Source organism: Myodes glareolus, chromosome 14 (genome assembly GCF_982192425.1).
Source record: "Myodes glareolus chromosome 14, mMyoGla1.1, whole genome shotgun sequence".
Taxonomy (NCBI): Eukaryota; Metazoa; Chordata; class Mammalia; order Rodentia; family Cricetidae; genus Myodes; species Myodes glareolus.
Genome location: NC_142039.1, coordinates 48,166,649 through 48,238,737, shown reverse-complemented (window position 1 = coordinate 48,238,737; position 72,089 = coordinate 48,166,649). Strand labels below are relative to the sequence as shown.

Genomic DNA, 72,089 nt, shown 5'->3' with positions numbered 1-72,089 from the left:
AGCTTCTTAATTTCAAGAGTTTTCTTTTGTGGATTGTTGGCCTTATTTTCTGAACAACAAGTGCCTCATTCAAAGAGTTCTTGCCTGTGGCCTAATCTTAAAAACTTTCCCTGGTTTTTTTTTTCTTTTATGAGTTGTAAAATTTCTAGTCTTATCTTAAGATTTTGATGCAGAAACTAGAAAACAGTGTAGTACCGTCTACAGATTTTTCTGCTGCAGCCTAGCCATGTGATTCCTGACAGGTGAGTTTGTCCCACACCTCTTCTTTCCTGTCTTTGTGGCTGAGCTGATGTTTTCCACTTAACAGCTTCTACTCCAGCTGATTGTAATAGGCTGTGGTTCTTCTCTAGTTCTGTTTATTTGGGGTTCCAAATGCTTCTTGCGTTCAAATGTTGGTTTTGTTCCACAGATTTGGGGGACTAGGGGCTTTAATATTGCCAAATACAATTTCTCTGTCATTAGTCTTCACTTCAGGTCCTTCCTCTACCCCAAGGAGTCTCGGGCACAGTCTCTTGATCGTGCCCAGAGTTCTGTGGGAGACGTCGCCATGTTTGTTCATACTTTTGTCTTTCATTATGTCTGAATATAGTAGTGCCCACCCTTGTCCCTTGTCCTCCATTCCTGACACTCTTCTGATGCTTGGTCTGTGCTGGAGATGTGTCGCCCTGTATCTTTTATTTGATTTACTGGGTATTTCATTTCTAACATTTCTTTTTTGCCTTTTTCAAAGTCTCCATTTTGTTCCTGACTTTCTCGTCTATGGACACAGTTGCCATTTTTCTCCAGGTCTAGGAATTATTTTTTTACTTCCTTCACCCTCTTGTCTGCATCCTCTCTGAAGACACTGCTCATTCATTTAAGTAAACTTTTGAATCCTTCATTGAACACTTTACTCTTTCCGGTATTTTGGGATTTGGTAATAAAGAATCTAAAATTTCGGTGAGGTCACACTGTCTTGCTTTGTCATGTTTCTTTCCTTTTTCCTGTGTGGCAGTTTGCACATGTGTTAGTTTGAACTGATCTCTTCCAATTTTATTTAGAGATCTTAGTGATGAGCTTGTTTTTGAAGAGTCCATCCCCAGCTCTCAGAGAGAAGAGTATACACTATTCTCTTCAAGTCACCTATCGTTTGTCCTGTCTCTTTCAGCTGCCCTGGCACTCCCTTAAGGTTTCTGATGCTCTCCTGCCCTTCCTCTGCATGGACTCAAGCCTGTTCTTCCCCACCCTGATTAGCATCACTCAAGGTTTCCAATAAACAGCATCGAGCCCATGATCTCGCCAGACGGTCCAACAAATCTTGTACTAATTCGAAGGAAAAGTTCAATCTGACTTCGATACAATTTTTACAAAATATGATGAAGTAAGTTAATTGCTTAGCAAATAGCAGAATGGGCTTATAGAAAGCAGCAACAACTGATCTGGATAAATGTGATCTGTTGTGTCTTCCTAGGCTTCATTTCACACACTTAGCATTTTAGCCTGCAAAGAGACAAATGCGCCTACATAATCTAGAGCTTTTCACCATTTAAACAATGAACAAACTTCTTTAAAGGGAAGACTATTTTAGCTGAGTGAAATATCCCTGGAATGATAATAAGTTCAAATTCTCCAGATACAGCTGAGCTTGATTTGCTCTAAGCAACATTTCCCATCCGTGAGCACTCCATTAAGAACTGTGACTGGCTCAGCTCCAGAGGCAACTTAGAGCTTGCAGTGGTCCGCAGAGACCCTGGATACTATCGTCAGCACTGCAAAATAAATGAATGAATGAGTGAATAAATAAATAAACAAAAAAGAAGGAAATACATTGCTTCAGATTATGGATATTAAAAACATTAATTTCCCAACCCCTAACACAAACCACAATTGAAGCTTATACATTCAATGTGTATAATTTGATCTATAATATGAGAGAACCCAGAAGACCCTGACTTGAGTACAAATAACTTCCTTACACTGTGAGGCTGCTCTTAGCAATATGGTTTCTGAATATGCATTATCACATAAGCATCACACACACCCTTGCGACATAGATGGGTGTATTTGTTTAGTGTCCATTATCTGGCTCTGGTCTAAATGGATCAGTTATGTAAACAAGCATGTCAACAAGAATTTTCTGGAACCTTTTTTAAAAAAAGTATTAAGGTACACCCAGGCTACTCTCCCCGAGAATTTCAGGAGAGAGCAGCACTAATCTATTGGTTAAGATTATGCATTGAGTTTGAATAGTGCCAAAGAACTAAAAAGAATTTTCCTTTCTGTCACAATTCTCACAAGCTAGTAAAGAGTAGATACTGACTCAAATAATAGGTCCACAGAAATGAACAAAATGCCGTGGATGAAATTATAAATTCACATGCAGAAAAGAACGACACCACTCTAACGTATTATTGAATACCACATCACCCTAAAAACGGTGATTTCCTGATATTCAGATCTGTTTATTCCCAGCAGCACCAGTTCATCCAGTCTTGATGCAACAACCCAGGAGTCTGGGAACCTCTATCCCAGGATGATTCCAAGTTAGAGAAACAAAATGCTTGTTGTCAATGGGGTGCTTATGGATTGAAAGCAGTAATGGCAAAAGGCAGGTCACCCTAGCTAAGTACCACATCCCTTAGTGACTGTGTCACTACCTAAAAATCTAGACTTAAGTCCCAAACAGTCGGTGGATGTGCCCCAGACAAGTGACCGAAAGCAAAACAATGCTGCTGCAGCAAGCCACAGTGAGGACATCTCTTAACGTCTGCTAGTCACGTGAGAAAGTGCCCTCAAAGAACTAGCATGCCCTTCCAAGTCACACAACTTCTACATCAACCAGGAAGCTTCCTCAACTTTTGTCATCTTGTGGGTTCTACTATAGCCTGCATTCTCCTGTGGGTGATGTCTAGCTCTGCATCTCCTGTGGGTGATGTCTAGAGGCAGAGACTATACCTGCCCTCTTTGATTCATCTCCCCAGAACCTGTTAGAGATTTCCTGGCACACATGAGAGGCCAGAAGGTAACCTGTGGAGGGAACAATGGAGGTCAAGGGCAGGGAAGAAAAGAGCAGAGGAGGAAGTAGTGAGAGACTCATGATGTCATCTATCCTGAGAGTTCACGCGAGGCAACCAGAAAGTCCATAAAGCAAAGGCCCATGGATATGCCTCAGTGAGGTACATCCCCAGAAGAAAATCTCACCCCCAAGTCCAGGCAGCATGATTTTGGTCCATCCATATCACCAGTGTGAAAACAGTATCACCTCCATAAAGTAGCCAATCCTGCCTCTTTGTCAGTGGGGAGACTTGGAGAGAAATCTCTGAAAGTTGTAAAACTTCACGTTAGAGAAAATATTCAAGAATTCATGTCTAGGTACCTTTTGTTTTTTGCTTTTTTGTCTTTTGAGATAGGGATTCTCTGTGTAACCGTCCTGGCTGGCCTGGAACTCACATTTGTAGACCAGGTTGGCCTTGAACTCACTGAGATCCACCTGCCTCTGCCTCCCAGGTGCTGGTATTGAAGGCATGCGCCACCACTGGCCAGCATATGTACTTTTAACAACAGACAGATGAGGCCACATACAAAGAGCTGGTAGAGAAACACTTGGCAGAATAAACCAAATGAGCTGTCTCTCTAGGCAGTTCATGTCAGCCATGACTGTCATTACCCTATTCGGGAAAATGAGGCAAAACCAGAGGCTCAAGGGCAGCCAGGAATGTCTACCAGACCAACTCAAAAGGGAATGGCATAAAAAAATAAATAAATAAAAGACTGCAATTTTAAGGCATATGCATTCTGATCAGATTCCTGAATGCAGGCCCCAGGCTCTCAGGACAAGAGGTTAGAATGTTTCTGTGTGTCTTGCCCTAAAGCTGGGGTCTCCTGGGATGCTGGCCACGGCCACGCTCTCAGTCACCTGGTATCTCCTGCATACGTTTCCTCACTCCTCTTTTCGATCGGGTTTTTCTTTCCCCCTTCCCACCCTTCTTCCTAACAAATCCTGTGAGGTCTGGAACTGCCTTTTCTTTCTAGTAAACATCCATGAGGCAGTGGGCAGTTAGTTCCACGCACGACTGTGTTTCTATTTCCTCCTCATCCTGATGTGGATTCCACTCATACTAACTTCATTATTTGGCTTCAGTTTTATTGCTTTTGTAATTTTTCTTTCTGCTGATTGAACTTGGTATACGTACAATCATTCCTTCCTTATCCTTGAGAATGTGTTCCAAGGTCCCATGAAATTATGGATAATTCCCAACCCCACATATGCTGTATTCCTTCCTGACCAGACTTGAGTTAAACTTGAGTTTACAGGTTAGACGCAACAATTAATGATAAAACAAAATGATAACAGGGTGCTGTAATAAGTCAGATGACTGTTCCTCTGAAATTTTCCACGGAATATTTCAGACTGCAGTCAACCACAGACAACTGCAACCACAGAATACAGAAATGTGAACAAAAAGGTGTGGCCTTGGTGACTGGTTCAGGTCCAGGCAGGGCTTCTTACACAATGGGCAGCCTAGAAGGGAGGTCAGGTTCTCGCCCACATCTCCCTTCTTTTTTGCTTCCATCCATCCATCCATGATAATAAAATATGGATCTCCATATTTCTCAGTGATAGAAGGATAGAATATTTGCCCTAGACTCTGAGTTCCATCTCTAGTTTCAAGAGAGGGAAAAGATGAGAGAAATAAAGGGGTTGAACAGGAAAGAGAGAGAGAAAGAGAGAGGAATGAATTCTTTGCTTTTGAAGTCTTATCAGTGAGATACACACTTGAGTGTTTACTTACCAAAAGTCCCCTCTGTGCGATAATCATCCTGGGATGTTGTGATAGATGGAAGACTTTGAAAATTTAGCAACATGGATAACCAAAGGCAACTATTAAACCTAGAATTAGGCACAAACGGCCTTTCATCATGTATAAAATGTCCCTGCAAAATCCTCCAAATGAAATCGTATACCAAAAGGGCTTGAAGCAATTAATTGATGGAGATTACTTCTGCTTGGCAGGGTGGTAAGGGGCAAAGCCTCATCCCTTTGACAAGGGTCTTATTCAGACTCCCAGAGCACAAATGTCTTTCAACAAAGGTGTGGAAGGGGCTGGAAAAGCAGAAGGAATTCCACCTAAATCCCAGTTTAAACACTGTTTTGTGAGTGAACTTCAAGCTAATTCATTTGAAAACAATAGGAACTGTGGATATCAGTCTTCCTGGGACCCAGGAGCACCCGAGATACTCCAAGCTGGACAGTGTCATTCCTTTCCATGACAGCTTTCCATAGTAGGTGCGTCCCCCTCGCCACCGCTTCCTTCCCCACAGCCTCACTTGCAGAGCAAGAAAGGCTCTCTCAAAGACATCAGTTAATCCCAGAAAACGACAGCCTACAGAGCGGGAGAACATCGTTGACAGCTGTATATACGACAAAGGAATAAATTCTCAAATATACAAAGAGCTCAAAAATTGCATAAAAGATAAGAACAAGAAAACAAACAACCCCATCAATTATGAGCTAGTTAAATAATCGGAAGGGGAAGTACAATTGGTCAATAAATGTGTGAAAATTGTTCAGTCCCATTAACTGTCAGGGAAATAGGAATCAAAGCTATAGTCTAGCGGGAATGCCAGTCGTTAAGAAAATATACACCAACAAATCCCAGCTGGACAGTGGACAAAAGGGAACCCTTACACACTCCCGATGGGAATAGAAACTGGTATAATCCTTCTGGAGAATAGTGTGGGGGTTTCTCCAAAAATCTATTTTGTGACCCAGTGAGTGATACCACCCTCGGCTATTTACCCAGAGACCTCTTAGTCATCATATCACGAGGATACTCCTACACCAAGGCTTATTGCATTGCAGCACTGGCCACAATAGCTAAGCCATGGTGACAAGAGAACGGGGAAGGTATATACGGTATCCATGTACAGTGGAATTTTTTTCAACCGTTAAAAAGAAGTTACATCCATTTTGTGCAGGAAAAATGGGTACAAATGGAGCAGATCCTGATAAGCAGACTGAGTCAGTCTCAGAAAGACAAATAAATATAAGAGTTTTTTTTCCCTGCTCATGGTTCCTGTATTTTGTGTAGTCATTTAAATCCTGTGTGCATCTATTAAATGAAAGAAGAAGCTAACTGTCTAAGAGAAGGAAGGGAACAAACAGAGTGGAGTAGGAACAAGAGGGAAAAAAGGTGGCGAGGAACAAGCTCAACATTCAATGTTTTGAAATTAAAGGTCAGCTGGAGAGCTGGAGTGGTTCAGCCAGGAAAGCATGCCCTCGCAAGTACGAGGCCCTGAGTTCAGACTCACAAGACTCACTAATGTGGACTGCTTTTCTGGAGGAGTTCTCATAGGCATGCAGGCTTCCCCTGCCTACCAACAAAAGCTTCTCTCCCTTGAAGCAAGACTGTGGGAAACCACTGGAATTCTGTGATACTCTACCCCAATCTCTTCCATTTGATGAGGTTTTTTCATTGTTTTCTTTTCTCCGAGTTTACTTACATTATTTTGCGGTTTAGAACTTCTTGATCTTGGATTTCTGTGAGGGCAGAGTTTTCACATGGTTTTATTATTTTTTTTTTCTGGCTGCCCTTCTTTGTATTTGAAGAAATACCAGGAGAGTCCCAATAAGCCACTGCCTAGCATCCAGTGGAGGAGAAAACCATCAAGGTGTTTCTCAGCCTGAGCCTTCTGGGGAATGTCCACTGAGTCCAAGGAGAACATTTGATTCCAATGGTTTGGTTTTTCGTTTGTTCCAGAATTTGGAATTGAACCCAAAGCCTTATGTATAGCAAGTAAGCCCTCTTCCACCGAGCTATGTTCTCAGTCCTTCTGCTGCTGTTTGCCTCCTCCCCATAAGGTTTGGACTTGTCTTCTGTGGGCTACAGAGCAGTTCTGGTACGTCACACTCACCAAGTCAGGACCATGGAGCCCAGTCAATTTATAGTGCTTGGTACTAGTTCTCTGATATCAGAAAACACTTGCATGTAAATAAGTTTATCCATCTCAATTCAACCATAACAATAATGAAATGTTTTCACAAATGGGTGTCATTAGAGGCCATTCAGTTAGCTCTAACAGACTAGGTTCAGTAAAGCAAGCAACGCATGATAGAACTAATAGGGTCGATAATAAGACTACAGCTGAGTGTGGTGGCTCATACTTGCAATCATAGCATTTCAGGGGTACAGGCAGGAGGATCGCAAGTTTCAGACTAGTTTGGGCTACACAGAAAACCCTTCTACAACAAACAAACAAACAAACAAACCAGAGTACTGGCCACCAGGGCCTGGGAAAAGTACCTGAGTCCTCCTAGGGAAGGAAGGAGAGAGGTCACCTGGGAGTAAAGTTCTAGGGATCGAAAGCACATATGGTAAAGACTGTTAGCAGTGCTGATTGTGTGTCTCAAAACAGCTAGGAGGGAGGGGTCTGAATGTTCTCATCATGATGAAATGAGAAAAGCTTAATTTTTACTTGATCCTCACACAACCCACACATGAATTGAATTCTCACATTATAGTCTCCAGAAAAATCTGTTTATAAGTCTATCCATCAGGTCTTGCAAAATACAAGATGCCCTCAACAGATCTAACTAAAAACAATGTCATAAAAGGAATTGATATAAAAGACAGCCAGGCATAGTAGTACATACCTTTAGTCTAAGCACACGGGAGGCAGGGACAAACAGAGCTACTTAAGTTTGAAGCCAGCCTGGTCTACAAAGCAAGATCCAGGACAACCAGGGCTATACAGAGAAAAACAAACAACAGCAACAAAAGCAAATCAGCAGAGATGATGAAGCACCCAAGTCTGCCCACAGTGAGAACAAGTTAGTTTGTATCTAGGACTAGAAAGAATGAGAACAGATTGCTGAACCTAGGGACACCTGTGGCTATAGGAGCACAGCTATCCTCCAGTTTAAAAAAAATGGCATGGGGTGGAGGGGTGGGTTTCAGTCATCTCAAAACCACAGACAGGGAGAATGGGGTGAGCAACCCAATTCTTGACCTCCAGCCTCTCATATTCTGCCTGTAACCTCCCTCAGACAATCCATCCTGAGGCCACGGGGCCTCAACGGGACCAACTGGACATCACCACATAGAGAGGGGCCCAGACAGGGAACAACAAGGGAGAAACCAGTCTGGTGGTGAACAGAGAATCTTAGCAGAGGCCATCTGTTCTGTAAGGCAGAGAAACTTCCCAACTTAGCGTCAGACTTGGTATTTAGAACAGTCTCCCATGGCACACTCCAAACATGTGACTGCACAGCACACTTCATGCAGATCCAGATGCTGACAGGGTTGACCTCTGCTGAAACCTTGCTGGGCTAGCAGCGGTTTCTGCCTGCTTTGACCTCACATGGCACCTGTGCACCAGCAGGACTGGGAAAATCCCTGCTACTCCTTCCTTTTCTTGCAAGAACTTCAATCTTCCTGGTGTTTTTACAACCTTATCTAACCTTAACTGCCTAGTTAAGTACTTCTAATACAGTCACATTTGGGGTAGGGCTTCAGTTTGGGAATCCGTGGAGAGGCGCATAGCTCACCCTAGAATAACACGATCCAGCAATGATGCTCTTTGGTACTTTCTCAAACACACTGAACAGGATGTCCGACAGAAGAAGGCATGGATATTGACAGCATTTTTCTTCATAGTTACCAGTAATTGGAAGCAATTAAAATGTCCCCAGCAGCTGAGAAGTACAAGTGTGGTAGTTTGGATGTAATTGGCCCCATTAAGCTCATAGAGTTGGCACTATTGGGAGGTGTGGCCTTGTTGAAGGAAGTGTGTCACTGTGGGGGCAGACAGACATCTCTGAGTAGTACATACTGAGAAACTACCTACTGAGTCACTAAGACAGCCATAGTGACATTGGCAGACCCTATTTCTTTTTCTTTTTTTACATCCCAACTGTAGTTTTCCCTCTCTCCTCTCCTCCAAGTCCCTCCCCGAACCTCCCCTTTGCCTAGCCTCCCATCCACTCTCCTCTGTTTCTATTCAGAAAAGGGCAGACTTCCCAAGGATATCAACCAAATGTGGCATATCAAATTACAGTAAGACAAGGCACCTCCCCTTGTATTAAGACTGAACAAAGCAACCCAGTATGAGGAATAGGGTTCCAAAAGTCATCAAAAGAGATAGAGATAGCCCATGCTCCTACTGTTAGGAGTTCCACAGGAAGACCAAGCTATACAACTGTAACATATATGCAAAGTGCCTAGATCAATTCCATGCAGGCTCCCTGGTTGTTGGTTTACTCTCTGTGAGGCCCTATGAATCCAGGTTCACTGATTCTATGAGTTTTCTTATGGTGTTCTTGACCCCTCTGACTCCTACAATCCTTCCTCCTACTCTTACTCAGGATTCCCCAAGCTCCACCTGATGCTTGGCTGTGGGTTTCTGCACCTGCTTCCATCAGCTGCTGGATGACACCTCTCTGATGACAGTTAGGCTAGGCACCAATCATGATTGCCTTTCTGTGTCTGGGCTACCTCACTCAGGATGGTTTTTCTAGTTCCACCCATTGCCTGCAAATTTCACTATATCATTGTTTTTAACAGCTGAGTAATACTCCATTGTGCAAATGTACCACATTTTCTTTATCCATTCTTCGGTTGAGTGATATCTAGGTTGTTTCTAGGTTCTGGTTATTATGAATAATTCTGATATAAACATAGTTAAGCAAGTGTCTTTTGGGTATATGCTCAAGAATGGGATAGCTGAGCTTTGAGGTAGATCAGTTCCCTTTTCTGAGAAACCGCCATATTGATTTCCAAACTGGCTGTGCACGTTAGCACTCCCGCCAGCAATGGGGAGTGTTCTCCTTGCTCCATATCCTTGACTAAGCTATCACTTCTGTTTTTTATTTTAGCCATTCTGACAGCTGTAGGATGGAATCTCAGAGTCGTTTTGATTTGCATTTCTCTGATGACTAAGGATTTTGAACATGTCTTTAAGTGTTTCTTGGCCATTTGAGATTCCTGTTGAGAATTCTCTGTTTAAATCTGTATCTCATTTTTAGGTTGAATTATTTAATTTTTTGATCAAATCATATTTCAAAAAATAATAAACAGCAAAGTAAAACAATTTCACTTTAGTTTTCCTTAGAATTCACTACATATCCAAGTGAAAATTATTTTTTTAGTCTTTTAACTACGTAATATTGGGCACCAGGGTGCAAGGGATTCTCAACTTGGAAAAACATCAAGTCAATTTTATTTTTGAGGCCCTTTTTATAATAAATGGTTTTGTGTACATAGCAATGCAAAACTTAGATACAGTTGACACTGTGTGTCCATAATTCAAACAACCTCCAAAGAAAATATTCAGAAAAACAATGGTTGCATTGAATATACTTACATAGTTTTTCCTTCTATTGTTTCCTAAAGAATGCAGCAAACAACTGCTTACATAATTGCTTCTATTAAGAATGACAAGTAATCGAGACAGTGTTTTCAAATATATAGCATGGTGTGTAGGGTCTGTGTACACATTCACCCTTTTGTATAAACTTGGTGGAACTGGAAATCCTTGAGGAATGCTGGAATTAGCCTCGCAAATGATGAGAGCCACCTGTTTGTGAATTGTTCAGTCACCTAAGTTTGTTCATCTATTGTTTGTCATGGACATCTTCAAAGATTATGAAAATTATATTTCCATAGTCTGTGTCCTTTTCATCTAAAAAAAAAAACCAACAACAACCAGGTTCGTGCTGGCCTTGAACTCAGACCCTTCTCTAGCTTCCTGGTGCTGGAATTCACTGACATGTGCTACTGCTCCTGCTTTGTGTATTTCTGAGACAGTAAAAATATGTTTGTTTTCTTTCCTGTACTTTTCCCCACATAATCTTTCAGATCCTTCATGAATGGGATCTTTTTAAATGTGAGCAAACTGGGTTAGATCCTATTACTGGGAGATTCTGGAGGGAGAAAAGGGAGATAGAATGATCGTGGAAAGACAGAAGACTTCCCTTCCGGTGGTGGTTTGAAAAAAGATGTACTCCCAAAGGGAATGGTACTATTAGGAGGTGTGGCCTCGTCGGAGGAAGTGTGACACTGTAGAGGTGGGCTCTGTGCTCTCATATATGCTCAAGCCATGCCCAGAGAGCACTTCCTGCTGCCCGCAGGATCAAGATGTAAGAGCTTCAGTTCCTTCTCCAGCACCACGTCTGCCTATATGCTGCCCCCTGCTGCCCTCCGTGGCAATAATAGACTAAACCTCTGAATTGTACACCACCACAATTAAATGTTTTCCTTTATAAGAGTTGCTGCATGGTGTCTCTTCACAGCAGTAGAAACCCTAACTAAAACACTTCCTTCAGTGCACAGCCCTTTATGGATCGTTCATAATGCACCGTGCACAGTGTGAGTGGTGTTAGGCTGGGGATGTGTGAACTGGCCTGCTTTATTCGTAGGCTCGAGCTGTGCAAGGCTCAGTAGACATCTCGATGGCGAAACTGAAGCTGCAGCATCTCCTACAGCTGGAAACTCTGGAAAGGACCACGGAAGGAACGTCACCACTAGGTGGTGAGTCCCGTTTAAGTGCCAGGAGACAGAATGATAAGATTAGAGTTTTACCCGCACAGATAGAGGATTATACAGACAGACAGACAGACAGACAGACAGATAGCTTTAAAGAAAACCGTTACCTACTGAAAGATAAGATTATAGCTTTACTAACACAGATAAATGATTATACAGGCAGACAGAGAGCTTTAAAGAAAACTGTTACTGACTGTTATTAAGGAAGGTGTGGTTTGTAAGGGGGAACAGGGGTTGAAACCCCACAGAACATGCCCCTGTGGTGCCATCCTAAGGGTCCATTTTCCCAACAGAGAATATCCCATACATGGAGACAAGAGTTCTGGTAAGAGAATGATGAAGATTGTGAAAAGCAAAACATTGTATTTCTCGCATGTTGAAATGTACTTCAAGATAGTCTTAATCACTGCACACCGCCCCCCACCCCATGCAGCACCCCAAATTTGAGTTGTAGGACTCCAAAGACAAAGCCCAGAAGTAACTAAGAATTACTGTGTTGCTTTGCTCAGAGTGGTCCACACTACAGGATCTGAGCAGATATGCAAGACCAGTAAATGCTTCTTTTTGTCATCGTATGATTGAATATAAGGTAATGTTTTCTATCGCTAGCAAGTGATCATTTATGTACCTGCTCAGAGGCATATGTTGCACCTGAAGAGATCAGAGGGTGATCATGTGAGTTGCATTGTATGCAGATCAACCACATGGTTCAACAACACAGAAGAGTGTGTCTACTGTCACAGCCCAAACAAAGGCTGACACAGAAGCCCATCTCCAAGCCTGGGAGAAGCACTGGCCTGGCTCTACTCCCTCAACCTCGAGTCAGAAAGCTTGAGGACCAACCAATGGGTGAAGCAGACAGTGTGGACAGCAATTCTTCCTAGCCAGGTCTGCCCTCTGCAGAGACACCACTGAAGACATGGGATCTGAATAGTAAAACACGGACTTCTCTACCTTCTGTGGTATCATCTACCAGCTGGGTCTTTTTTGTGGATTCTAAAGAAAATAGTCTAATTCCTGTCTTCCCATTGATACATGGATTTTCTGAACATGGGTGATTTGCAGCAGTGGGGATCCACTGAGGATGGATTCCAGGACCTCCTGACAACACTCATACCCATGGGTACTCCAAGCCATAAAATGGTCACCTGTTTGCTCACAAACTGTCCCCATCCTCCTAAACGCTTACATCATTTCTCAATAACTTACACCATTTTCGGTAGCTAAATCTTCATTGCTGGCTTAACAGGACTTAGAACCAGCTGGGTATGCTCACGAGGGCTTTCCCAGGAAGGTTTAACTGAAGTGAGAAGGGCTACCCTGGATGCGAGCTGCACCATCTGGTAAGTGTGCTTCCAGATTGAATAAAAAGGAGAAAGTGTACTAAATGCCAGCACTCATCTCTCTGTGTCCAGACTGTGGTGCCACGTGACCAGCTGCTTCATGTCCTTGGTGCCATGGCCGTCCGTGCCATGACGCTCTGGAATCTCAAACTCGGCCAGCATAAACCTTTCCTTCCTTGGATGGTTTCCTCGGGTACTTTCTCCCAGCAGTGAGAAAATAACAGACACACTATGCAACGTGATGTGACCACCACATGCAATTATTACCCTGTCTCATTTAAGGACCAACAGGAAAAACATCTGTGTGCATTCGATGCAGATAGTTTTCTCCCCCAGATGTTTTCGAGCCTTGGTTGGCTGACCTGTGGATGGGAAAGATCATCTTTTCTTCCCCAGGCTCCCCTGCTTCCCAAGGCCCCAGAGCTGGACTGCCTGACTCCAGGGCACTATTGCTCTATATGGGGAGCTTGGTTTCTCAAGCAGACTATAAAACATTTGATCCGTATGTGCCCCCAAGGGAGCCTAACTTACCTAATAAGCCGAACAACTGAGGTTCCCGCATGTTCAACTCACATCAGACACCCACTGTTGATCTCCAGTGCTGAGCAGCTCCCAGCCAGGGTGTTCTGTCTCTAGCTTCCTGTCCAGGCTCCTTAGAGCTGCATAGTTTCCTGACCCTGGGTATTTCAAGCAGACAGACTCTAAAGGGGCTTTTCTGAAAGGTTCCCTAGGATGAACTTCCTCAAACCTGAAGTCAAAATCAAACCCGAAATCAGATTTCTGTTCCAACCCCAGTGGCAGGAATGGCTGTGCCAGGTAGCATGGATGGAACCCTGGGCACGGGAAGGCTTCAGTCCCTAGGAAACTGTGGCTAATACGGTGGCCATAGCATACAGAGGTCCGAACTCCAGCCTGGCTGCGTTTCTGAGTCTCTGAAGAGAGAATGCATGCATGTGGCTTCTACCTGAACTTTGCCAACCCACACCTTTTTAATTAACTTCTCAATTGAGTTGTAAGTCCAATGACTCAGTGCAGGTCCAGCTAATTCCTTAAACAGTTGATAATGAATAATCTAGTGTGGCTGCCAGCCAGAAGTGGTTGGTTCCTGGACAAAGTCTAGGTCCTAGGTCTCTAGAAAGGTAGAATTCCAGGAACTATGGTTTTGCGCGACACTGCCTGGCCCTTCTTAATGGAGCCTGAGCCCCAAGACACACATCTGATTAGCCCGGGGTTACAAATACCTGGGAGGGGTTCTGGCCCACTCATGCATTGCTGAGTGACTCCTGTAGCCCTGATCTTCTCAACAAGTAAACAGAAGAGATCCTTCAGCGCTTTCAACATTAGAAATAAAGGTGTGAACTCCAAATGTAGAGGAGGAAATGACGCAAGGAGTAATGAGTACTTATATCCAGAAGGAAGAAGCAGAAGATGGGGAAACTGTTGGGATTAAAGAGAACTCGGTCCTCTAACTTCAGCTGGGGCCACTTTCTTCCCAATGACCGGTGGCACTGGCAGGAATGGCGGAATGAAGACTTTAATAGTGGCCAGATTTGAGTTAATAAATATGAAGAGTCTAAATATGCTTTTTTAAAAAATGAGTAACAAGTTCGATGTCCTTCAATAGGGGAACCAAACTGAGATAATCCCTCTATGGAATTACTCCACATTACAAAGTACCTGTTCACACAGTTGCTGAGATGAATCTCAAGAGAATGATGCTAAGTGGGAAAACTAATCTAAAAAGGCCATATACTAGAGGACTCCATCTCCATAGCATCTTGAAATGAGAAAAAAAATAAAGGAATAAAGACCAACTTTAGTGGTACCCAAGAGTTGGGACTGGGTGGAAATCAGTTCTGCCTATAAAGTGGTGACTCCAAGGACCTGGTGGACAGATATCCTTGTTGATTTGGTGAAATCTGAGTAAGGCCAGTGGATTATACTATTATCATGCTATTGCCCATGACACCAAACAGTAAATTACATATCATCAACATAGGAGAAAGCTGGTGAAATACTTGTGGGAGCTACCTGCATTATTTTTTAAAATGTTTTATAAAATCCTGGACATAATTAGAGAAGTCTATAGGAGAAAAGCAGAGGTATATAAATATCAAGTCTACCTGGAAATACTTTTAACCCTTTTAAATACTTTAAACCCAAACCCTCACACTTAAAGCTTTAAAACTACTGCTAACAATGAAAATATATTTAAAAATTAATGTGCACTGTGCGCATGAAAAGGGTGTGTTTGAAGCGAAGTTTTATTCTTGTCTTATTGTTTGCTATTCTTTCTTTAAATTTCACTATTGTTGAGGTGTGGTGGTGCAACCAACAGATGGCCTTTGGAAAGCCTCTGTGTTACAGTTCCCAGGAAGAAAGAGGACATGACCCTAGGCCACTAGGACAGTCACTAGGATGGTACCAGTATCCTTCTAAAGCAGATGGAGTAAGAAGAGGCAGCATTGTGTTTTCTGTGGAAAGAAACAGGTGAGGCAGAGTGATTAGCTTGGGAATCGCCAGTGCTTTCTGAGGCAGAACCTCACCCTAGATGTATGTACCTGGTCCTGAGGTGACTCAGATGAGCGTCTAGAGCCCTGGAGTTAGGAGAACAAGAAAGAAGGTCTCTAGGTTGTGGTCTCGAGTCTAGTTGACTTGGATATGATATGCATGCTCATCTGTAGGCCCTCACTGACTCTAGGGTTAAGCTGTCTCTAGAAAGAGCAGTCCTCCAGAGTCAGTGAAGAAGCAGTCATCAAAGTATACAAGTAGAAGGACCTACTTAGCACAGAAATGTTGACCACCTCTGGTGTGGACAGACCTCTTCTCCTCAGCTGGCTTCCACTGATTGCCGAAGCAGGAAACAGCATTTGACTGAGAAGTCTTCTGTAGGATGTCTCCTCCTGTGTAGAACTTGGGACATGGAATCCCAGCCTGATCTTCATCCCTCTGCTCTTTCAATCATGTAAATATTCTTATGGGTATATCCTCTTGCCATATAGGCCGGACCACAAAGGCATATCTATCTAAACCACTTTCAAGTACAGTAACCTCCCTAATGTGGCTCAGTCTAACTGGAGGACTATGGGAAGCTGCTAGACATTCTTCTGGGAGGGATACCCCAGGAGACTTCTGCTCCTCCTAGGAGTGGCAGTGGATTTCTTGCAGTTCTCCAACTCCAGAACAAATTGTTACCCATTATCTCTGGCAACTGGAAACAGACAGTCACTAATGGCTGACTTGTGGCCAGAAGTGAAGGTCTCTCTGTCCCCAGAAGTCCTGTCTAATCTCTTCATGTCTAGCTATTGGCCATTCAGCTCTTTATTAAACCAAACACAGCGACACATATTCACACAGTATAAAGGAATATTCTGCAACAGGCAGGCATGATGCTGGAGTATCTGAGAGTTCTATATCCAAATTCACAGGCAGCACAAAGACAGAGTAACACTGGATCCAGCTTGAACTTTTGAAACCTCAAATCCCTCCCAGAGTGACACACTTCTACCAACAAGGTCACACCTATTCCAATAAGGCCACATCTCCTAATACTTCTCAAGTAGTGCAGCTCCCTGATTACTAAACATTCAAATATATGAGCCTATGGAGGCCATTCTTATTCAAACACCCAAAATAATTACATGGAAAGTGTATTCATTTAAACACTGCCTGGCCCATTAGTTCTAGCCTCTTACTGGCTAATTCTCACATCTTGATTAACCCATTTCTAGTAATCTGTGTAGCACCACGAGGTGGTGGCTTACCAGGAAAGATTCAGCATGTCTGACCTGGCAGCTTCATTGTGGGTGGCTCTCTGCCTCTGCTTTCTTCCTCCCAGAATTCTGTTCTGTATACTCCACCCACCTAAGGCCAAGGCAGTTTCTTTATTACCAATGAAAGTAACACACAGACAGATGACCCTCCTACATCACTCTTCTTAGCCCCAAGCTTTCCTGGTCATAGGTCTCACTGCAGCTCTTGGCTTTCTCTGGGCACAAAGTTCCATTGATGCTTGAGTCTTGTCCTTGGAAATCTCTGTTATAGGGTGGGCCTGGCATTGGGATATTTAAAGATGCCCATGGGCTAGCCTTACATACTCCCACCCTTGAGAAAGACACTCACTTAGCAGATTAGGACATTTGAGGGGAAAGAACTGAGCTAGCTCTGCTCTGTGTACTTCGATGTTTTCAGATTCTTCCTGTAGACAAGGATAGACTTGGTCAGGTGGTTAGCTAAGGGTCCAGGTATCTGGCTGTGGTTGGCTAAGGGTCCAGGTATCTGGCTGTGGTTGGCTAAGGGTCTGGGTATCCAACTGTGGTTGGCTAAGGGTTTGGTTATCCAGCTGTGGCTAGCCACAGGTCTAGGTATCCATCCAGATGTGCCTGTGAGTCCTTGGGTGCAGTCTTGATCAAGCCCATCTGACTCCAGGCCAGCTCATTCTGCTCCTTTGGTCACATCTGACAATTAAACTGCCGCCTGTGTCCCTGTCCTATTTCCCTCTTGGTTCTAATCATAGAAGTAGGGTCTAGCTTTTTGGTTCGCCCAAGAACTTCAGTTGTTTTTTAAGTCAGCAGACAGGCACACAAACAACAGTCTCTGCTTACCCTGGGCATTTTCCTTTCATGAGACTGAATAATTACAGTGAGCTACATTACCTTAAAATAATCTGAAATAGAAATCACAGGCTGGTCTCGTAAATAGTTAACTTTAAAACTTGCCAACTCTTACAATTTTGAAGTAAAGACAGCTGGAGTAACAAAGTTAACTTTGAAGGAATTCTTAAAAGTATCACTATGACTCAAAATATATTGGATTTTTTTTTAATTCCATGAAAGAAATTGGGTTATAATGACTAAAAGTCTTCCACTGAAACCTGTTCCTAGAATCCTCAGCTCCTAGGGCCACCATGCCAGAGCTAGCACGTAACCAGATGTCCTCTAAGGGTATTCTGATGCCTGGAGCCTGTGAATTTGAAAGGAAGGAACAAATCCTTGTGAAGATAGATGTACGCAGAAGCATTGCTCTCACAGACTCTGGATGTCCTTCGTGTGACCCCCAACTAAGCTACTTCAGATTGCTACATTTCATCTTCTTTTCAATTCATCAGAAATCTAGACTCAAGTCACTAGTGAGTGCAGTGTGATTAGGGAGCTGTGGACAAATCCTGTGGAAAGACACTTGGCTTCACGTGTCTAATGGGCGCAAGAAACTGCTGTTCAGCGACTCAAAGAGCTCTGGGAGATTTATTTATAAATGCAACTCTACATAGTGTGAAGTGTGGAAGTAGAAATCAAGAGTTTCACAGGGCCCTTAGCTTTCAGAATTCGCAGATTTTCATTACCAAGGGGACCCAGTAAATACAGGTGCTCTGTAAGTCTTCACTAGATTAAAAAAGTTACCTATCTATATCTGTATCATCATCTATATCTATATACATACATGCACTCAGTCAGAAACAACTAGAAAGAAGCAGGGAGAACATGGCAGTTTTTATATTGACAAAAACTAACCTGGGAGCTATATTTGAGGGTTTAAATGAGAAATGCCCTCCATACACTCTGTTATTTGAGCATTTTGTTTCAGTTAATGACATTATTTAAGGGAGTTTGAGTCACTTTGAGATTACATGACCTCATCCTATTTCCTTTTCACTCTCTGCTTCCTGTTTGAGGTTGAGGATGTGACCGCCCAGCTGCCTGCTCCTACTGCCATACCTACCACTTGGGTCTGTATCTCCCTACCATGCCCTCTGAAATCATCAACGAAGGTCAACTTTCTTCTGTGACTCATTTTGCTATGGTGTTTTGTCACATCTGCAGGGAGATAACCAGTACACAATGTTTGCATCATATGACCAAGGGGTCTAAGCATATAGAACACTGTTCAAGTGTTCTACTCTGGCAACTATCAAAACACATTCAGACTTTAGAGGTTTTTTATGAGTATAAAGTATGTAAAATATATAAAGTAAGTAAAAATATGGTTTGGGCCCAAATGCATTTTTCAGCATGTTTAGACATTACAACAAGCATATCTATCTGAGTGTTTTTGTTTTGCTCTTAGTTTCATTTTCATGCTTGGTTTAGGTTAGGTGCTGGGACATTAAACCCAGTGCCTTGCATAGGCTAAGCACATGGTTGGCCTTGTGCTATCCCTCTGGCCCACCATTTGCCTCATGTTTGATATAGATATTGTCAAGTCTGTGAGCTATGAAGGGCACATACTCCTGGTCATACAGAAGAGCGGTGTCTGAAGAGTGGAGTCAGAGCTGACTCTGCATGGCCACAAAACAACTCCTTTGGTGTTGCATATCTTGTACTCATAGTCAAGACAAAATGAGCAACTTTACGGGTGTGGAGGCTCTTCCAAGTGATTCACATGCTCCGTGGTAGTTAAGGGTCTGTCAGTCAAAAAGCATCTAGGTTGCTAGGAAACTCAATTTAGCTTAGGCTCCAAACCACACAAAATCTGTTTAGTGTTCAAAGTCTGGGACCAGAGTTGAGACAGATTTCAAAGGAGTTGTTTTGTTTGTTTGTTTGTTTGTTTTAAAAAATAAAGCCTATTTAATTCTGGAGGACTAGTTTGGGAAATTTCTTACAAATATTGGAAAGCAGAATGATTAAAGACTAAAATTAGGGATTTCATGGCCAACTATGAATTTCACTGATTCTTATTTCCCTTCCTCATAATAAAAATAAAATTGGTTGGTTAAGTGTGCACCTGGATTTGGTTATAAGTGTTCAAATCTTCCCCACTTGGAAATACTTCACAACAATCTTTAAAAAAAATATTACTAATATGCTTTGCCTGAAACTCTTGGCATTTGTTCCTGGAAGAAAATTTTAACTATTTTGGATCAAATCCTTAAGAAGTAGCAGGGCCCACTCAGAGTCCTGTTGAACAGTCTAGAGACCTGAAGAAATAGAACTGAAACCCACTCTGCCACCCAATCACGAATATGAATATCGTGCAAGCTGCATTAGCGAGAGCAAGGGATTTTCAGTACAGACTGCTGTGTTAGTCAGTTTATTTTAAGACACATTGCTAAGTGGTTTGGAATTCTTTCCTGTGACCAAAACCTCTCATTCCTTTTTTCCTTATGCACTTCATCCTCTGGGTGTCTTGTCATTGTTAACTTGATCAAGCATTGGCAGCCATGCTGTCCAGCTAGTGAATCCAAGGGTGTATTAGGAGTGGTGTGCAATAAAGGGTCTCCAGGACCCCAGCATAGGCTGTATACATGTTCATGCCTTTTCAGACTCTAGAAGGGTTTTATAGTCTATCTGTTAACAATTCTCAGATATGTATATATGTTGTGACCTAAACCACATGCTCACTGTTTTCTAAAATAACAAATAAAATAACAGGACAATGATTCTCAACTAAGAATGTCTTGATGTCATTGTAAATGTTCTCCATTTTGGAGAATTCAGGCCAGCTTAGGTCGAAGAGGAGTTGATAAAGTGGTTTGACTTGCGAAAGTTTCTAACACCCTAATATTCGTGGAAAGTAATATAATATAGCCTGATACCCTCATACAAAATGAAGCAAGATTGACAGAGTCAGCCTACAGGTCTTAAGCTACTGAAGTAATTGTGGAGTACCAGTTACCAAAATGAACTCCCTACCGATTTGTGCTAGGCCTGTTCTGTCAATTCTATGTCTCAGATGAGTAAGCAAAAATATGCTCAATGAAAATGAATGATGTGTAGCTTATATTTCTGGCATGTACTCACACAACAAATTCACAAGTCAAGGCATTGGTCTTTCCAAGATATGCCCTCAAGACCTCCTCAGCATCTTCCTACATTCTGTTACCTCCCAACAATGCCATTCTATCATAACTCCATCAGGAGATTAATTCACTGAGTAGGTGAGAGCCCTCAGTATACAAATACTCCCAGGTAGGGAACAGGCCCCCGACACATGAGGCTTTTGTGGGAATATTTTATATTTAGTTTATAACAGTCAGTGCTCAATATTTTGGAGAGGTACCTAACAATGAAAAATCCATCACAATGGATTGCTTTTTCCAGAGAAGTCTACACTGATTGTGGAAGGGGGAAAAAGACCCACTAAAACTGAATATGCTCTGGAAAAATGTAATGATTTCCCTGCTTGGGAATTGGTACATATGAATTCAAAAGGAATCAGGCAATAGCTATTATGACAATGATGAAATGTTTACTTTTCTTTATCTTTTGTATTTTCTTGGGAAGCTGACCGATAAAAATTCTACTGTTTGCTAGCACCTTTTCTTGAGAAACCTCTATTGATTTACTATTGAGAATAGAATCAAAACATAAGAATGGTCATGACAAACATTCGCTTTTCCTTGACATAAAGACTATGAGAAGAAATTATAGCTCTAATTCTGATTCTGATCCCAGATGTGAAAAGCAACTGGAGCAGTAGTTTTTCAACCCTGAAAGATGTGGCGTATTCTACTACTACATCAAATTGTTCACAGTCTTTCAACTGAGGGATCATACACCCCTTATTATTGTCATGCTACTTCCAATGTCTCTCTGGAAGAGGGAGAGATACTTGAACAACACACATGACATGCCTTGGACAATAGCACAGAGCATATACCATATCCAGGCTGTGTGAAAAGAACTATTCTATAATGTACAATGCTTTGCACTTAAAATTCACAGCTAAGAAGGCTGAAGGGTTTGAGGAGTTCGAGACCAGCTTGGGCGACATAGCCAGATTCTAACTCAAGAAAAAAAAATAAAGACCTATTCTGTCTCTCCCCCCCCCCCCAGGAGGTTAGTGTGTCCACACGAAGCTGTTCCTAAAACACATCCATGGATGAAAACCTGTGATTTGGCAGGGGAACACACCTCTTAAGAGACACTGGAACTGGTATATTATTGGTAAGAGAATAAAGTTAAGAAGTTGAAAAATACAAAGCAGTGAGACTAAAGGTGAATGACATACACAGTAAGGATAGACACTCAGAGCATAACTATGTGGAGTCTTGTGGCATCGCTCAGCTCCGGCATCAACTCCTGGACTACCTACCCATTTGGGGAATTGTAATACAAATCTATTGGATGAGACTTGGTTAGTTGAGTTTGTCTTAATTGATCAGACAGCTCTCCCACTGAGATGACATTCACTGTAACATGAGGGGACCAGCTTGTTGGGGGTTTCTGTCCTGCCCAGTTCTCCCAACTGTTTAGCCCCCAAAAACATCACACAGAGATCTCTATAAGTTATAAAGCTGATTGACCCATTAGCTCATGTTACTTATTTGTTCTTGTAGCTTATATTAACCCATTATTCTGATCTATGTTAGCCATGTGGCTCAGTACTTTTTTCAGTGGGGCAGATCACATCCTGCTGCTTTGGTGATCAGGGCAGGGGTCGGTGGAATCAGCTTCCTCCTTCCCAGAATTCTCCTGTTCTCATTGCATTATTTCTACTTCCTGTCTGGTTTTCCTGCCTATACTACCTGTTTGGCCAATCAGAATTTATTTAAAACATGATTGACAGATTACAGACAATTCTCCCACACCACTTCCCCCTCTTTAAAAAAAAAACAAAGGAAAATATCTATAGTCCATTTTTGGGAATGTGGGCATAGTATTCCAGACTACTTCCAGCTGGTTGGGGCTGCTGATAATCTTATGGGGACCTAAAAAAAATTTAGAGTTATGATCAAGTACTGACTGAAGTATCCTGTGAGTCTTGGTCATCTCAGGCAGCAGTCTTGAATCTGTTCTAGATGAAGAACTCAGACATCTGGGCTATCCATTCCTGCCGGAGATTTCTCAGGTGGTCTTCCTTGATCAAAGCTGGTTTTTCTTAACTCTGAATAAATTCACAGCCTCTCATTTTCTGTGGAAACAAAAGCAAAATCAGAAGAATTGTCTATATTCTGTCAATCATGTTTTAAATAAACGCTGATTGGTCAGACAGGAAGTTATAGGCGGAAAAACCAGACAAGAAGTAGAGGTGATGTAATAAGAACAGAAAAATTCTGGGAAGGAGGAAACTGATTCCTCCCAGTCCAGCCCAGATCATCAAAGAAACAACATGTGACTTGCCAGCTGAAAAAGGTACTGAGCCATATGACAAAAATAGATCAAAATAATGGGTTAATATAAGTCATTATAGCTAATAAGAAGTCTAAACTAATGGATCAGTCAGTTTTATAACTTATGGAGTCCTCTGTGTGATTTTCTTTAGGGCTTGCCAGCTGTGGGAAACTGGGCAGGACAGAACCCCCCAACAAGGCAGCCCATCATGTTACAATTCACCCATTCTATCCTCATTCTGTCCCAGTGGTAGAGAGACCTGCATTTCACCTCTGTGTTCTCAGGGCTGTTTCTCCATCAAGCACCACCTCTCCCTGTATTTGTAACTTCCAGGTGCCTTTAGGTATGATCAGTGCCCTGCAACTCTAATATCCATCCTTGATCCTTGACTACTTCCGTACCCACCATCACCTCCAGCACACCACACTGCACTAAACACCTAATGAGTTAGCCTAACCAGTTGTCTTCTTGCTCCATTCACAATTCTATAGAAACTTCTTTTTCATGACTGTCAGAGTTCAGAGAAGTTTTGTTCAAAGGGGAAAAAATGGATTATTCTGAAAGGAATAAGCTTTGCACTACAGTACTCGCCAAATCGGTAAGCAAATGCTATGCAAATAATAAATACTTATTTTAAATGCCTAAGCTGATGCAGGAAGACAGGAAGGATGTCATTCTGGCAGAGAGAGGCCGCACGGCATGTCAGATGTAGGGAATAAGCTGGAATTAGTTTGTGAGCTGATGACAGACAACTTTGAACATGGCAAAGTGTCTGTGCTCTTCCCTCTGTGGACAATGAGAACTCCCACAGGCTTTTGACTGTGGAAAAACATGCTTCCAATTGCATTTTAAGGACCCGTAATGAAAACTGAAAGGCAAGGAGCGGAAATCCCTGGATACTGTGATTCTATCAGGTGTGATGTCAGTCACGCAAACGATGGTAGGAAGAGACATTAGAAATACAGGCAGAGACACGCAAGATGAAACTAAGTAGAACTAACTGTTTGGAGGGAAGAGAGTAGGTAAGAAGGCCCTGAGCATTCCTGGTCCAGCTGTTGGTGCTCAGAGGATGGAAGAAGGAACATGTCGAGGACAGCGAGGTCAGCAATAGACTGGGGTTTGGCAAGATGCCGCTCAGAAAGACCACGTTGGCTCTAAACAGTGATGGGGAAAGAAATGCTGCTCTGAGTCAGCTGCAGAAAATGACAGTCTGGAGGGAGGAACAAGGACAAACTGTAGGAGCCACGACAGAACACAGGCAAAAATAGTCTGGAAGCGGCTTGTATTTCAGAATGCCTGGCAGGGACATCCACAGAAACCCAGAGAAAGCATGCTCAAAAATAGAGAAAACTCAGGAAACTGAGGGCAAGCAAGTTTCAGAAAGGAAGAATGGACTGGTAGGCACTGCAAGAAAGAAAACATCAACACGAAGACAAAGAAATCTCTGTCATAAGTAAATTTTAAAATTCGGGTAGGGTGCAGTTCATTATAGAGGCCTCGACCAGCATTGCAAGCAAGGTTCGGCTTCCTCCTGAGCACCATGAAGGTTAATGTGCACCATTTCCTGAATTAGATAAATTGATGATGGTGTAAGAGAAAATGGGAATTCCTGTGAGGGCCACACTAACCAAAGGTCATATGGACAGAGAACACGACTTCCCGCTACAACCCTTAACCTGACTAATCCACATCTATTCAAATCATCAGTTCCATCTAGGGCCTGCTGTTTCCCCACAAATCAAGTAAACTGAGTCATCATCGGCCATCGTCTCCTGCTCTCAAAGACGGTTTCCATCCTGTGGGGTGAAGCTGTTCATGAGTTTGCTCTCAGTGTTTTTGTGGGGATCAAACCCAGACAGGGCCTCTTCGGAGCCTGGCAAGTACTTTACCGTTGAGCTGTATTCACAGCCTTTAAATTGATTAAAACACGATGTTACTTTGTCTGACTGTCCAGTCTAAATCCATCATCCTTTACTCTGTAGAGCCAGAGAAGAAGTTTTTTATCAATCATTAATTTTCTTATGAAAATTCCTAGACTCAAAGCAATGTACAAACCAAAGCTTGAGTTTAAAATCCATAATAAAATACATGTGGGCTTTTAAAAACTGAGAGATGCTCGCGAATGTCTTTTAAAAGCCTCATTCCTAAATCACAGAGCTATTTTTGCGAAGAAGGGTGTGGTGTGACATTTACTTACCACATTTAGGTACCATTTCTACCCTACAAATAGCAGGAATGTATCCAAAAGGCCCAATTACTGTAAGCAAGTATTCCCATGAAGAACATCTGGCTTTTTGGCAGATATGTGGATGATTAGGTTGATGGCTATTCTGTTGCCCTGAGATGCTCTGCGCTCTCTGACTTGGGCAAATGCCCTGGAGGCTACGCAACAGCTTTCCCTTTTACTTTAGAATACTTTCAACTTGCTCGTCTTGTGAACCCTCTGGTTCTGTTCCAAGCTTGGTGGCCATGCTCAGCAGAAGAAGTTTCTTCCACTCTTTCTCACAAACTATACTCCAACCTCTATTCTTTTCCCCATAGGTATTTTATGTATAAATAAGTACAAGTTACAGTTTGTTAATTATCATCTGTAAGGCTTCGCTATTGTCTTGGGACTCCGGAGAGTCTTTTTGTCTAGGGAGCTGGCTGTGGCTGTCAAAGGTACACATGAGCCACGTGTCAAATCCCCCTTGATGTTCCCAGCAGCTATAAATGCCAAAAAGAATATAAAAATATTCACAGGCAACCTCCAAAGCAGAGGAGAAAGCAGAATCGTACAGCACTAAGCAGAATCTGAAGCCTCAGGACTCCAGAGAATACAGGAATCACTGGTACTACTTAACCAAGTAACGAGAAGTAGTGTATTCCAAACATGAGTCAAAATATAGACACCTGCAAGAAAATCTCATAATGCCTGCCTGCAAATGGGGATCTGCCTACAAACCAAGGCAGCTTCACCTTCACCAGTTGCTGAGGTGGGCGACTTTCCTGGGTAAGTTAGTGCACTGAAGATGCATGATGAGATCTCCTAGTTCTAGTTTTGACATAACCTAAATGGGTATCACCAGTGAGAAGATTAAAGCATATAGTATACATATGTATTATCATGGAACACGACTCAGCCATGGAAAAGAGCGAGCCAGGCATAGTGGGACATGCCTGTTCTCCTGGCTTCTTAGAAAGGCGATAGAGGAGTCACTCTTGAGCCCAGGAGTTTGAGGCTAGCCTAGGCAGCATAGTAAAACCCTGATTCCAAAAATAAATAAATCTGTAATAATAAAGGGAGCCTCTTATGTGGAAAAGCACAGGAGGACCTCCAAGACATGGTACTAAGTAAAATCAGCCAATCAGAGAAAGACAAATACCGATTAACTTCAATGTGCAAGATGACTCAACTGGTCAGACTCAAAGAAGCAGGAAATAGCCTAATGGCTATTAGAGTGGGAGGGTGGGAGCTGCTGTTACATTGAGTGCAAGTTTTATTTTAACAGAAAGAACAGGCCCTAGATGTCTTCTGTGCAACCCTACTTACAGTTCACAGTCCTGGGATGTGTGCCTCAGTGTGTCCAGTGGAGGCAGTGTGTTCATCTCATGGAGTATGTGTACTCCGTCACATAAGACACATGCATCCAGGACTGTGCTCATGGGACCTATTCAGTGTGTAGCTCATATAGATCTGAAGTCTATGCTCTTTCTTCACAATAAGATAAACTCACCCAAAGAGTAATTTCATCCCCCAGAACTCTGAAATCCCACAAGCATTAAAAGAAACATGCAATTTGGGAACAGACAAGTAGAATTCAGCGAATAATCACGTAGCCTGGTTTCCTTTTCCTCTCCTCAAAAGAAGTATTATTGGCTAATCAAAAGCAAAGGAGAATGTTTACAATTTTCCATAATCTAAAGGTATAGAAGCTACAGAGGAATTGCTGCCTGTTCCTGTTCTGAATAAACTTCTAAATAGCATGAGTTCCTCGTGGTGGGTATACTGAACTTGCCTCCGAACAAAAAAGGGGCTCACAGACTCCCACAAAGAACCCCAGTTCTTCTGCAGTTCCTTTCCTCCCCTGAGGCAGCATTTCCTTCACCATTTCCACCAGAGGAAGAAAGGGTGACTGGCTTCCATCTTTCAGCTGCTCTAGGGAGCTCTGCGGAACGAGGTGCCGTGTGACAGCCACCTCATGCTCCGGCTACCCAGAGTCAAACTGTGAGTCAGTATCAGCCCTTCCTTTCTGAAGTTGCTGCTGTCAGAGAGATAATAAAACGCACATGCTTGTCACTGTCTTCTTTCAGTGTAGAAGGGGCCCTCCTTCAAATGACTCCAGATACCAATGGTTCATTTGGGTTCACTTTGACTTCTCTCCTTTCTAAGGTTTTCTTTTTTGCTTAACTTTGAAAAGTATGAACTGAACTATGAATACAAAGACAGAAGCAAGGGCTGCCGCCATTGGCCATCCTGGGAATCTTGAGGATGAGCGTGGAATCTGAGCACCGCTGATCTGTAATTTGCCGTTCAGAGGAAGGTAGGCAGCGTCTGCCCGCTGAGAAATCATAGTAGTAACCAAAGTCCATAAAGACTGAATCTCCGTGAGGGAATGGGGTAAGGGAAAGTTATCCTGCCAATGACAGGCAGCGACATGCTCAGCTGTCACTCAGCTGCCATGTCTCTGGGCACAAGGGCAGCAGCCTCCCCTGAGCTCAGGCCTTGTAATCATAACTGTAGAAGTAGTAGACTTTTTGAGATCCTTGGAAAATACCATGAGTCACTGATGTCAATGAATCTCATGGGAATAAATTTCTGGAGATAAAGGATGACAGAGCAGACTTACAGAAACGTTAACCATTGATGATCTTGTCACAGAGCACAGCCCATGCCCCACATGACAGATCAGGCCAATTCTGATAATGAGGGGTTTTTTTTTAAATTGACACAATAATTGTGCATGATTACAGAATACAGTTTGATACTTTGATATACAACATAGAATGATAGGATCATGTGATTAGCCTCTGGATTAGCTCTAATATTTATCATTGTTCTGTATCTTTTCATTGCCTGAGATTTCTGTCCTGCCTGGTCCTGCAGCCATTCAGTCCCAAAAAGAAAACACAGAGGCCTACATTAATTATAAACTGGTTGGCCTATTAGCTCAGGCTTCTTATTAACTCTTACATCTTAAATTAGCCCATAATTCTTTTCTGTGTTAACCACATGGTTTGGTACCTTTTATCAGCGAGGCATTCTCATCTTGCTTCCTCTTTGTTGGGTGATGACTGTAGACTGAGCCTTTCCTCTTCCCAGAATTCTCCTATTCTGGTCACCCCTCGTACTTCCTGCCTGGCTACTGGCCAATCAGTATTTTATTAAATCAATACAAGTGACAAATCTTTACAGGGTACAAGACCATTGTCCCACAGCATCTTTTCCTCCAGATGTTTAGAAATACATAATAGTTACTGTTGCCTCTTGTCACCTGCTGTGCTATGGAGCATTCAAATGCACCCCTTTATAAACTGTCACTCAACAGCTCTCTGCCTGCTACCATCCCCACAATGCCCATTTATTCTGCTTTCTACTTCAATGGAATCAACTTTTTTTGTCTCTACATGTGAATGGTATTTGTATTGCTGTGTCTGGATTCTTTCACTTAAATTGTCCTCAAGCTAATTCATGTTGTCAAAAAAGGGAGAATCACAATTGTTTTTACGAATAACATTCCACCCTATAAAATATACCACATTTCCTTATGTATTCATCCAGTGATGGATACATCATGAGTTCTATTTCTCAGATGTTGTAGTGACTTTCTAATAAACATTGGAGTGCAGCTGTGTCTGTCACATACTGAGTTGATTTCCTTTGACTGCATATCTGTAACATGAGGGCCAGCTTGTTGGGGTTTCTGTCCCGCCCAGTACCCCACAGCCTGCAACTCCCAAGGAAAATCACTCACAAGACTCCATAAGATTATAAACTGATTGGCCCATTAGCTCAGTCTTCTTATTAACTAATTCTTACATCTTATGGTAACCCATAATTCTACTCTGTGTTAGCCATATGGCTTGGTATCTCTTTCAGCTGTCAGCTCACATGTTGTTGCTGCTTCGGTGGTCTGCGCAGGAAAACTTCCTGTTTTCCCAGAATACTCCCAGTCTCTTTGCTCCACCCCTACTTCCTGTCTGGCTTTCCCGCCTATACTGTCTGGCTGGCCAATCAGTGTTTTATTAAAATATGATTGACAGAATACAGACAATTCTCCCACACCATTTCCCTCTTTTTTTTTTTTAAACAAAGGAAAATACCCATAGTCCATTTGTTGGGAATGTGGGCGTAGTATTTCAGGCTACTTCCTGCGTTTTATTAAAATATGATTGACGGAATACAGACAATTCTCCCACACCACATATCCATTGAGAGAGTTGGATTATAATGTAAGTCTACTTGTAGCTTTTGAGGAACCTCTATGTTCTTCCCCATAGAGGCCATACTACTTTACATTTCACCAATAATGGATGCAAGGTTCTTACTTTTCCATTTTCTGTTACATTAGCTACTCCATTGTGCCGTTATGTTCTTGTGGTTTTGCTGTGCCTGTCCTCAGTGTGCAATGACATGAAGACTCTTTTTTATATACTCAATGACCTTTTATGTATCTTCCTTTAAGAAATGCTTACTCAGATCAGGTTTTCCTTGACCGGATTATTTGTATTTGTTTTGCTTGATTTGCCTTGGTCTGGTTGTTCTTGACTCTTTGGAGTCATTTACTCCTGTCTCTTTGGATGACTAGTCTGCAAACACTTTCTCCATTTCACTATGCTTGTTGTTGCCTTTGTCAAGCTTAGTTTCTTTGCTGCTTGGCCTAATGTAACCAAGCAATCTAGTTTTGGTTTTGACAAGCTCTGTGTGGCCCAGGCCTTCTCATCCTTATGCACTTCAGTGCCTCCCACGGGCTAGGATCACAGGCATGAGGGCATTTTACAGTATGTCCAGCTCTCTACTTGTCATTTTGTTCCTGGAGTTTATGTCCATATCGATATGCTTATAGATACACCCTTTATGTTTCTTGAAATGTACTTACTGAAACATCTGTTAGGTTTCTTCAAAGTATAAGGTCTATGTTTAAAACTCTGAACTGTCTAAACATGGTTGTCTTGTATATGGGAAGAGGGAGAAATCGGTTTCACATGACGCAAGAAAGCAACCTAAAGGTGGGAACCCAGGGAAGCTCCCTATGAGCAGCACATTAGTCTGGCCCAGACCCCTCGCTGTAGTTGTTTTTTTTAAACTCTTTACTCTTTGGGGGCCTGCCGCCCAGCTCCTGATAAATACACGAAGGTTTATTCTTTCTTATAAATGCCTGGTCTTAGTTTTGCTTGTTTCTTGCCAGCTTTTCTTAACTTAAATTATCCCATATACCTTTTGTCTATGGACTATTACCTTTATCCTTTATACCTTTCTTTCTTACTCCATTGCTGATTGTGTAGCTGGGTGGCTGGTCCCTAATATCCTTCTCTCCTTGTTCTGCTTCTCAATCTTTCCTTCCCAGATTTCTCCTTTGTTTAACTCTTTATTAGACCAATCGGGTGTTTTAGACAGGCAAAGTAACACAGCTTCACAGAGTTAAGCAAATGCAACGTAAAAGAATGCAATGTGTCTCTGCATCATTAAACAAATGTTCCACAGCATAAATGAATGTAACAAATCTTAAAATAGTACTCCACAACACCCTCCCCCCCAGCTAACAGAAAGATGCCTGCAAAGCTCAGGAGGAGATATGAGATAGGGATTGAAGAAAAGAGTAAGTGTCTGAAGAAGAACTGCCAGGGGATGCTTGAGCTAGCTTTAAATTCAGTTCAATTTCGCAAGTATGTGAAAGTACAAAAATTATAAAGATAATTTGGCTTTACAGTTTCCTCAGTGGGGAAAAAAGGTGATATTCCTAAAATGTGGTTTTTTTTTCATCCATGAGGGGGTGTGAGTTTTTTGTTTGTTTGTTCGTTTTGGGGGTGAGTTTTTGTTTGTTTATTTTTGGCCGATTGCTTTGTTGTTGTTTTGTAAGCTAATCTGTAAATTGTAGACAATAAAATTAAAGATGATCAATGGTAATCTGTCTTAAGTGGAATTTAAATGGATCTAAACAGGAAATGACAAAATTGCTCTCTTTTTTTTTTAGTAAATTTTATTAAATTATAAAAGTTTCCATTTCCGCCCCCCCCCTCCCAACACCCTCCCACTCCCCCCACTCCCCCCCTCCTTCCCCTCTGTCCCCCAGGGCAGTCAGGGTTTCCTGCCCTGTGGGAAGCTCCAGCTCCCTCCCCCTCCCTCCAGGTCCAGGAAGGCGAGCGTCCAAACAGACTGGATCCCCAAAATCCAGCATATGCAGAGGAAACAGGTCCCAGTGTCATAGTCAATGGCTTTTCAGAAAGACCCCGGGCCAGCCACAGTCAGAGAATCCGGCCAAATTCCGAGAATCTGGCTAGATCACGTCCTCGTTCAGTCCCAGTCTGACTAGCCCTGGTAAACTCTCATCAGATTCGTTCCCTTGTATCAGTGGGTGATAGCATCCCTCGCAGTACTGATTTCGTCTTTCATGTTCCTCCTCCTTCCGCTCCCCCTCCGGACCTCGGGGGGCTCAATCCGGTGCTCCAATGTGGGCCTCCGACTGCATAGCCGTCCTTCGCCAGACGAAGGATCTATGGTGATAAGCAAATTATACATCAGTATGGTCATGGGCCACGGCCGATTCAGGCACCCTCTCCTCTGTCCAGGGAGCAATCTGGGGGATTTCTCCTTGGACCTGGGATCCCATATATAATCAAGTCTCCTGTAAACCCTAAAATGGCTCCCTTAGTTGAAATATATTGTTCCCTGATCCCATATTCATCCTACCTCCCTCCCCCCCCATCCCAGGCCACCAAGCTTTCCCTGTTCCTCCCCTACTCCCTTCTCTCTAGCCCTCTCCCCCTCCATCGACCCTCCCACCCCCCCATGCACCCGAGGTTACCTGGGACTCTTGTCTATTTCCTACCTCCTGGTGGATAGCTAAATAATCTTCATCAGGTTCATCTTCTTATTTAGCTTCTCTAGGATCACGAATAATAGGCTCAAAGACCTTTAATTATGGTTAGAATCCACTTATGAGTGAATACATACCGTGTTCCTCTTTTTGGGTCTGGCTTACCTCACTCAGTAAAGCGTTTTCTATTTCCATCCATTTGCATGCAAAATTCAAGATGTCATTGTTTTTTACCGCCGAGTAAAACTCTAATGTATATATGTTCCACACCTTTTTTAACCATTCTTCTATTGAGGGGCACCTAGGTTGTTTCCATGTTCTGGCTATTACAAATAGTGCAGCTATGAACATAGTTGAACAAATGCTTTTGTAGTATGTTAGGGAATCTTTAGGGTATATTCCCAAGAGTGGTATTGCTGGGTCCTGAGGGAGGTTGACTCCCAGTTTCCTGAGAAATCGCCACACTGATTTCCACAGTGGCTGCACGAGTTTGCATTCCCACCAACAATGGATGAGTGTTCCCCTCACCCCACATCCTCTCCAGCATAGGCTATCGTTGGTGTTTTTGACTTTGGCTATTCTGACAGGTGTAAGATGGTATCTCAAAGTGGTTTTGATTTGCATTTCCCTGATTGCTAAGGAGGTTGAGCATGACCTTAAGTGTCTTCTGGCCATTCGAAGTTCATCTGTTGTGAATTCTCTGTTAAGTTCAGTACCCCATTTTTTAATTGGGTTAATTAGAGTTTTAGTGCCTAGTTTCTTGAGTTCTTTGTATATTTTGGAGATCAGACCTTTGTCTGATGAGGGGTTGGTGAAGATCTTCTCCCAGTCAGAAGGCAGCCTTTTTGTCCTACTGACAGTGTCCTTTGCTTTACAGAAGCTTCCCAGTTTCGGTAGATCCCATTTATTCATTGTTTCTCTTATTGTCTGTGCTGCTGGGGTCCTACTTAGGAAGAGGCCTCCTGTGCCTAAATCTTGTAGACTACTTCCCACTTTCTCTTCTATCAGGTTCAAAGTGGACGGATTAATGTTGATGTCTTTAATCCATTTGGACTTGATTTTTGTGCATGGTGATAGATATGGATCTACTTTCATTTTTTTACAGGTTGACATCCAGTTATGCCAGCACCATTTGTTAAAGATGCTTTCCTTCTTCCATTGTATACCTTTAGCTCCCTTGTCGAAAATTAGGTGTTCATAAGTTTGTGGGTTAATATCTGGGTCTTCTATTCGATTCCATAAGTCGACTTCTCTGTTCTTATGCCAATACCAAGCTGTTTTCAATACTGTAGCTCTATAATAGAGTTTGAAGTCAGGTATGGTAATGCCTCCAGAAGTTCTTTTATTGTATAAGATTGTTTTGGCTATCCTGGGTTTTTTGTTTTGCCATATAAACTTGATTATTGTTCTCTCAAGGTCTGTGAAGAAGTTTGATGGGATTTTGATGGGGATTGCATTGAATCTATAGATTGCTTTTGGTAGAATTTCCATTTTTACTATGTTGATTCTCCCAATCCAAGAGCAGGGGAGGTCTTTCCATTTTCTGGTATCCTCCTCAATTTCTTTCTTCAAAGACTTAAAGTTTTTGTCAAATAGGTCTTTCACTTCCTTGGTTAGAGTAACCCCAAGATATTTTATGCTATTTGTGGCTATCATGAAAGGTGATGCTTCTCTGATTTCCCTCTCTGCTTCTTTATCCTTTGTGTATAGGAGGGCCACTGATTTTTTGGAGTTGATCTTGTATCCTGCCACGATACTAAAGGTGTTTATCAGCTGTAGGAGTTCTTTGGTAGAGTTTTTGGGGTCGCTTATGTACACTATCATATCGTCAGCAAATAACAAAAGTTTAACTTCATCCTTTCCAATTCGAATCCCCGTGATCCCCTTATGTTGTCTTATTGCTATTGCTAGAACTTCAAGCACTATATTGAAGAGGTATGGAGAGAGTGGACAGCGTTGTCGCATTCCTGATTTTAGTGGAAAGGCTTTGAGTTTCTCTCCATTCAGTTTGATGTTAGCTGTCGGCTTGGTGTATATTGCTTTTATTATATTTAGGTATGATCCTTGTATCCCCAGTCTCTCCAACACCTTTATCATAAATGGGTGTTGAATTTTGTCAAATGCTTTTTCAGCATCTAGTGAGATGATCATATGGTTTTTTTCTTTCAGTTTATTTATATGATGGATTACATTGATAGATTTGCGTATGTCGAACCAGCCCTGCATCTCTGGAATGAAGCCGACTTGATCATAATGGATAATTTTTCTAATGTGCTCTTGGATTTGGTTTGCCAGTATTTTATTGAGAATTTTCGCGTCGATGTTCATGAGTGAGATTGGCCTGTAATTCTCTTTCTTGGTTGTGTCTTTGTGTGGTTTTGGTATTAGGGTAACTGTAGCTTCATAAAAGGAGTTAGGCAGTGACTCTTCTGTTTCTATATTGTGGAATACGTTAAGGAGTATAGGTATTAGCTCTTCCTGGAAGTTCTGGTAGAATTCTGCATTGAAACCATCTGGTCCTGGGCTTTTTTTGGTAGGGAGATTTTTGATAACAGCTTCTAACTCTTCGCAACTAACAGGTCTATTTAGATTGTTCACCTGTTCTTGGTTCAACTTTGGTATATGGTATTTATCTAAAAAAATGTCCATTTCTTTAACATTTTCCAACTTTGTGGCATATAAACTTTCATAGTAAGATCTAATGATTCTCTGAATTTCCTCTGTGTCTGTGGTTATGTCCCCCTTTTCATTTCTGATCTTATTAATTTGCATGTTCTCTCTCTGCCGTTTGATTAACTTGGATAGGGGTTTGTCAATCTTGTTGATTTTCTCCAAGAACCAGCTTTTTGATTCATTGATTCTTTGGATTGTTTTCTGTGTTTCTATTTTGTTGATTTCAGCCCTCAGTTTGATTATTTCCAGTCTTCTAGACCTCCTGGGTGAATCAGCTTCTTTTTTTTCTAGATCTTTCAAGTGTGCTGTTAAGTCTCCAATGTGTGCTTTCTCCGCTTTCTTTAATTGGGCACTTAGTGCTATGAACTTTCCTCTTAGCACTGCTTTCATAGTGTCCCATAGGTTTGAGTATGTTGTGTCTTTGTTTTCATTAAATTCAAGGAAGAGATTAATTTCTTTCTTTATTTCTTCCTTGACCCAGGGGTGATTTAGTAGTTGACTGTTCAGTTTCCATGAGTTTGTTGGCTTCCTGGGGGGAGCATTGTTGTTGAATTCTAATTTTAGTCCATGGTGATCTGACAAGACACAGGTAGTTACTAATATTTTTTTGTATCTGTGGAAGTTTGCTTTGTTACCGAGTATGTGGTCAATTTTCGAGAAGGTTCCATGAGCTGCAGAGAAAAAGGTATATTCTTTCCTATTTGGGTGGAGTGTTCTATAGATGTCTGTTAAGTCCATTTGATTCAATACCTCCAATAGGTCTCTCAATTCTCTGTTTGATTTCTGTCTGATTGACCTGTCCATTGGTGAGAGAGGAGTGTTGAAGTCTCCTACTATTAGTGTGTGTGGTTTGATGACCGCCTTGAGTTCTAGAAGAGTTTCTTTTACATATGTGGGTGCCTTTATATTAGGAGCATAGATATTCAGGATTGAGACTTCCTCCTGATGAATTGTTCCAGTTATGAGTATGAAATGTCCATCTCCATTTCTTCTGATTGATTTTAGTTTGAAGTCGATTTTGTTAGATATTAGAATGGCCACTCCCGCTTGTTTCTTAGGTCCATTTGCTTGGAAAACCTTTTCCCAACCCTTTACTCTGAGTAAGTGTCTGTCTTTGTGGTTGAGGTGTGTTTCTTGTAAACAGCAGAATGTTGGATCCTGTTTTCGTATCCAATCTCTAAGTCTGTGCCTCTTTATAGGTGAATTGAGTCCATTGATATTAAGTGATATTAATGACCAGTGGTTGTTGACTCCGGCCATTTTTTTTTTAAGTAGTAGAGTGTATGTGTTTTTCTTCTTTGATTTGTGCTTGTGAATGGTCGCTAGATGTTCGAGTTATTGTAGATCGTGTTGGGAATGTTGGATTCCTTCGGTAGTGATTTTCCTTCTAATATTCTCTGTAAGGCTGGATTAGTAGCTATGTATTGTTTAAATTTGTTTTTATCCTGGAATATTTTGTTTTCTCCGTTGATAGTGAACAATAGCTTGGCTGGGTATAGTAGTCTGGGTTTGCATCCATGGTCTCTTAGTTTCTGCAGTACCTCTATCCAGGATCTTCTGGCTTTCATGGTTTCCATAGAGAAATCCGGTGTAAGCCTGATAGGTTTACCTTTATAAGTTACTTGACCTTTTTCCTTTGCAGCTCTTAAAATTTTTTCTTTAATATTTATGTTTTGTGTTTTGATTATTATATGGCGCGGGGATGTTTTTTTCTGATCCAATCTATTCGGTGTTCTGTATGCTTCTTGAACCTTCATAGGAATATCGTTCTTTAGGTTGGGAAAGTTTTCTTCTATAATTTTGTTGAATATATTTTCTGGGCCTTCGATCTGCAGTTCTTCTCCTTCTTCAATCCCTATTATTCTTAGATTTGGTTTTTTTATTGTGTCCCAGATTTCCTGAATGTTTTGTGAAGAGAATTTGTTGGATTTGCAGTTTTCTCTGACCAGAGCATTTATTTTCTCTATGGTATCTTCAGAATCTGAGATTCGTTCTTCTATCTCTTGTATTCTATTGGTTATGCTTGATTCTGTAGTCTCCGCTCGTTTACCTAGGTTTTCCATATCCAGCCGGTTCTCGTTTTGTGTTTTCTTCATTGCCTCCATTTCAGTTTTCAATTCTTGGACTGTTTCCTTTACTTGTTTGATTGTTTTTTCTTGGTTTCTCAGGGTATCACTCACGGATTTACTTATTTCTTCAAACTTTTTGTTAAATTTCTCATCCATTTCTATACTCATTTCTTCAAACTTTTTGTTATACTTCTCGACCAGTTCCTTAAGGGAGTTATTCATATCCTGTTTAAGGGACTCTATTGCTTTCATAATGGCACTTTTTTCCACTTCATCTGGGTTAGAGTGTTCAAATCCTTCTGTTGTAGGGTCATTGGGATCTGATATTTTCATGTTGTTTTTCAGATTGTTGGAGGAGGTCTTGCCTTGGCGTCTGCCCATCTCTTCGATCAAATGCTCTCTATTGGAACTTCTGGTATCGGGTCAGGTTCCCTTGTTGGGCAGGGAGTTCACTGATAGAATGCCTACCTTTCCCCAAGCAGGGTATTGAAGCACAGGCACTGCCTCTTTCCGGGATGCCCCTACAGAGCAGGCCCAGTGTGCAAGGCAGCTGAACTGGGGAAATTTTATGGGCTCAGTGGGAGGGGAGAAATATAGAAATTTGTACCTGGATGGAAGCTGGGATGGCAGGTGGGAGAGCCTAGCAGGGTGGAAACAGCACTGCAGGCTGACCTGGGAGTCTATGGGGTCGGGGAAAGTCCTAGTTCCCCCTTGCCGGGCCCCTGCCGCGGGCCCGAATCAACTCACCACTCCGAAGGCCCTCTGGATGGAAGCTGGGATGGCTGGCGGGGAAGCTAGCAGGGTGGAGCCAGCAGAGCAGGCTGACCTGGGAGTCTATGGGGTCGGGGAGAGTCCTAGCTCCCCCTCGCCGGGCCCCTGTCGTGGGCCCGAATCTCCTCACCACTCCGAAGGCCCTCTGGATGGAAGCTGGGATGGCTGGCGGGGAAGCTAGCAGGGTGGAGCCAGCAGAGCAGGCTGACCTGGGAGTCTATGGGGTCGGGGAGAGTCCTAGCTCCCCCTCGCCAGGCCCCTGCCGCTGGCCCGAATCACCTCACCACTCCGAAGGCCCTCTGGATGGAAGCTGGGATGGCTGGCGGGGAAGCTAGCAGGGTGGAGCCAGCAGAGCAGGCTGACCTGGGAGTCTATGGGGTCGGGGAGAGTCCTAGTTTCCCCTCGCCGGGCCCCTGTCGCGGGCCCGAATCAACTCACCACTCCGAAGGCCCTCTGGATGGAAGCTGGGATCCAAAATTGCTCTCTTAAAAGAAATTGACCAAGAGAAGTTTGGGAAATTTATTAAAATTGAAGGAAGATTTTAAAGATGAGAAAATTGGTAAGAAAATTTTAGAGACACAACCCTAGATTGCAGAGGGTAGACACAAGGCGAGGACTGAGAAAAGCTCTGCAATCTAGGGTTGGCTTCTTCCTCCTTGTCTGCCCTTCTGCTCTCATCACCAGCCATCCCTAAGTAGAAAAAAATTCCACATCAAAGGAAAAATAACTGTAATGGCCTCTTTTAAAGCAAAATCAAGATAGAGGAAGTCTGCATATTTAGTCTAATTCTCTCGGGGCCAGAGGAAGAAAGAGAAAAAGAAAAAAACTAGGGGGCAGGGAATCTAAAAACTTTCCTTGTGGGGTTTCCTGTACCATATCAAGACTCTCTGGAATTTACTAAAACATTTCAAATCACCCCTTAACATGAAAACCAGAATATGCTTGTAAGGGCATCTCTCCTCCCTTCCCTCCACCTCCTTCTTTCTCTCTGCTGATTGGTTCTTAACACAGAGAAAGGTTTTGACCCAAGGCTTCATAACAATAGTTCCTTGCTTGCCTTTATCGTTACGTAAGAGATACACAATCTCTATGGATCTGAGAATCTTCTATCAGGCTGACTAGATGGCTCAGTGGGTAAGTGCACTGCCTTGGTAGCCTGACAACCTGAGCCTCTGCGCCCAGATGAGGCGGAAGAAGAGAGTCTACTCCGCAGAGTGGTGCACTGACACCTACGCACCCACTGTGGTCCAGGCGCCCCCACGAAGTCACGCACACACACAACAATAATGTGTTTTCTAAAACAGCTTAAAGAAGGCACATAACATAATTGTGTTATATATGTTCAGGGCAATGTTTTCCTATCATTGTCTTTAATGTGCCAGTTTTTTATATAAAATTTTGTGGGGCAAAGTTTGCTCTGGGCCTAAATAACAAAATCTTTGGGCACTTCATTTTTACATTTTCCAGTTTGTTGTGCTAAAATTATCATTCTTGAAATATCTGCTTTAGATGTTTGTATGTGAATATAAAAGAATTTTAGAATGACTTCTGAGTTTGCAATTATGGCATTATTTCTCGCCTGCCTGTTCTGTCCCTCCCTAGCTAACTACCTGCCTGCCCCCTCCCTTCTGCTACTGCTTCTTCTGAAAAACCAGTTATTCTAGGTCCTTAGCCAGATCTAGCTAAAATACTGGGGATGGAGAAGTGGCTCAGTGGTAAAGAGTAGGGGCTTCTCTTTCGGAAGACCCGTGTTCAATTCCCAGCACCCACAACACAACTCACAAAGGGAATCAGATGCTCTGTTCTGGCCTCCATGGGAGTAGGCACACAGGTGGTACACAGACAAACATGCCAGCAAAACACTCACACACATAAAATAAAAAGTGACCTGTAAAGTTTGAGACCAAAGTATGATCGAACAGGTACTGATCATACAAAGATTAAATCTCAATGAGGCCCAACATAATTGTAGATATTAAAATGCTGTTTGGAGCTTCCTAGTGGAATGGTTTGGATACAGCATTCTCAAATGTTTCATTCTAAAAACCTAGACATTAAAATAAGAAGACAGAAGGTTTCCAGGAAAGGAAGTCGATATCTTACTGTCGGAGGTGGCTCTTTTGCTAGCAACTTTGAAACATGAATACAAAAAAGTTTTTTTGTTTTTTTTAGTTTTTGTTTTGTTTTTGTTAAAAAGCTGCCCTACAGATGCTTTTACGTGGTTTCTGGGCTTCACTCCATGATAATGTATGATATGCATCTATTCTGTCAATGTTGAAATCACTATTTTTGCTAATGAGAAAATAAAATGTCACCTCACCATTAACTCGTTGCTAATAGATAATCCTTCTATTACAAATGGTGTGAGGTGATTAGGTGATTGAATATGTAACTTGCTATATATGCACATTATAAAGTTATCAGGATAAGACCAGCATTGTTCCCAAAACGCTAGGACTAGATGTTGAGTCCCTATGTTTGCCCACTCGTCAGGCTCGGTGTGCCTGTAAGAGCTGCTCCTGTACTGCCCGCGACACAGCGCTGCAGGAACTGGTCTCCGAGACCTGAAGTGTAATGATGTGTCCTTAACATTGGTTCTTTGTAGTTTTCTGATTGTTCTCAAATAAAACACAAATGTCCCAGGATCCAAACTCACCAATCTGAGCATCAAGACTCCTATGCAGGCTGAAGTGCAGGACATTCTCTCTCCCTCCACCTTCCAGGGAGAAGGAACTGTTTACTAGCATCTAAAACAGTGGTCCTCAATCTATGGGTTGCAACCACTTTGGGGTCACATATTGGATATTCTGCATATCAAATATTTACATTATAGTTCACAAGAGTAGCAAAATTACAGTTATGAGGTAGCAACAAATAGATTTTTTGATTAGGGATCACCACAACATGAGGGACTGTATTAAAGGGTCACAGCATTAGAGAGGTTGAGAACCACTTCTCTAAGCTATTTAGATGTGCAGATGTCTTTTGCACCCAAAGCTGCAATTACAGATTAAAGACCTAATAGGTGGAAATGTTTGGCTCTACGAATTTTCCTCTGCCTTGTCTTGCTGAGCTCGTGGTCCAGGATTATTTCTTAACTTAGCCAGCTCTTGCTAAATATACTATTCTGTAACTCTCAGACTCTTGCTAGGACCAAAAGAGAAAATATATAAAGGACTTTTTAAAAGATGCAAACAATAATAACTTCTACATAAAGCATGTAACACATGGGAGTTCGAGGCCAGCCTGGTCTACAAAGTGAGTTCCAGAACAGTCGGGGCTACTCAGAGAAACCCTGTCTCAAAAAACCGAAGAAAAGAAAAGCAAAAATTTATTTGTTTATACATTCACTGTAACTTAAGGTTATTAATAATTTCCGAGGTCAAAATTAAATATACTAATGTAAAAAATAAGCCTAGATGTCTATTTACAATAATAAAGCTTTACATTAACATACACTGGCACTGAGAACAAAGGTTTTATGTTCTATCTGTTTGCCAAATAGGACATTTAAAGCCTACCAGTTGGAGTTTCTCCCAGTGTCTCCAACACAAAGACATAAATGTGTCTGACTCCTGGTTCGTATGTTTTCCCCACTGGATTAAAATTTTCTCTTGCCAGGAAGCCATCCCCTTTAGTAGTAGGAAAAGCTCATTAAAAACAATTATTCCTTTCTGTGGCATTACTGCTGAATTTCATTATAATCATAAAACTGTTTTTAGTGGACAAATATTTAGATCCATTTGTGAAATCTGTATTGGACTTCATAAGTCAAGGACATTCCCATTACTTCTAAATCTGAGATTGATCTCTTTTTGAAAACATCTGTTATCTTTTCATAAAATAATTATGGGATAGCCTATAAAAATGGACAAATGACTACATGAGCCATCGCCATTAAAGGGAGATGTTACATATTATTACAAGGGACTCTTTTAAACAATAGCCAAAAACTCAGAACTGGCTACAGGGTCTCCACAGTGAACTCCTGGGAGATGAGGAATTAAATAACAAGAGCTAAAACCAGCTGAATTTGTCACTGGAAAAAACAAAGAGAACACATCTAAGATGCCCGTCAGCTTGGAGGAAAAAGGACTCTGCCAGGTACTACTACCACATCTGAGTTATGAAACACAGAAAGCAAATCCTTACATTCATATTTCTCATCTCAAATCTTTGTCAATTTGTTCTAGAGACACGTTCAAATGGGCTTCAGAAAATCTGGGTGATACCAGCTTCAACTACACCCACAATAGGTTTTCTGGCAGTCACTGTCACCCCTGTGTCTGATGTGACTCCCAAAACCTTTAAAATCCTATCTAAACAGACCACCAGCCTCCACATGCTAATAATCTTAATGCTAAGAATGTCATCCAACAATAGCTGAACCTTGTAGCAGAGTTTTCTCAGTTTGCTGTAACCTGCCAAGGTTCCCCAGCAATGAATTTGATAGATGCCTCAATTTATAACTGTCTTATTCCTGTAATTAACTAAATCTCACATAACCACTTCCACCGAGCATGTCACTGAGGGCAACTTTGTGTATGTTTCTGGGCTATTGACTCAAGAATAAACTGTCCCTTCTCCCTTTAAGGTAAGAACTGTAGTTTGGGGTCAACAACCTGAAGATTCAGTTTTCTTAGTACCACCTATTTGAAGACACTGTTGATGTTTGTCCTTGAGGCCAATCTTGGAGCTTAATGGTGAAGTTCACTGAGAACTGTAAACGTACATTCACTTCTGGGTTCTTCCGCCCATACTGTTGATATATGTGCTATTTTACACTAGTGTGACGCTTTTATTCTGTCTTAGCTTTGCAGTATATTTTGACGCCAAGCAGTGCAGTGTCTCCAGCTGTGTTCCTTTGACTAAAGATTGTTAAATTTAGAACAATTGAGAATCTTCTATGGTTCTATGCAAATTTCCAAATTTTTTCTATTTATAAAAATAACATTGTGAATGTTTTAATAGAGATTTTCTTGACTCTATTGATTATTTTGGATGGTATGGCCATTCAAACAATTATAATTCTCCTGATTTATTAATATATTTTTAACAGCAGCCTCAATTTCTTTCATGATTGTGTTGTAGCTTTCCTTGTATAGACCATTCACCTCCTTAATAGGTTTATTTACAGGTATTTTAACTTTTTGTAGCTACTATAAATTGAAATTATTAGTCATAAATTGCCTTGTTGGCTTTTTTTTCAGACAGTTTCTTATTAACATATACAAATGCTCTTGACTGCAAGGTTTGGGTGTAGCTAAACGGTAGAGCACTCCCTACTGGATTCCAAACCAACCCTGAAGGAGCAAGAGAGTGGGAAGGTTGGAGAAAGGGAGAGGGAATAAAAAGAAAAAGCAGGGAAATAAGTGAAGGAAGAAAAGCTACTGATTTTGTATATTGATTTTAAAACCTAGAGCTTTAGTTTAGAATTTTGCCCTAATCTTAGTGGAATCTTCTGACATTCCTTGACTTCTTCCCGATTTAGATGATTTTCTTCTTCTTTCTTTCTTTTCTCTCCTGAAACAGGGTTTCTCTGTGTAGTTCTGACTGTCATGGAACTAGCTTTGTAGCTCAGGCTGGCCTCAAACTCACAAAAATCAGCCTGCCTCTGCCTCCTGAGTTCTGGAATTAATGGTTTGCAGCTTTTGTGCCTGACTTAGATGCTGTTCATTTCTCCTGCTTTCTAGTTACTGGGATTTCTAAACTGTGCTGAATAAAATGGTAAAAATGAGTGCCTCTGTCCTGTTCCTGAGCACAGAGGAAAAGCTTTCATGTTTTCTCCATCACTGGTATGTAGTTAACACAAGCTGTATTTGGTTGTTTTTAACTCTTTTACTCTTTTGGGAAGCCTCTCACACATCCCCCCAATAAATCACACAGAGGCTTATTCTTTTTTATGAATGCCTGGACTTAACTTGGTTGGTTTCTAGCTAGTTTTCCTTAACTTAAAATTATCCCATTTCTATTTTGCCTCTGTGCTTTTACTTTTCTCTATTTCTGTATATCTTGTCTTTCCTTCTTACTCTGTGTCTGATATGTGGCTGTGTGTCCAGCCCCCAGCATCCTCCTCTCCTCCTTTTCTCATTTCTTGATCTCCTCTTCCCAGATTTCTCTTTCTGTTTATTCTCTCTGCCTGCCAACTTTGCATATCCTTTCTCCTGCCTTTTTATTGGCCAGTCAGTTTTTTATTAGACCAATCAAGTGTTTTAGGCAGGCAAAGTAACACAGCTTCACAGAGTTAAATAAATACAATATAAAAAATGTAACACATCTTTGCATCACTAGACAAATGTTCCACAGCATAAATAAATGTAATACATCTTAAGCTAATATTCCACCCATTTCTCAATTTCTGTCTAAATAAAAATGAAAGGTTTAATTTTAACATAGTGAAGCTACATACAACAAAATAGTGACTAAGTAAGAATTACATTTACAATATTCAGTCATTTGCATTTAACAAATTCAGAGAAAATGCTCTACCATCCATCCCATCTTAGTAACACCAAAGTTTTATACCTAATTTACTTTCTATAATAACTAAGAAAAACTGAAACTCTAATTATTTAGTCTTTAACTCCATCAAAGACCCCAGAACAAACAGTAAGTGCATTGCAAGAAACTTCCAAACTCTAGAAATGACAAAGACATCACTCTGCAATGTTGGGGCATTCATCTTTAGTTTACAGGCCTAGGACATATGGCACACTCTTCTATGAAGCAGGAATTTTGAAGTACTGTCGTATCTTGTATTGGCAAAGTTTACCACTTTCCTGTGTCCTGAGAATGTCTGACAGGCTCTTCTCTGAAGCAGGAATTTTGAAGGACTGTCCTACTTTGTTTTGGCAAAGTTCAACAGTCACTTTCCTGTGAGTCCTGCCTGCATGTCCAGTTTATATAGGATATTGTCAGGAGCCAAGGCAAATCAGTTTCTTGCCCAAATGTCTATTGTTACCACATTGAAAGCAAACTCTATAAGCAGTTTCTTTGATGCCCATCATCTTCTCTAAAGTAAATTGGTGCCTCCTGGAACAAATATGTCTCATTGTCATGAAAAATCTTATGTTAACAAAGCGTGGTGTGGGAGAATTATCTGTATTCTGTCAATCATATTTTAATAAAACGCTGATTGGCCAGGCAGGCAGTATAGGCAGGAAAGCAAGACAGGAAGTAGAGGTGGAGCAAAGAGACTGGGAGTATTCTAGGAAGCTCCCTTTGCCAGTTTTGCCCAGATCACCGGAGAGGAAAGATGTAAGCTGCCCAGCTGAAAAAGGTACTGAGCCATGTGGCTAACGTAGATAAGAATAATGGGGTAACATAAGTTATAAGAACTAATAAGTAGCCTGACCTAATGGGCCAATCAGTTTATAACCTAATGTAGACTATGTGTGATTTTTCTTTGGGACTTGCTGGTTGTGGGGTACCAGGCGGGAACAGATACCCCAACAAGCCAGCCCTGGTGTTACAGATGGCGCCCATGTGGATAACTGAGTCCACAGAAAGCCTGAAAAAGCTTGGGAAAGAATAGAGTAAAGCATGTTTTCTTGGTAGCAACAATTACTCGGGTCTGCTCTGCTGGCTAGAGGCAAGCAAGTGCTCTCATCTAAGAGAGGCTTCCTGACTCAGCTTTAGCTGCAAAACCCTGCAGTTCTTTAACAGGTCCTGCCACAAAACACTGAAACGATGTTGATGAAAACTGAAGGCATGCTTTTCGGTTTTCAGTCGTAGAAGGAAAAAAGCTGTGCTGTTTTAAAATGCCGGCTTTCAGGGCAGTCCTGCCAGGGCAAACTCTGACTCTTTCAGGCAGGCAGTCCGACTATGGAGGATTTGAATGTGGTCTGTGAGCAGAATGCTGCAGCTTGCTTGCTGGCAGGGACCTTGAACCACCACAGAGTTGTGGCAATGAAAATGGCTCTTGCAATCCTCTGCCATGAGGCTGGAAAGCTAAGGAATGGGCTGAATCTAGCCGTCAAAGCCATAGCTTTCCGTATTGCTTAGTAAATTAAAGATTCATGTGGTGAGAAAAAGAGAGATATACAGTAAAGAGAGATTCAAAGATGAAGAAAACCTCTAAATGTTTTACAGTGTGTTAAAAATATATGCATGCTAAAAGTTAAAGTTAAAAAGAAAGAGAGTAGTTGGGTGTGGTGGCACACACCTTTAATCCCAATGCCTGGGAGGCAGAGGTATATTGACCTCTGTGACTTCAAGGTGTGGTAGTGCACACCTTTAATCTCAATGCCTAGGAGGCAGGGACAGACAGATCTCTGTGAGTTCAAGGTGTGGTAGCACACACCTTTAATCCCAGAACAGGGGAGGCAGAGATAGAAGGAGCTCTGTGAGTTCAAGGACAGCCTGGTCTACAGAGTTATTTCAGGACAAAGATATACAGAGAACCTGTCTTAAAAAGTAAAAGTAAAAAAAAAAATAAAGCTAAATAAAGATGGAAAATACACAGAGAATCTTGATACTGTATGTTATTATGCTCTCTTTAAATTGTTTGGATGCTAAGGAAGGAGAAACAGTTGCTAAAAGACTTTTGTTTATAAATGCTGCTGAACTAACCCAAGATAGACATTTTGAAAATACCTTGGCTTCAAAACTGAAGTCAAAAGGTATGTTACTTTGGAAAAGAGATTTTGCTACTGTTTCCACAGAAAATGAGAGGCTATGGATTCATTCTGAGTTTAAAAAAAAATCAGCTTTGATCAAGGGAGGCCACCTGAGAAATCTCCAACAGAAACAATGGCCCAGATGTTGAGTTCTTCATTCAGAACAGGTTCAAGACTGCTGCCTGAGATGATCAAGACTCACAGGATACTCCAGTCAGAACTTGATTATAACTCTAAATTTTCTTTAAGTCCCCATAAGATCATCAGCGCCCCCAACCAGCAGAACATAACCTGAAATACTACGCCCACATTCCCAACAAATGGATTATGAGTATTTTCCTTTGTTTAAAAAAAAAAGAGGGAAATGATGCAGGAGAATTGTCTGTATTCTGTTAATCATATTTTAATAAAATGCTGATTGGCCAGGCAGGCAGTATAGGCAGGAAAGCAAGACAGGAAGTAGAGGTGGAGCAAAGAGACTGGGAGTATTCTAGGAAGCTCCCTTTGCCAGTTCTGCCCAGACCACCGGAGAGGAAAGATGTAAGCTGCCCAGCTGAGAAAGGTACTGAGCCGTGTGGCTAACATAGATAAGGATAATGGGGTAACATAAGTTATAAGAACTGATAAGTAGCCTGACCTAATGGGCCAATCAGTTTATAACCTAATGTAGACTATGTGTGATATTCTTTGGGACTTGCTGGTTGTGGGGTACCAGGTGGGAACAGATACCCCAACAAGCCAGCCCTCATGCTACAAAAGCGTTTTGAATGCCATATTCTGTAGATCTTTGAGGTGTTTGAAGACCATTTATCTATCTAAATATATCTATTTAATCTTGAAAACATACCTAAGTAGGAATACAAGTTTGATTATTATAGGCTAACTACTAACCTCTTTTCTTAAGTATCCTTTGCATCTTTAAATGAGCGACATAAGCACAATACCCCAAACAAGAGTAGAAACATATATACAATGTAACAAAAATAACTTTAAATTTGTATCACTGTACCAAAATCCATGCCAATGCAAAATATCTGAGGTTAATAGTTGTCTTTTTATCCTGTATTCCTTCATTCCCCTAAATGATAACAAACATCCATAACCCATAAAATAACCAGATACCACCCAAAGCACTTCTTGGGAATGTGGACATCATGTTCTCCATACTGCTTCCTGTTGTCTGTGGGTGAAGACATCTTTAAGGGTCCCTGAGAAAATTTGAGATAATGGCCAAGTTCTGGGAAGATCATCTATAACCTTTGTTGATAGATATCACCTATCAAGTTACAGGTCTCCCTTGATGAAACCTGTCTCATATTAACCGGGAGCAAATCCACAGCCTCTTGATTCCTGTGGTAACAAAAGCAAAATCTCTTCTCCAAAGCATTTTTTACTTCCATTTGACAATTTTTTTTTGATTTCTATTTTAAAGTTAAGGCATTCTTACCATATCTAAGCTGGTTTATTTCTTAGTTCTTTCAATCCCACGTCTCTTAGCAGCTGTCATTTGCTTATCCATAATGAAAAAAATTCAAAATCAACACAAAAACGTACAGGATCCAGAGTCCCAGTGTATTTCCCATCTTAAGAGACTTTTTTATTTTATATTACTTTTTCTCTTTCTTGAAAGACTACATTTATTTTATTGGGAGGGTATAAGACAGGGTTTCTCTGTAGCTTTGGAGCCTGTACTAGAACTTGCTCTGTAGACCAAGCTGACCTTGAACTCACAGAGATCCGCCTGCCTCTGCCTCCTGAGTGCTGGAATTAAAGGTGTGTGCACCACCACCGCCTGTCTTTACTTTCTTATTTTTAACTGTTTGTTTGTTTGTTTGTTTGTTTTTTCTGAGAGTGTCTCTACCCATTTTCTTTTCTTTCTTAAGCCGACGCCCATTGTAAAGCACACTGGAACATGTTCAGAGGTTTTCCTCCCATCTAGATCTATCTTTACTGCCTATCTTTTAGCCTTTTCTGACCATGTGAGTAAACTTTAAACAGCTAAGCTAAAGCTGAATCCTCCGCTCGGCTCTATTGACTGACACTGTCTGCTTCTAGGCTCCTGAGATCCAACCCTAAAGCTAGCGGCCGAATACGAGGCACATTTGGCCAGAAATTACATTCAACCCCCCAGAGCTCTGAAATGTCAATGCTAGCACTTGGTAGACGTGTTTGCTTAGTTTTCTGTTTCTATTTAGTGTGAAAAAAAGTTGTTTGTGTGCTCTGCTGTACAGCAGAACTTCTTAAAGGAGCCGTATCTTTTTGTTTGTTTTCTGGTTTTTGTTTGTTTGTTTGTTTTATTTTTTTTTTACCATGTTTGCCACTTGCTATCCTATTTCTCTGTCATAGTGGACTCTTGGGCCTCTGGAACCATAAACCAAATAAACACTTCCTTCTATAAGTTGCCTTGGTCATACTATTTTATCACAGCCACTAATACATTGACCAGTAGAATTGACATGGACTCTCACTGTGAAAGATATTTCTATCTATGTGCCAAACTATGGGGTGATGTGGAAGTCTTCAAAGGTGATATTGGATCACACCCCAGCCCGCAAGGCAGTGGGAACGAGTACTTCTTTTTCACTTGTAAAAACAAATCCTACATTGTATATGCAAAGAAATGGCTCGAAGACAAGCAGACCCAAGCTACTGACAGATCCACCCTAACAACAGCTTTAGGCAAGTGCACAAGCCACATTCACGCTCAACTTTATACGTTTGGGTTTTTAGGTCTTGTTTGAATTTTTTCAATCAAAAGTAAAATGTCTTTTTTTTTCTTTTCACGGTATGTGGTGGCTGTTCATCTGTATGAGGCCCCTGACTGGTTTGTGGCCATGTATGTTCACAGATATCTCGATCCCTATAGGTCATGCACAGTGCATATTTTGTATCGATAGATTTTTAAGTGTATATTTTAAGCGACAATTTCATAATTTGCTCTCTCTTTGTAAACTTACTTGTTGCTCTACTTTTTATATTGTCCATGTGCAATATGTGCATCTAATTTATGTTTCTCACCTCCTTTCGGTGCACGTGCCCTATAGCATGTCAGAGTCCTTTTCTACCTCTGCAAATCAAGATACCACCCCTGTATGATAGATGTGAGTGCTCGGGAAGTTTCCTCAAGCTCCTCCCCCAGAATTCCCTGTCTACAGATGTGAGGTCTGACTTGCAGAACCCAGCAGCCATGGCCAGGTCAGGAACCATCAGGACCAGCTGCTGCCACGTGTTCAAATTCACAAGAAGGAACTAGAAAGAAGACTAATGTTTGTGTGTTTGCTTTCAAATTAAAGACAATATTTTAAACTTCTAAGGAAAAAAATATCTTATATGGAAGCTAGCCTTTAAGTAAAGTTGTCATCAATTCCTTACCACAAAATAGACTTTCTATGTCTGAGAAAATCAAAAACCTTTAGTGAGTCACACATTTTAGAAAGAAAACACATTTCTCTTTTACAGGGCTGCCTGATTCTGGCATGGAAATCAGGAAATGTGAGTTCAGATTATACCCAACGTGGCCCAAGTGCCCAGAGAGCTTGGTTCTGTACCCCAGGGCCAGTTCCAAGAATGCAGCAAAGGGAATGGATTTGTGCAGCTTATACTGTGTCACCAGGATGAGTGCCTAGTTGGGATATATTTGGCAAAATAGCAGAGTTTTCTTAACTTTGTAGTATAAAAGCTTAAAAGGTGAACTGGTCCAAAGTTGCCTATCTGGCAACTCTGAAAATGTCAGTTTCCTTTTCTAGGAGAAGGCTGCGTGTATGCACCGTTGTGAAAATACAGTTTCTGAGTCGGGTGAGTCACAGCATACTGTCACTCACAGATGAGGAAGAGACAATAGTGACTGAGCTGTGACTAAGCGAGCTACGGGAGAAAGAACGCATGATCGGTCATCGCTGAAATCATAGTTGTTACCATCTGTCACATAAACCTAGTGCAAGGAATCAATCCCCCGAAGAAGGATTCAGATCTGCAGCTCTGCCACTCAGCCCCATGCTGAGTCAAACCTTGTTGATTTCTGAGAGAACCCCCTCTCCCCATGCGCAACCTGACTCTAAGGTGTCAGAGCTTCCATTCCTTCCATTCTCTCTAGCAGATTCTGACCATGCTGGGCAAGAGATAGAAATGCATAGCGGTAGAAAATCTAAAATCTAACACTTAGTAGTGAAGCAAGCAGACAAATGTCTTACTGCTCACATTCCTTGTGTCCCTGTTGTCCCTAAATCACTGTTCAGGACTAAGCTGTGTGCACAACTCCTCTGTCTACTGCAGAGTCGAGACAAACATTCCCCCTAACTCACAGTTCCTGGGGGTCATGGTTGAAGCAATGGTGGCATCTGCACATATACAGACACATGTGTTCAATATGCATCACACATACAGACACATATGTTCAATATGTGTCACATATACAGACACATATGTTTAACTTGCACCACACGTAAAGACACATATTACAATATGCATCTCATTCATTTACTCGAGTCATTCATTCTGCATTGTAGGGAAAGGATACACTTTCCATTTGGGGACATAGGATGCAGAGCCTTGTGGTAGGTTCATATTTTACCAGTGAACTCATCTCCAGTTCAGAAATTGCTATCTTGAACTATGCTATACCTCTAAGATAATTTTACCCAAATATCTACCTAATTATACAGAATTTAAATTTTATATTTTCATATCTGCATTTTGATGATATAATCTAATATTCCATATAAATGATAAGGAACTAGAGGCTAGACATCAACTCTAAGCAGTATCCTTGGATTTTTAGTCCACACAACATTATAAGACTTTACTCAGTGTTTTCTGATTCTGAAACAGAAGCCTCTTTCTAGTTCCTGACAAGTATATACTGGAAAGTCATGAGGCAATGCCTCACTACACACATCCTCCATGCCACATGATGTTGGCCTGTTGACTAAATGAAGAATTTATCTTCTGAGCTGTCAGGCTTTGTTATGAACACTCTCCTATGAATCTACCACCTAACCTGACAAACATCACGTAGATGCCCCTCTCCAAGGACACTGCTCCTGTCAGCACAGAATGACTATATGGTCTGAAAGAACTGGCCATTGGTAGCCAGTTCATTCCAACAGGTGACTTTCTCCAACTTAGGTGACCTCATCTTGCCCTGAGGGGGTGAGCCATCAAGGTAGAGGAATTTCATGGCCTGAGTTCTGGGTGGACAGCTGTGACTAGAGGAGGTACCCCATGCTGTAAAAGAGATAAAATGGAGAAAATATGACAGCAAGTTACCAACAAAAGCAATATAGCATCTATATGCTTCTGAGAAATAAGACAGTGTCCTCACTGCAGAATAAGTTGGGGAAAAAAAAAACCACTCACTCTGTTAAGTGGAGGTGATCACACAGCCTCAGTCACACTCAGTTCCACAAGGCTACCTAGAGAAGCAAGAACTCCCCACAGTAAGCGATGTGACGTGCAGCATCAGGAGGCCAGTCACAGGGGAAAGGTACCTAAGTCAGACTTGCAAACATTGCATTTTCTCTCAAATTTAAGAATCTAGATTTTTATGTATGGAACATAAAAGCAAACGAGGAGATGTTACAAACACAGGTGCATAAAAAATTTCATATTTTCCAGTTGCTTCAACAAAAGCTGCAGACCCAGGGTGAAGACTGGATTGGACTCTGGAACAAGGCCCAGGGAGTTTGAAAATTCACAGAAAAAGCTGTCGACCAAAGCAAGATACAGGATGATATAGGATGATATCTTATCTTCAGAGGAAGATTTGAGATAAGCCTCCTAAATGCCAGTCCCACAGAGAAAAATGACACCTCAATTCTGCTACAACTTAGTTCTCTTCTGAGCATTGCAAATATCACCACCATAACAAAGAATGGAATTTGAATTTTTAGAAAAAAAAAGAGAGAGGGAGAAAAAGAAAAATTCATGTAACCAACTAACTCCAAAAGCTCAAGTCCCGGGACAGAAATAAAAATAACATGAAAAACAAGACAACATGACTTTCTCAAGAGATCATTAGTCTTGTAGTAACAGCTCCTAATAAGAATGATTTGGAAGAACTCCCAGACAAAGAATTTGAAAGAATAGTTATAACTATGTTCAAATAAATCAAAGAAGGCATGAATGTATTACAAGAAAACAAAAAACCCAAAGAGTAGAATGAAATAAGGAAGTCAAGTCAAGAAATAAAATAGAGTCAATTAAAAGAATTACTGTAGAAAAAAAGAAATTGTGCTAGAAATAAAAAAATCAATAATTAAAAATATTTAATATTAAATTTTAAAAATAAATCTTACCAACAGCTTGTATCATGTGGAAAACAGAGTTTCATGGCTGGAAGACAAGACTGAAATAATGAATTACATAGTAAAAATCAGCAATAATTTTAAAACATATATGAACAGAACAAAGAAGCCCTCTGGGACACCATGAAAAGACCAAAACTTCAGACTCCAAGCATAAAAGAAAGAGAAAAATGCTTCACCAAGGCATAGAAAACATTTCTAATAAAAACATATAAGAGAATTTCCCAAATCTAAGTAGAAGACGCCAAGCCAAGCACAAGAAGCCTGCAGAACGCCAAGTAGACAAGACAAGGAAAGAAACTCCCTGTGAGACATGTCTTAGTTACTGCTTTATTGCTGTGAGGAGACATCATGACCAAGGCAATTTATGGGAGATGGTTTTTAATCAGGGGGACTTGCTTTCAGAGAGTTAGTCCATTAACATCGTGGCATTGACCATGGCAACAGGCAGGCAGGCAGGCATGGTACTGGAGAAGGAGCTTAGAGCGCACATCTGATCCCAGTTTGCAGGCTGAGTAAGAACAAGACCAGGCTTAGCATGGACTTTTGAAACCTCCTCCAACAAGGCCATATCTCTAATCCTTCCCAAACAGTTCCACTCGCTAGGAAACAAGTATTCAAGCATATGAACCTATGGGGCCTTCCTCATTCTGAATGTTATGACCAATTATAATTAAAACATCAAACAAATACAAAAGAAAGGACATTGAAAACTACAAGGAAGGAAGGTCAAGTCACCTGTAAAGGCAAGCACATCAAAGTAAAACCTGAAAATTTGGCAAAAACCTTTAAATCAGAAGGGTCAAGAAAGATGTGTTTGAAATTCTGAAAGATTTTCAAGCTGTGAACTGTGTTCACAGTTATGGACACAGACTATACTAGCCAGTAAAACTAGATGTTAAAAGTGAAGTGGAAATAAACTTTCCATGTAAAAATGAACTAGAGAGTTTATGACCACTAAACCAGCTCTACAAAAGAAGGGGATAAAAACACTTTGTGTTGAAGAGAAAGACAGGTGTGTCAAAGATGCCATGAGAATAAATAAATGATTACAAGAAAATTAGTTAAAAGAGTTCTAAGAAAACAAACCAAAAGCCCACAAAAATCAACAATGACTGTGCTCAAAACACATCTACCAATAACTGAATATTAAAGGTCTTCATTCCCCAGTAAAAAGACACAGACTAGCAGATTGGGTCAGAAATCGAGATCTATTGTTTTTATCTCCACCAAAATAGGCACCTTATCACCAAAGACAGACACCATCTTAAGAAAAGAGGGTGAATAAAAAGATATACCAAGCTTTCTTTTGCCAGTCATGTTTGATTCTCTGGGGTATCCTACCTCTGTGTCCTGGCCCTCAATGGGGGATGCTACATCATGGCTGTCACGCCAGTGTAGCAGAAATGCTGACTGGGCAGGCAAGTGTTGCCGGAGGATTGGAATCTGTGCTTCTCGGAGCTGTGTGTTCCAGGCAGTCCCTTGGCAATCCGTTGTGGTGTAATGCCACCTGAGTCGCCATTTGTACTGACTCGACTCCGCTGTCCTTGGAGCCATAATGTGTGTCTTTTCCCTTGTCTGTGTGTTCTTTGTGATCCTTGCATATTGCTAACAGATCAGACTATTCCAGGCAGTTGTGGATACAAACAAGACTGCTGAGGACATTTTTGAATTCTGCCCCATTATTCATTAAAGCCTTAAAGAAGTAGCCAGTTCTGGGAATTGGCAGGATCATCATTAGGATAATTCCTTGATGATGTGGAATAAAAGGAGTTAATTTTACTAGGAAAAACCTTAGAAACCTTCTACAGGAAAACAGTATTAGACATTTACTGCAATTCAACAGGAGGCCTATGCAGCCTTCCTTATGGCCAGAAAACCTAGACTGATAACAACACCTGAGCATCAGGAAGGGAGGAGAGTTGAGATCATGTCTTAGAAATTTCCTAGCAGAAAGTTTTCCCAGAAAGATAGTAGCCTTCTTCTTTCCCACCCAGGCGCACAAGGTCACCTAGCTCAGACCAGCCGGCCACCTGGTGTAAGCTGATAAAGATGGCCTAACTCAGGAACAGTGATCTCTCTAATAACAAGAAAAAAAGGCTGACTTAACGGAATATGAGGGAGCAAAAGTCCTTGTACTCATGCCAAAGCATCTTCAAAGATTCTCTTTGTAAAACTGTTTTGTGCTGATCTTTTCTATTTTATAATCTGATGATGTATGCCTTTACCAAGTTCTTTGTTTGTAAAGATATAAAAACCTCACACTGAAAGAATAAAGTTGCAGCAGCATTCGGTCTGTCTGTTAATTTCCTCGCCGTATCCTGATTTCTCCTGTGCCTTCGTCCTGATTCCCCATGGTCTGAGTGGCTCCACTGAGCCAGTCCGTGGCAGGAGGAGCTCCCAGATCTCATGGTATGGGTCTCAAGCTGGGCCAGTCATTGGATGACCACTCCCACAATTTCTGTGCCATCTTTATCCTAGCACATCCTGTAGGCAGAACAAATTGTAGGGATTGTATCTGGGTTGGTGTCCCAATTCCTCCACTGGAAGTCTTGCCTGGTTTCAGGAAATGGCCAGTTCAAGTTCTGTATCCCTCATTGCTAGGAGTCTTGGCTAGGGTCACCCTCATAGATTTCCTGGAAGCTTTCATTGCACTTGGTTTCCAGCTCATCCCAGATTCCAACTGTCTCTCCCAGTACTCTCTCCCTCCATCCTCCCTCCCACCTGATCCCTCCTGTTCCCATCCACACTCACCCCCATATACCAACAACAATGTCTATTCTATTTCTTCACAGTGAGATTAATGCATCCCCCCCGCTGAGCCCTCCTTCTTACTTAGCTTCTCTGGGTCTGATAATGCTATGTTATACTCATGTAACAACGACTGGCTCAACTATCATCAGAGAGACTACACCCAGCAACTGATGGAAATGGATGCAGAGAGCCACAGCCTACATCAGGCAAAGCTCAGGTAATCTTGCAGAAAAGGGGGAGGAAGTATTGTAGGAACCAGAAGGGCCAAAGGCACCACAAGAAACCCACAGAACCAACTAACCTGGGCTCATAGGGGCTCACAGAGATTGAACTGCCAACCATAGAACTTGTGTGGGACTGACGTAGGCCACTTGTATTGACCACAACATTTGCACTGTTACAGTTGTGTAGCTCAGTCTCCTTGTGGGACTCCTAACTGGGGAAGCAGGGGCTGTCTCTGACTTTGTTAACTGCTTATGGGACCCTTCCCTCCTACTGGGTTGCCTGATACAGCCCTAGTAGGAGAGGAGGTACCTAGTCTTACTGCAATTTGATACACCATGGCTGGATGATATCCATTAGAGGCTTTTCCATTTCTGAAGAGAAACAGAGGAGGGGGAGGAGTGAGTGGGAGGAGGGAATATGGGAGGAGAAGAGGGAGAAGAAACTTTAGTTGGGTTGTAGAAACCAAAATAAACAAACAAAGGATATACCAAACAAACTGAACTTAGAAATAAGCAAACATATCTATTCTAATATCTGACCAAACAGACTTCAAACCAAAATAGTGAGGATGGATAAAGAAATTACTTTATACTCATAAATAGAACAATTCATTAAGAGGAGATTACAGTTCTAAAGATATATGTACCAAATACAGGCACAACCAGTTTCACAAAATGAGTAATACTGGATATAAAAGCACAGGATGACTACAGCAAGGTGATCATGGATCACTTCAATACCTCACTCTCAAAAAGAGAAATAGAGAAACACTGGAATTGAATAACATCACAAATCACATAGATCTAACAGACAATGACAGAATACATTCTTCTCAGCAGCCATGGGACTTTCTTCGAAATCAGCCACTTATTGGTACACAAAATAAGACTCAACAAACACAGGAAAACTTAAATACTTACTGGATTCTACATGGCCACAATAGAATATGGATGGATATCAATAACAATAAAAAAAAATACAAAAAGTGCACAAAGTCTGAAATTAAACAACCCAATATGAAGTGATGTGTATATCACATATAGAAATAAAAAAAGAAATTAAAATTTTTTAGAACTGAATGAAAATACAGCATGCCAAAAGCTATGAAACACAGTGAATATAGTCTTAGCTCAAAACAAGAAATGCCAACATCAAAAGCAGTAGATGGGAATAAATAATTAAAATTATGACTGAAATTAATAAAACAGAAATGAAAAGATACAGATGACTAAATAAAGAGTGAGTTCTTTAAAAAAGATAAACAAAATTGACAAAATCTTAGCCAAATAACTAAAAGAAGAAAGACCCAAATCAATAAAATTTGAGTTGAAAATGGAGATGTTACAATTGCACCAAATTAATTCTTTGAATTCAACAAATCATGAAGACATAGCTAAGAGGGAAAATTTAAATGAAATAGATGGATTTTTTAGATGTATATGACAAACTAAAATTAAAGACGAAATAAATAACTTAAACAGATCTATAATAACCAATAATATTGCAGCAGCAATAAAGAGCTGAAATAAAAACCCAGGATTGTATGGATTCACTGTAGAATTCTACTAAAGCTTGGGAGGAAAACTAATATCAACACTACTCACATTACTCTATAAAATAGAAAATGACAGCTTCCAAACACTTTTATGAAGCTTAACTGCTACCAAAACCAGATAAAGACCCAACAAATAGAAAAAAAAATCAAAGGCCAATCTTGTTGATAAACACAATAATTTTTTTTCAAAAAAATACAGACTATATTCTAGCTCACATAAAAAAAAAGATCATCTACCCTAATCAAGTTGACCTCATCCCAGAGACAGAGAATGTCTCAATATATGCAAGTCAGTAAGCTTAATTTACCACATAAGTAGAATCAAAGAGAAACCACACAATCATCTCATTAGATTCAGAAAAGTCTTAAAACATACATGCAGGCAAAACATCCATATGCACAAAATTAAAATGTAAAAACATAAAAAAATATATCTGAAGATACACATTCTTGAATCACAGAACGTGGAGAAATCAAGTTGATACTGACGTAGAAGCCTCATTTCTCTCTCTAGTGTTACAAGATGCTATGCCCCCTACTGATGTGGGATGCCCCTCTGTATGCTGTGAATATCTTTTATTGCCATTGGTTAATAAAGAAGCTGTTTTGGCAAATAGCCAGGCAGAATAGAGCCAGCAGGGAAATCCAAACAGAGATACAGGAATAAAGAAGGCAGAGTCAAGAGAAACACCAGCAGCCCAGGAGGAGTAAGATGCCAGGGCATTACCAGTAAGCCACAGGCCACCTGGCGAGACACAGATTAATATAAATGGGTCAATTTAAATATGTAGAGCTAACCAATAAGAAGCCTGAGCCATCAGCCAAGCAGTTTGTAATTAATATTACACCTCAGAGTGGTTATTTGGGAACTGGTGGGCGGGAGAGAAACCTCCAGCTATACCCTACTGAGGGTGTAAAGTAATTAAGAGTCTCACCCACCTGTGAGTCCTGTGAGTTACAACAGTAAGTGGCTTGGCAGTATATGCCCACAGGTGCAATAGTGGTGTGTATGTTACTGGAATAATTAACCACTTTCTGAGCCCACTCCACAAGATCAAAACTATTAAATAAGCCAAGAACCAGTGTCTGGCACCATTAGCTGAGCCAAGAACCAGTAATTAGGTAGGATATCACTCTTAAAGAGAACTTGCTATTATTCTGCTAAATGAACATAGTATTAAACTGCCTCCTAAGTACTTTTCTTTATATTCATACATAAGTGCATCTCTCAACCCTCATCAGGAAAACTACTTTTGTAGTAGATATCAATTAACAAAGAGATTCTCAAATGGTCAACATTCAGAGAATAAGAGACTGCTAAGTGCACAGCCTGAAATGGGATTTCGAAAGATAGATAGATGATAGATTGATAGATAGATAGATAGATAGATACATACATACATACATACATACATACAGATAGATATAAAATATATATCTTCTATATCTATATTCTCTATATATCTATATCTGTCTATATCTCTCCATAAAGCTCAGGGATCAACTTGGAAGAGAGACTGGAAAGGTTGTAAGAGGCAGAGGTAATGGAAGTCTGCAGCAAAACAGTGTGCTCTGGACAGGAGTGTGCAGTTGCACACACAGCAACTGTGGTTATGTGCACAAAATCAAGCCAGCCAGTATCCCAGCTTGGATGGGTGTGGAGATCATGAACCCCAAACCCTAAGATGAAGAACTTTGGTAATGACAGCTGTTTGAGAATAGAGATGTTGTTTTCTTTAATGATGTGGCTCTAGAGGTTACCCATGATGCAGTGGGTTGTCTACACTCATCACTTATTGGCATCACTAAGTGGACTCCATGGGTTTAAAGTAGAACAATGAAATTGAGAAGGAACAGCAGGGATGGGCAGGGGATGAATTTGAGGGTAGGAACCAGAGGCTAGATTTAATCAAAACACAGTCATGTACGAAATTCTGAAATAATTTTTTAAAAGTCATGAAATTGGCAAAAGGATATTGGAAGGGTAAAGGTGGAGGGGGGATACTGTAGGTAGATATCCTTAATTTCATTATATAGCTGTATTAAATTCTCAAAAATAAAAAATTAATTTCTGAAAAAAAAATGTGCTCGATATCTTTCTTAGTTAGGGTTACTATTGCTGTGATGAAACGCCATGACCAAAAGCAAGCTGGGGAGGAAAGGGTCCATTTGATTTATATATTTACAAGTTGTAGACCATCATTAAAGGAAATCAGGTCAAGAACTCAAACAAGGCAAGAACCCAGAGGCAGGAGCTGATGCAGAGGCCATGGAGGGGTGCTGCTTACTAGCTTGTTCATCATGGCTTGCTCAGCCTGCTTTCTATTAGAACTCAGGAGTACCAGCTCAGGGATGGTACTTTGAGTGGGCCCTCTCCCATCAATCACTAATTTAAAAATGCCTCCCAGGCCTGCCTACAGTCTGATCATATGGAGGCAATTTCTTAATTGAAGTTCCCTCCTCTTACATGACTTCAGGTTGTGTAAAGTTGACCAAAATAAAATCTACCCAGCACAATATCCTCATCCATTGGGGAAATGAGTGTAAAACTCCTGTAAGATTACCTCACTCCATTCAGAATGGTTGTCATCAGGAACACATACGGCAACAAATACTGACATGGGTGCCACAAAGGAGGCACTCTCATACACTGTGGTGGGAGTGTAATCTAGTGCAGACACTTCAGAAATCAGTCAGCAAGTCCTCAAAAAAAAAAATACCTAGATATACAGTTTCCATATGACCCGACTGTGCCACTTCTGGGCTGATACCCAAAGGACGTTAGATGTTTGCTCATTCAAGTTCAATGTTGCTCTCTCCACAGTACCTAGGTATCAACCGACTGATGAGTGGATAATACAAATGTGACATATAAACACAATGGACTATTACTCAACTGGAAGGAAAAATTAAATCATGAAGTTTGCAGGTGAATGAGCAAAACTGAAAAATGTATCTGAGTGTGGAAACTCGGTCTTGGGAAGACGAAAGCTGAAGGTTCTGTCTCAGATGCCGAGCCTAGCTTCAAATCATTTGTTGTGTGTGCTTAACTTGGAACACAAGTGGAACTGAGGAAACTAGAAAGGGTCCTGTTTGGGGTGAGAAACATTCAAAGGAGAAGGAATAGACTACAGGGAAAACAAAGCCGGAGGGCATTCTGCGGACAGAATGGCATGTGCAGGGAGGGGCATGGGAACACGTGAGAAACTAGGTGATGGAAGGCAAGGCTAACCCAAAGGAAAGGAGCTCATGGAAGCCTACTATTGCACAGCTTACATTTTAAAGACAGTAATTGGGGGCTGGAGAAATGGTTCAGTGGTTAAGAGCCCTTGCTGCTCTTGCAGAGGACCTGGGTTCAGCTCTGGGTACCCGTATGGCAATTTAGATCATCTGTAACACCAGTTCCAGGGGACCCAAAGTCCTCTTTCGGCCTCTAAGACCAGAATGTACATTGTGCACATATAAACATGCTGGACAAACATGTGTACATAAAAAAATAATAAATTAAATATTTTAGAAAATAATAGTAATTGGAAAGATAGAGAATGTGTGAAAAGAAAGACATGGGGGAATGTGGTAATATTTTGTTTGTGCTATAACAAATAAAGCTTGCCTGAGGATCAGAGAATGGAGCAATCCACTAGTTAGCCATAGAGGCCAGGCAGTGGTGGCACATAACTTTAATCCCAGCACTTGGGAGACAGAGGCAGATGGATGTGAGTTCAAGGTCACCCTAAGCTACACAAGATTGATTCAGTCTCAAAGAGAAACAGAGCCAGGCAGTGGTGGTTCACACCTTTAATACCAGTACTTGGAAATCACATGCCTTTAATCCCAACACTAGGGAGGTGAGGACAGGAAAGGATATAACTGAGTGGAGAGAGAAATTTAAGGCTAGAGGAGACAAAACCTCAAGGCATTCAGTCTGAGGACTTGTAAAGAGAGAACACCCCATTTAATCTGAGGATTCTGTAGAGGTAAGAGCCAGTGACTGGGTGTTCTGCTTCCCTGATCTTTCTGCTTTCACGCCTTAATACCTGACTCTCAGTGTTGGGGGAGGCTGCTTGTTCATTCCCGGATCTTCAATCAGAAATAACCACACAGAAATATGTATTAATTACAACACTGCTTGGCTAATGACTCTAGCTTATTCCTAGCAAGATCTTACATTTAAATTAACCCATTTCTATTCATCTGTTTATTGCCATGTGACTGTGGCTTATCGACAAGATTCCCGCACATCTGTCTCCAGCAGCATCTACATGGCTTCTCACTGACTCCACCTACTCTCTCCTCCTCTGTCTGCTTGAAACTCCTGCCTTGCCCTATTCTGCTAAGCTACTGGCCAAAACAGATTTGTTCATTAATCAATAAAAGCAACACATAGACAGAAGAACTTCCCTCACCATCTGGGTTTTTATTATTAAGACTAACTAGAATTCACAATGCAGGGGAACCTTTGGAGTTAAGTGATTAAGCAGGCATGAGAATGAGGGGAAGGGAAAATAGAGGAATAGTAGATGGATTAAAACCAAAACTAAGGATCTACTAAAAAGCTTTGTGGAAATGCACTGTTTAGTAAGCTAACTTCAAAATATAACCTAAAAAATAAGAGTTGACACAGAAATCTCCTGTATAGGTAAACAATGTGCATCCCAGAATACATAGCTTATTAAATGAAAATCTCAGACCAAGGCATGAAATGCTTCCCTAGGGGTCAAGGAGTCAGCAAAGGTGCCCAAAAGAACACTACCTCATTAGGACCTAAATTGTTATTTCTAAAGACAGCACTGACTGTGGATGAAGTACACAGAGAAATCAACCCAAACTCAGCAGGACACGTCTCCCTGCAGGCTGCTGAGGACATCAGTGGCCTTTCCGAGCACTTGACCCTGCACTACAGTACCAACCTGCCTGACAAGCGAAGCCCACGAGTACATAACTGTTATGGGGCAACTAATCCCTTTCTAATTGTATCTGAGGTCTGCTCCACAGGAGGGAATTTTATGCCTGGTGCAATCATTCTGGTCAAAAGCCCATGGTGAATGGGGGTCATAGGCACTGGAGCAGAACCCGCTAAATGGCAAAGCTGTCAAATTGACTTCTAAAGACTTACATTTGTGCCATAGGTCTGGGCTGCTCCCAACCTTGGTCAGCCATGCTCCCTCTTCCAATGGGGTGCAATAAGTGGAACACTACATAAATGGTCAAAGGAATGAGACTAGGAGACCGAGCACCTGATCATAAATGGGATTTGTTTTTTAACTACACACACCCCACGTATCCTGTCAAGGTTCAGGGAACATCACAGAAAGGAGACTGAAAGAAAACAAGAACCAGAGAATGGGAGGAATGTTCGGAAATATGTCTTCCGGACATGACACAGTTATTGCACCATAAATGATTCTCTGCTGCTGTGGTCACCTGCACAAGTTGCAAACCAACCTATGTGGACAGGTAGGCAATCTGCAGGTCCCGCCCCTTACTGAATTGCTGAACAATCCTTCCTTGAGGATGCAGCCACTAGTAGGTTTCCCAGACTGAGGGATGCCCCACACCCACACACATGTAGGCAGCACTAATCAGACCTAGTAGAGTAAAACAATAAAAATGAAACAAGATGAAGTTAGGAGGGAGTATGTCGTGGGGGATTTTGAGGAAGAAAATGTGTGTGTGTGTGTGTGTGTGTGATCATATTTCAATTGCATATTTTATGAAATGCTCAAGAATAAAGAAAGAATAGTTTTAAAAGTAAGTAAAGAGGGAACTATGTTGGAGAAGCGAGCGGACCAAGGCGGAGCAACGAGCATAAAGACAGGCAGATGTTGTGTATCTCACATGGGAAGTCTGGCTGTTATCTATCAGTCATCTGTCTGTCTGCCTATAAGCTGAAGCGGACCATTTGGAGGGAGGAGGGGAGCAGAGAGAAAGTGCGCAAATGAGCAAATCAGAGTGACATCCATGCCGCAAAATGGCATAACGAAGCCTATCATTTTGCACTCTACAAATCTATTGAAACAGAAAAACGGCAGCTAGTAGGCAGGGCCATTGCTGTAAGAAGTACAAATTAAAGAAAAGCAAACCAGCACATACAGGATTGCACAGCAGAAGACATCTCTTCCAACGCGGCTACTTGGGGCGCTTTAACCCCTTTGAGCCCTTTTGGATGCTGATGGACGGGGGTAAAATGGAACTGGAAAGCACAGAGCCCCTGCTTCTGAAACAGAAAAGGGCCTTCAGGAAGGTGAAGCATGTTCACCACCCCTGTAGTAGGACCAGCAGCCTGCACCGCGGCTGTCAAGGGCTTCTGATGCAGGAGAGTACCACGGCTGGGCCGCTTGTTTCCATACCTTTGAAGCTGTTGGTGTAAAAGAGACAAAAACACCATCGTGATTTCTGGCTATGAAATTAATAACCACGCCAGTGAGACGAGAGAACGCAAGTGAGCCTCCAAAGACCATTCCTCGTCAAAAGGAAGGTTAAGAACGAGGACGGAGTTAATCAGTGTGCACTGTTTCTTTCTGATTCAAAACACATTTCTCTGAAAATGTTCGCATATCTGAAAAATGTGTATCACCATTTTCCAGATTTTAAAATGTTGAGTTAAAAGTAGAGGGGTATAGGTGAGCTGTATTTTTTATTAAGTATAATTGAACATGACTGCTTGCTGTATCATTTATTACATATGAGATTCCAATTTTGGAAATCCTTGTAATTTTAATTGCATATTTTAATGAAATCAACTAAAGGTATTAAAAATTTAAAATATAGGTAACGTTTTATTCAGACTTCCAAATGCAAGTAATTTAGCAGAAGGTTCCAGCAGCTGCTTCCATAGCAGACTTAACAACCTCGGACCATAAGGCTGCTTCTTTGCCTCCCTCAAGCAACGTGCAAATATGGAACGGGGCTGGCTGGAGGTTTTCCTATACATTGGAAGGTTCCTAGACATCCAAAAGGTCACAAAATGCCACTTGATGAGAAGATTCCAGAAGTGCTGTGAAACTAAAATGTCACTGAAGTGATCAAGTTCTGCCCCCCATTTCATGAAAAGTCAAGTGTGGGGGAAGGGAAGGCTCAGGAGCTGGGGTTCCAGGCCCCCAGGCACTGTGTCCTCCCTGCCCTCAGGAGCTTCTCTACCTGAACACCCACCAATTCTTTAGGACTCACATGAAAGGACAAAAATCAGTCCATATTTATTTCAATGAAATCTAAATCATAAAATATATCATAACTGGTTGTCCGAACAAACCCCATGAATGGAAAGAAAGTAAATCTGGGACTTTCCATATTCATAGTTATACAATGATATATTTTAAGCCTTTGTTTGAAGAGTTCTATTGCACTAAGATTTGTGGAACAAGGGCCATTCATTTGAAGTGTATAAGTCAATGGCTTTTAGTACGTTCACAATGATACAGCCATCATCATAATCAATGTAGCAATAGTCTCACACGCTTAAAAAAAAAAAAAAGCACTCCTGTCTCCTTAACTACCCCAACTACCACTCAGTGCCTCCCCCATTCCTAAGCAATCACTAATTTGTCTGTGTCACCAAGGAGATAGAACACTCATCTACACAGAATCTTTCACTATCTACCTCTTTGTTCCTAATTAACACCATTTTTAAATGGCTTTACTAAAAATATCCCTATTCAAAAGCATTTATCTAAATCACAATTACTTTTTACTTCAGTAATCTAGACAGATTTCTAGTTCAAGTTCAAACTTCATGTTTCAAACTTTGAAAATGCGGGTTTCCTTTTATCTCTGAGAGCATGAAGAATGTTTGACCGCGTGGCCCAGACCTCTAGCTGTCTCTGAAAAGAAAGGCAACCGATCCTGGCATTGTGTGTTCTCTTGCGACCCCTGGTGGTTGATGAAGAAAGTGGTTTTTTTTTTTTTTAAAAGGAATCCCTTGGAGTGCTTTAATCTTAAAACGGCACATAACTATTAATTAATGTCAAATGTAACTAAAATTTTAATTATGTTGCTACGTTTAAGTGTTCTACTATTTTTCTATAAATCATAGACTTTAAACCTGGTCCCAAAGGTCCTATTAGGACCCGGCCCAAATATTTTCTTAATACTTTCCATTTTCACAAGGAAATCTTAAAGTGTTTCATTTCATTCCCTACCAAAACATAAAATCTGAGGGCCCGTTCATGTCTTCATCACTGTCTTTAAAAATAAAATAAACAAGAGATCAAAATTTGCTAAAATTTTAAACTCATAAAACCAATAAAACGAAAATGAATGCAAAAATTACAGACTTTATATTAGTAACTCCAAAGTCCGGTAAGGTCTAAACCAGGAGAAAGTTACCCTTGATGGCTGATTACTGCGCCTATCGCTCTTCAAGTATTTCTTCACCTTTAACTGATTTAAAATTGAAACTTTAATATTTACTGAATTTTTTCTAATACTAAATTCCCTTTGTAAACTTGGAAATAGAGGAGACAGTAAGATAAAATAATTATGTAAATAGTTTTATATATTCCTTTAAATATAATAAATTACCACATGGCCACATAAACACGAAATCATGTCTGCTGCAGTAGTATTTCTGATCTACTAATAAAGCTTTATAATCTTACACTCTCAGATATTGACAAAATGTATGCTCAAACAAGCGTCCTATCACAAGTGGCATTTAGACTCAGGAGAAAAAACAGGACTGGAAAGCAGATGGGATCCGGTCAGAGCAGGACAGGGATAGGTGGAATAAAATCACAGCTCACAATAAACAGTCATCAAATACCATAAAGAAACCCATCATTTTGTACAATAAATACACACTAATCAAATATTCAAAGAATATACATACACACATATGTTTATTGACAGTAACTTTTGAAAACTATTTTATCCCAAGAAGTACTTTCAATTTTCCTCCAAGTTTGAGAATCCCTTAGAAGTGAATGTGTGATTTAACAGACATTAATGCTCTGAATTTCTCTTCTGATTTAAAGAAGGAGAAATGACCCCCCCAAAACAATCTGGAGTGAAGAATAAGTGTATTTTTGTTAGACCTTCAATTATTGCACATTGCTTGTGTGTTTGGGGTAAGTTACCTCAAGTGCTTTATTCTAGTTTATGGGGATTTAAAAATATATCCCTCTACCATCTAAGAAAGAAAACTTTTTAAATTCATTCATCCAAATGAAATAAATACACTTTTTGAGTTAAATATTGCAAATTAGATGATTGCATTTATGAAACTGTAATAAGCTATCAGAAGACCTATGTGTGTGGTAAGCTATGGAAAATCAGCCATTCTTCGGATCGCACAAAATGTGTGACACCTGTCTACCTGCATGAAGTGCGGGAGGGGGAGGGGCTCCAGAATAAGCTGTTTTCATCTGGAGGCCTACTGAATCCTCAAGTCTGGGCCATCACAGCTGACGCAGGTAGAGAGGGGGAGGGGCTAGTCTTTAACTACCCTGGAGAAAGGAGAAAAATCAGCCCAGCTCCTGTGACAAAAGAAATCAGAAGCAGGAGAGCACAGGTTACCCAGATTCCTATGGCCCTGTAGGCACCACTGCAGGACTCCACATGAAAAATCATACTGCAGCATTGCCTGCAAGACTGACCCCAGCTTTGCCTCTTAATTCTTTCTAAATTTCAAATCAATATAGAATATTCTCTTGCCTTGTTTTGGTTTTTTCAAAAAACAGTAATTGAATTGAGGCAAACTTGATATCTATGATGCCGGACCCTTTGCTTTTTTGCATTGCCGAAAGAGTTAAAAAGAAACCTGTTGTTTTATTAGTGTTTATTTACTACAATTGGACTCATTTTATTTTACACACACACACACACACACACACACACACACACAAATCGGAAATTGAAAGAACGTGGCCTGAGATGCAGATTAGTGGTAGAGCGCTTGCCTGGCAAGGCAAACCTGGGATCCATCCCCAGCATGGCCAATAACAAATCAAGAAGTCAAAACCCCTTTTGAACTGGAGACTGATATATGATCCTGGCCTGGTGAATGTAGATAGACAGGGGCTAAAGACAACAAAAGACCTTGCCTTAAAGCCCTTCTACCTTTTCTCTAAAGATGGCCAATTACTGTTTACAGCTCCAGCACTCTTTGATAGCAATCAGCGGCTTGGGTCTCCCTCCTCGGATACTGCTGTTTACTCTGCCCACCAGGGCCCATTTCCATACAGTGAAACACATGTTCCGCTGAAACCCGACCCTCTGTCCCAGAGCCCACACTGCAGAGATCAGCAGGACAAGACAAAGCAGCCTCTAAGGACATTTCTTAAAGCCTTGGAGAAGCTACGCATTGGTAGAAGAGAGCCTTGTGGTGAGGTTCTTGAGAGGACAAACTTTCTGTTGGGACCTTTGAGCTGGGACATGTCCCACCCCCTCTGGCCATGCCCTCCAGTATATAATTGCATGGCTGCAGGGAATCTGGAGCCACATTCTGGCACTGACAAGGTAACGAGGCGCTGTCAGTCTGCCAGTCGCAGCGGGTCTTCTGGTCCACAGTGGGTTTATGGTTATTGCGTTTATTTACCGCTGGTCTGGATTGTCCAGGACAGGGACCGGTCCCCATAAGCATCCAAAGACACTGAAAAAACTGGCAGTAACGGGAGCGTGTCGCACGGGTAACAGGAGGTTAAATGGTTAAATCTTCTGTTTCACATCCTAGATACTTCTGCGTTCTGCTGTAAGTGCGCGAAATGTGCAGACATGTTTTGGGGAAATCCTCTTTCTGCTCAGGAGCGCTGAAGTCTTGTACTCACGTGGACCGAAAGCCTTATTTACCACCATAACCTTACCTGCTAAGAAGCGTAGCTTTTTTTTTATTGTTTGTTTAGTTTCCTGGCAAGTTGCACAGGTCTCATTCTTTTCTCTTCACTGTGGGGTTGAAGAAATATTGACAACACCGGCGATACTAGGTGCACGGGGTCCCCTGGAGCTCTTCCCTTCCTGCTGTTTCTGAAGCACGTATGTAAGTCCCAAAGAAGAATGAAAAGGTTTACAGGAGGATGCTCCTGCCCACAACCCCCAAACCCCTCTACCCCCACCCTGACTTGCCACCAAGCTGATTCTTAAAAATCCTCTGTTAGATTTCATCATGGCTCCAAAAATTGGACTTTTGCTTTGGAGACTTACTGGCCTTGTGGGGTCATCACAACACACACACACACACACACACACACACACACACACACCCCTACCTGCCCCACCCATCCAGTGTCTCACTGCAGCTTCTAAGTAGCTCTAACAGAAAGAAAAAGGTAAAAGGATGTGGCCACCAGCGTAGTCAGCAACCTTCAGCACAGAGCATAGGAAATCTGTTGCCAATTTATGGGGAAAGTTCAGGTTTGGGGACATGGAGGAATTCTTCAGTGGGGTGGCACATTCGTATCACATCTAAAGCCCCAATTTCTAGCCCCAGACTCCTCCCCCAGTGCCCCCTGGGAGCTTGTGAAGATTTTTCATACATCGTGACTTCCTGAATACACAATTAAGAATCATACTCAACTTTATTCCAGCTTTATTAAAAGTAACAAAGTAATTTATAAACAGCTTTTTAGAAGGAAATGAGTGACATGTAATCAAATGCTGGGGTTCTGGAATATTCTAATTTCTGGTGGGAAAAACATAAATTCTTTCTATTGTAAAGGATACATGTGTAAACAAAAACTGGGACGTGAATACAAAGCAAAATATTTAAATTTCAGCCACAAAAGCCGTTTTCAAATTGTATGCTACCTCCCAGATTCTATAATCAAAGAATTCCTCGTTTTTTAAGTGGTAAAACTTACAAATGAAATACAAAAGGAACTGAAGTGAAGGGGTCAGGGCGGATGGGTTAGTTACCATTAATGCCACTTTCAAAGCCGAGTTGAAATTGAATGTCAAACAGCTAAGGTTTATTGTACACGTGTTCTTGCTCGTTAAAGCCTGTGCTGAGCACGAAAGTGGCCCGTGGGGATGCTAGAGGAGAGAGGAGGAGGTCTGGAAATGAAACTCATGGTCCCTCCAGTCAGCATCCCGTGACATGTCCACTGTGTCACGCAATACCTGGAGCGAATCTTGCTTTTCCTCTTACCCTCTGTCCTCCCGGCTGCGTTAGTTTCTTGCTGGCCTCCCTCAGTCTGTTGACTTCTTTTCCTCAGAAGCAGAGTTGGAAATGTTTGCAAGAGGGGAGAGTGAGATCAGCATGTTCTGCTTGGTTAGCGACTGTCTGAAAGGAGATGTTGTCTCCTTGGAGTCTACCAGGGACTGTTCTGTGCAGGGAACTAGCTGACGCTTTCGCCTTCCCGTTCTCTCCTGCCTGTGTGGAAAGAAAGGCTTCGTCATTTGGTAACAAGGGACTTTTCGCACAGGACTTTGGGTACACATCAACATGTAAGGACCAAAATATCCCAGATAGAAACAGTTTGGGGGTCATCGTCATTTTGGCTTCTTCCTGTCATTTCTTCCCCTCTGCTGGGTTGAGAAACAAAGAAATCAGCTACAATGAGTGAAAATTTCTTTCTTGTGTCAATTCTTTCCTCGCTTTAGCTTATTAGTTTTCCTGTATTTTATTTGAACACTTAGGCACTTAAAAATTAAAAATGAGATTTACTTGTATCAAAGTAAACATAGCTAACATGCGGTTAGAAAGACTTTTTTTTTCCCTAACATCCTAACATGATTTAAACAAGGACATAGCAAGAAAATAAAAGACTGAAGCAGGCACATTACTCATTACCACTGTGCTGCTCTTCCTGTTCCGGATGAAGACAGTCCGTTGTCCCCTTGCCATGCTAATCCATGGTTGGTGGGAGTTTTAAGGATTAGTTTCACTTCCAAAGAAAGCCTGTTCCGTTGTTCAAAGCGCTGCAGTAATTCTGGCCGCTCTGAGGCTTCGGTGGCTTTTCCCTCTGAGCCTCCCGTCTGTCTACTCCAGCTTACTTGCTGGGGGGAAAAAACAGAAACAAAACAACAGCCACAGCAAAACTGGATGAGCTGACATTCCCCTGCCAGTGCCAGCGAAAGCAAGCAAGTGCACACACTAAGAGCCCCAGAGAGGACAACACATACCCAGGGCAGGAGCAGAACTGTGTGGTCTTTTGACAACAGCATAACTTCCAAAGAAATAAGGCAAATCCTGAAGAAATGCATCCACTCTATAGGAAACTAGAGAAAGAGGGGAAATGGACAGTTGAGTGAAAAAAAAAAAACGAAAAAAGGAAAAAAAACGGATAAAACATTCTGGTCCTGGGCTGGTGCCCTGGCTGTGATCCCCATATCTGCACACCCCCGTCTCCCCAGCCTGTTTCCTAGGACTCTGTGCTTAGTAACAACAGCAGCCACCACTATTGGAGCACAGTCACACATCCTCTGTGCTGGATGCTTTCCTACATGAACTCTAATTTTCACAACAATCAAAAATCATCATCACTCAGGACAGGCACATTAGCACATGTCTTTAGTCTCATCTTCTGGAAAGGCCGAAGCCAAGAGTTTGTGGCAGCCCAGGCCTGTAAGAGCCAGGTTCCAAAACAAAACCCATCACTGTCCCCATTTTACAGATGAGATTGTTTTGTTTGTGGCTGCGCATGGACCATCTTGACTTGATCCATCAATTCTAACTGTATCACTTCTTCACATGATAACATTGGGAATGGCTCCAACTGTTCACTGGCGTAAGGATGCCTCTTCAAACCCGCAGTACAGAAACCAAACCAGCAGTGTACAGACCGCCCAACTGTACACACAGTTCGTCCTGTTGGGGACAAACCACTTCCACTGTCAAAGCAGTCTGTCTCAAGGCTGCTGCCTTAAATGCTCCTGAGGCTGCTTCTCCAGCAGTTCTGCCATGCTGTGTGATGGTGGTAAGACACACAGGCCTCTGCTCTGCCGTGCGCATCTGCACAACGTGAGCATCTAGAGGGCAGCACAGCTCCCCTGCCCTCAAGGGCTGTCGTTTGAAACCATGTTAATCAGCAAAGTTGAGGGTGTTCAAGCTTCAATCAGAAGATATCACAAAAAGACTCCTCCTTGGACACGGGCTCGTTCTAGAATTAGTAAGCAACATGAACTGTTTCTTTACCACGGGGTGTTCAGATCATTTCTACACGAATGACTGCCTTCCTCTCCGTGAGCATTTTGCAGACAGTCCGTGACATCCAGAAAGCTTCAATCCTGTTAACTATTTAACTCCACAACACTGCCTTGAAAGAGAATATATTAATACCCAAAAATATCTCTCTGTTGTCTTAAACAACTTCTACTTTCAGAATCCAAAGCCCAGTCAAAAGTAGGCAAGATAAGGCTTTTTTTTTTTTTTAGTCTGTTTGTTTGGGTCCCATTTTAAACCTAGCATATAAAGCACTGAAAAGTACTGACTCTGTTTCAAGTTGCTTGGAAAACAGAAGAGCTAATAGGGAGGAGAAGGAAGGAAGGAAGGAAGGAAGGGAGGAAGGAAGGAAGGAAGGAAGGAAGGAAGGAAGGAAGGAAGGAAGGAAGGAGAGAAGATGGAATTAGGCTTCTCTTGTTCATGAATTTATCTTGTATCCTGAAAATATATATTTCTTTTACTCTCTGGTCCTCAGTTTCTCCAAGTGTAAAAATAACCACAAGACTTAAATTTCTAAACACCATGACCAAGGTGAGCCCAGCCTCGCTGACATCCACATGGAAAGCCAGAGTACCCTGAATCACCCCAGGAAGGAGCAATCTGAATCCGCCTGCTTGAATCAAATCTTAACTCCTCGGGACTTTGGATGGTCCAGATTTCACACCTCCAGTTTTGGATTTTTGTCTAGAACAAGGGAAGTACTGTAGAACCTTCCAAGGCTTCCTCTGGAGCTACACATGCCCCAAGCCCTGCCCCTACCCTTCTCCTCCCCAACATGACAAGTTAGCAGGGAAGGACACAGAAAAGACTCTGGCTCTACCAGTAATCCTCTATTTATTTCACATAAAAAATGATCTGAGGGAGATATCTTAACACATTAACATCAGTTAGTCTTGAAGAATGAGTACTGGAGCTTTGGCTATATTACTTTCAGTACTTACTTTTTTTTAATTTTCCAATAGAAAAGACAGCAAGAGATGTTAAGCACAAAGTATTAAAGCAAGAAATATAAGATTTCCTGAGAAACCTTAACAGACTTAGAATATTTTAAATTGAGTATTTATTTTATTTCTTCTTCTCCTGGATTTGCTAATGG

At 41.4% G+C, this 72,089-nt stretch overlaps 1 long non-coding RNA gene across 1 annotated transcript; it reads right to left on the bottom strand.

The window, feature by feature from the left end:
- Window positions 1-68,389: 68,389 nt before the first annotated feature.
- Window positions 68,390-70,089, bottom strand: LOC146892015 (uncharacterized). Its single transcript, XR_015005111.2, has 3 exons — window positions 69,955-70,089; window positions 69,623-69,828; window positions 68,390-69,202 (listed from the first exon to the last, which is right to left on the bottom strand). It is a non-coding gene; the product is annotated as an uncharacterized LOC146892015 (long non-coding RNA).
- Between the last annotated feature and the right edge of the window lie 2,000 nt (window positions 70,090-72,089).